The sequence below is a fragment of the Bos grunniens genome, chromosome 1, assembly GCF_055505025.1.
Source record: "Bos grunniens cultivar Pamir isolate PY7600 chromosome 1, Bosgru_T2T1.0, whole genome shotgun sequence".
NCBI classification, from domain to species: Eukaryota; Metazoa; Chordata; class Mammalia; order Artiodactyla; family Bovidae; genus Bos; species Bos grunniens.
Genome location: NC_141165.1, coordinates 40,031,158 through 40,103,246, shown reverse-complemented (window position 1 = coordinate 40,103,246; position 72,089 = coordinate 40,031,158). Strand labels below are relative to the sequence as shown.

Below are 72,089 nucleotides of genomic sequence, written 5' to 3'. Positions count from 1 at the left end.
ACAAGTCTTTTTTCTACCGCCATCTTAGTGAATGTAAAGTAGTGTCTCGTGGTTTTGTTTTGCGTGTCTCTGAAGGCTACTTTCACTTTTCTGATACTAGTAATACAGTAGCCACATAGGCCCAATTAATATAATCTAGTTTTATTTTTATTAACAGTCTAAACGCCTCAGATAAAATATGAGCAAAAAATAATCAGAGGAGATGGAGCTGAAAATTCTGAAAAGGGCAAGTCATTCATTTATTCTTTTATTTGAGCCCCTGTTAGAGGGATGAGGCTATGTGAGGTGCTGGGAATGGGGTGGACAGCCACATGGGGGCAGTTTCTATCAGAGGAGACAACTAAGCAACTCTTTTCACAAAGAAATCATTACAGTCACGAAAAGCTCCGTGAAAGAGAGGTAACAGAGGCTGTGAGACAGGTATCAGAGAGCCCTGACTTCGTTGAGGGCTCAGGGACGGCTTCTCAGAGGAAGGGACGTTTGAGTGGAGATCTGCAGGGCGGATTCACTGTTGTAGGAAGCCTGGGCTGCATCGTAGGAAGGGTGGAAAGGGAGGGGCTGAGCAGGAATGACAACTGGAAGTTCCAAGGTGAGTGGAGGCTGGCGAAGCAAACCATTACAATGTTCAGTCATGCAAGGCGTTACAACTAGCGTTCAGAGTTCTGACCTTATCCTCAAGAACAATAAGAAGTCACTGTTTAAAGGGTCTTAAGTCGGGGAGCAGGTATTAGGACTATACAGGATAGGATTTCCAATGATCACTCTCACTGCAAGGACTACAAAGAAGGAATAAAAGCAGACCTTTAAGGAAGTGAATTAAACTATTCCAGGCCAGAGAGAAAGGTAACTTGAGTCTAGGGCTGGAAATGGTGGAGAGACTTGAGAGAAAATTGGGAGATATTTTAAAGAAACTTGGTGAATGATTAAATCCAGGGGCTAGGAAATGGAAGACGTCAAGGTTGACTCTGCAGTTGGACAGCTGCTGGGACCATAGACTAGATCAGGGAAACTCCAGGGAAGAAGCAGGTTGGGGATGGGAAGATCATGAGTTTATTCCCAAGAAGCTACAAGCGCCCAGGAAACACCAGGTGGAAAGGTGGAGCAGGCAGTTTAAAATAAAAGTTTAGAACTCAGAGGAAAGATCAAGCTAAAGGAACACACGTGGGATGCTCAGGATGTTCGTGGTAAATGTAGCCTTGAGTATGAGAACAGATTATTAAGGAAAAAAAGTATGGAGTTAGAAGGGAACCCAGGGATGAGGCATGTGTCACTGCAGTATTTAAAGGACATACAGATGAGGATTGGTCAGCAGAAGAGGCAGGCTGAGGAGACAGTCAACTGGTAGGATGAGAAATGGGAACGTTATTCAAGTCAAGAGATGAGAAACTTTCACGTAGAGAGTGACAACACTGGAAACCACTGGCGTGTACAGTGTGACACACACTGGACTTGGCTGCAAAGACCACTGGAGACCTTAGCAAGATCTAAGGAGCTGAAGCCAGGCTGGAGTGAAGTGAGGGGGGTGTGGGAGGGGAGGAAACAGACAATGCAAGGAGACGACTCCTTCCAGAACCATGGGAATAAAGGGCAGAAGACAGGGAGGCAGCTGAAAAGAGCAGTGAGTCAAGGAAGAGTTGACTTCAAGGTGACAAGATGAGGCATACTTACATGTGAATGAGAAGAATCCACCCTACCAGTAGAGATGGGAGGATGAAGGTATAGAAAAGCAAGAAAGTTGAGTGAGAACCCCAGTGGTCTGGCATCTAGAGCTTGGGTTCAATTCTGGCTTTTCCACCTGCTGCCCGTGTGGCTTGGGGCAGGATATTTGGCCTTTATGCCTCAGTTTCCTTATCTGTAAAATGGAAAGAAAATGGAACTTCCATTGGGAGGATTAAATAAAAGAATATATGGAAAGGGCTGAGGTTTGGATAGAGTCCCTTTGCCAATGCAGGATTCCTAAGTCACATTAACTGTCTTTACTCCTCACCCGAGCTTTGCCATTAGACACACCGAATTGCTCTCTTTTAATTCTTCACAGCATTTACCATACAATTCCTGACTCAAAGAGGATGTTGGCAATGGTAAACTATTTTTACATAAATTGGGAGACTGGGGTTGACATATACAGACTACTATATATAAATCAATAACTAATAAGAAATATACTATATAGCACAGAGAACTCAGTACTCTGCAATGACCTATTTGGGAACAGAATCTAAAAAAGAGTAGATATATTAATATGTCTATGTATAACTGGTTACCTTTGCTGTACACCAGAAACTGTAATAACACAACACTGTAAATCACTATACTCCAATAAAAATTAAATAAAAAGAGAAGTACCAAGAGAATGTGAACATGTGCTCACCAAAAGTCACAAACTAGAAAATTCACAGCAGCATGACTCACAATGGCCCTAAATTGGAAAGTTATCCCCAAATCCATCAACAGAATAATCAATAAATGGACTGGTACATTCAGGCAATGAATACTATACAGCAACGAGAATATACAATCCACAACCATACAACAGTGATAAAAACTAAAGAAGCCAAATACAAAAGAGTATATATTCTACTTATTTAAAGGATAAAAACTGACAAAACTAGTCAATACTGTTAGATATAAAGACAGGGATTTCCCTTGAGGGTGAGTCACTACTCAAGAAGTAGAGGAAGGCTGGACAAAAGGGGAGTTTCCTGCAGAGGTCAGAATGTGTACTTTAATAATAATTTTAAAAGAACATTCAATAAAAGATATATATATCTGGAAACAGTACTTAATACTCTCCACAGCCATCTTTCAAGTTCAAGTTCCTGTATCAGGGTAGTGAAGTAAATACTGACCCTATATTCAGGGTCAGCTGCCATCTGTACAGCTCAGTTCAGTTCAGTTGCTCAGTTGTGTCTGACTCTGCGACCCCATGGACTACAGCACACCAGGCTTCCCTGTCCATCACCAACTCCCGGAGCTTGCTCAAACTCACGTCCATCAACTCAGTGTAGCCATCCAACCATCTTAGCCTCTGTTGTCCCCTTCTCCTCCTGCCTTCAATCTTGCCCAGCATCAGGGTCTTTTCCAATGAATCAGTTCTTCGCATCAGGTGGCCAAAGTATTGGAGTTTCACCTTCAGCATCAGTCCTTCCAATGAATATTCAGGACTGATTTCCTTTAGGATTGACTGGTTTGATCTCCGTGCAGTCCAAGAGACTCTCAAGAGTCTTCTCCAACACCACAGCTGAAACGCTTCAATTCTTCGGTGCTCAGCTTTCTTTATAGTCCAACTCTGACATCCATACATGACTACTGGAAAAACAATAGCTTTGATTAGATGGATTTTTGTCAGCAAAGTAATGTCTCTGGTTTTTTTTTTTTTTTTCAGCATCAGCCATCAGTTCAGTTCAGTTGTTCAGTAGTGTCCGATTCTTTGTGACCCCATGAATTGCAGCACACCAGGCCTCCCTGTCCATCACCAACTCCCAGAGTTCACTCAGACTCACGTCCATCGAGTCAGTGATGCCATCCAGCCATCTCATCCTCTGCTGTCCCCTTCTCCTCCTGCCCCCAATCCCTCCCAGCATCAGAGTCTTTTCCAATGAGTCAACTCTTCGCATGAGGTGGCCAAAGTACTGGAGTTTCAGCTTTAGCATCATGCCTTCCAAAGAAATCCCAGGGCTGATCTCCTTCAGAATGGACTGGTTGGATCTCCTTGCAGTCCAAGGGACTCTCAAGAGTCTTCTCCAACACCGAAGTTCAAAAGCATCAGCCATACTTCAGGATTAAAGGTCACCCCTCTCTCTTTTCCCCATCTATCGACTAAATACTGAGATGCAAACAATAGGTTTTTGCATTGATCCTATTGGAACCATAACCCCAGACTCTGAGAAAGGTGTTTAAGGGGCACCACTTCTCACAGAAGAAGACTCTTGAGTCTTAGGGTTTGAGATCTTCCATTTATTTAAGACATTTTGAATAAGTAGCTTTAAAGAAAGCACCTTCCAGATTCAGCTGCGGTGTGCAAAAACCTCAGCTCCAGGTGGAATCAGGCAGTCTGCTCAGGCATTCTCTGAAACAGCATCTAACTGTCAAGAAACTGCTCTGACACTCTCTACATGCTTGCCCAGAAAACTAGTGGAGCTTGGACTGACAGTTACTTCTCCACATAAAATCTAAACACCTGAATGTTTCAGAGAGGCCATTGGGTGGTGGCCATAGTCCTGTCTGACATTCTTCTACATGGGTAACCTAGGTCTGAACCTGATACAAGGATCTTTACCAAATTTTCTTTCAAACTGTACCTCCAGCTTGTTTCTGCCATGTTAGGTTTCCACCATATTAGATTTGAGAAAGTGAGAACTGCCCTGGATGAGCCACATGCTACTTGAGAGTTGACCTGAATAGCAGCTCTTTCCTCAGCATTACTTCCCACATTTCTTATTCTCTTCATACCTGGGCTCCTTCTCATTTTCCCAGTTGTGTCCCCTCATGTCCTGCTCAGGGTCAAACTGCCATACTGCAGGGTTAAAGGTCATCCCTCTCTCTTTTCCCCACCTGCCTGCTGAAAGCCACTTGGAATTTGAAATAAAACAACCCAAAGTTTAGCTAAGTGGTGGATATCCATAATCAAAAATGAAGCCTATGAATGAATTTCATCCATTCCATCCCTTTGGTAATTTCCTCAGGAAACGTAATTATTTTCAAATTGATCTGTCCTTGTTTTCAGTTCCATTTTTTTCCCCCCACACCACAAGGTTTGTGGGATGTTGGTTCCCTGACTAGGGACTGAACACGGGTCTGGCAATGAAAGCACTGGGCCCTAACCACTGGACTGCCAGGGAATTCCCTTAATTCAATTCTATAAATAGTAAATGGAAATCCAGGTCCCTCACTTAGTAAATACAACCTTTCCTAATTTTTTAAAAGGGGAGAAAGCAACTAAATAAATTGTATTTCATTTTGTCCTGAAGAACCAAGACCTGTAATACATAAAATTTTCATTAAAAAGTAAATTAAAAGCTTTTAAATTTTAATTTATTTAATTAAATTAAAATGTAAATTAAAATACGCTGCACATATCTTAGTGAACACAGTGAAATCTGATTATCATAGAATCTCCAAGTGAAGAGCTTTAAGGGATTTTCTAGGATATTCTATCGGAATTGGCAGGGAGAGAGAAAGTATCAGGAAATCAAGAGTAAAGCAGTTCTGCTCACCTATGTTAAGAAGTTTACCTAGTCTAGACTGAATAATGCCCTCAGGAATACCATGGTGAAGGATTTCAGAACTTTAAAACTAAAAATATATTGCTCAATTATATTATTTTTATTATACGCACTCTATTTTATCAACTCTCAGAAACAAAGCAGATCCAAACCAGTTCAGCACAAAATATAGTGTTTTCAAAGTTTGTTCTATGGACCAGTAACATCAGCATCATCAAGATAATTGTTAGAAACGAAAGTTCTCAGATCGACCCTAGACCCACACAACCAAAACTCTCAAAAATGAAGCCTATAAATGAATATAGGTAGTGCCTGGGAGGAGAAGGCAATGGCACCCCACTCCAGTACTCTTGCCTGGAAAATCCCATGGGCGGAGGAGCCTGGTAGGCTGCAGTCCATGGCGTCGTGAAGAGTCGGACATGACTGAGCAACTTCACTTTCACTTTTCACTTTCATGCATTGGAGAAGGAAATGGCAACCCACTCCAGTGTTCTTGCCTGGAGAATCACAGGGACCGGGGAGCCTGGTGGGCTGCCCTTTGTGGGGTCGCACAGAGTCAGACATGACTGAAGCGACTCAGCAGCAGCAGCAGTGCCTGGGAGGCACTACCCGGCAACCTGTATTTTAACAGCCTTTAGACAATTCTGATGCCTGCTTGAATCTAACAACCACCAATCAAACTCATCTCCCCTTAAAACAGAAACATCAGGTACCCCTAATTTTGTGTGAGGTCATACTGGCGTCTCTGTTTGTCCCATCAGCACATCCTGAGTGTGAGATATTATTCTCTACCTCTCTTAACTAGGGCCCATGATGGAGACTATTAACTGTCCAGGATCCATTCCACCCTTCTCTCTTCTTCTTTTTTTTTTTTAATTTTATTTTATTTTTAAACTTTACAATATTGTATTAGTTTTTCCAAGTGGAAAACTACATAGTCAGTCTTCTCTTGCTTCTAGATATAGTTCTGCAGATAATTAGTTTGGACCAAGAGTATATGAATGTAAGTGATGCATGCAACCTCCAGATTATAGTTTTAAAAAACAAACGAATCTGGTTACCTTCCTCTTCTTTTTCCCCTCCTCTCCAACTGGAATGCTAATATCCAGTTAGCATGGATATTACCAGGAATGCTAATATCTGGCTACAAGGATGAGGGCCACATTGCTCTGTGGTGGAGCAACAGGACAGACATAACCTGAGTCCTTAGACGTTCCTTGATCAGAGCTGCCTCAAGAACCTAACCTACCTTCTTCTGGACTATTATGTGAGAGAGAAATAAACACATTATGACTTTTTTTGAACTATGCTTCTTTTTGTCATAACCTAGCCTGTATCTTCTTTAGAGGGCAGAGCTTCCTTTCTAGAGCTATAATCCTTTTTTCTTTCTTAAGTCTGAGATTTCATGCCTTTGTTCCCGTACATCCACCTTTTATATATATACCCATTCAAAACAGTTACCACTTTACATAAGGACTTCTACTTTAACTAATCATGGGCTAGTGAAACTTGAACTAACTTTCCCACTGAGGACCTCTATGAAAACCAGATGCAATTAATTTTTAAAAATCTACTTAAAGGCACTGAAGAGCTAACAAGGCAGTTAAAATAACTAAGCTAAGAAAGTGGAGAATGGGGAAATCCAAAGAGATGAATTTGGATTTGCTGTTTTCCTGGGCCCTTGCCAACTCTAGAAGAGGCAACTGAGAGGCAGAGCAAGATTTTTGAGCCTTGAATGGGCTAAGGGAAAAAAAAAGAGTCCAAGCCTATCAAGTCTGGGAGAGAGGTGCTGGGAATGCCCACACTTGAGACTGAGACCCTGAAGGCTGCATTCAAACCACAGGGTGAAGTGGAAATACAATAATCCTTGTAGAGAGGCAATCTAGATTAAAACACGGTGTGTGCTTAGTTGCTCAGTCATGTCTGACTCTTTGTGACCCCATGGACTGTAGCCCGCCAGGCTCCTCTGTCCATGGAGATTCTCCAGGCAAGGCATGGGTTGCCATGCCCTCCTCCAGGGGATCTTCCCAACCCAGGTATTGAACCCAGGTCTCCCACACTGCAGGAGAATTCTTTACCATCTGAGCCACCAGGGAAGCATTAAACCATGGTATCACTGAAACTGGATTAAGGTGATCCTGGATTACGAGCTTTCCTAGGTTCCTTCCTACAGCAAATGGAATTCCTCTCCAGAAACAGAGGACATAATCCTAAACCTCCAAATTAACTCCTACAATATTTTCAAATAACAATGTCTGCATGCATGCTAAGTCTCTTCAGTCAAGTCCAACTCTTTGCAACTCTATGAACTATAGCCTGCCAGGTTCCTCTGTCCATGGGAGTCTCCAGGCAAAAATACTGGAGTGGACAGCCATTCCCTTCTCCAAAGGATCTTCCTGACCCAGGGATCAAACCAGCTTCTCCCACATTATAGGAAGATTCTTTACCAACTGAGCCACCAGGGAAGTCTGGTACTCAAAAACAACAACAACAACAACAATAACAACAACAACAAGTGACAAGATTATAGGAACAATGACAACAAATGAGCAGAAAGAGAGATGCCAGAAGCAGACCTAGAGGATTCTGGATATTGGAGCTATCAGACATAGGCTTAAAAATAACTATGCTTACAATGTTAAAGGACAGAGAAGATTTTGTAAAATAATATTCTATATTCCATATAATTTCCCAATCAAAATTCTAGAATTAGGAAACCATGTGCTGTGCCAAGCCCTGATTATGGCAAGAAGCTGTGAAGGATCATCCTCGAGAAAATCCCATGAAACAGGTACTTCACAAGGAAGCAGGACAAAGACATCTCAATGATCACTAGCCACCATTACTCATGAAATTAAACCAGGGGAAATGTGACCTTTCATAAAGTTTCCATATCAAACTCATCCCTAGTACAGAAACTCAGCTATCACATTTTCCTCTCTGCTCAGCGATGTTCATTTCCTAAAGAAACCCCTTTTTCTTTTGTCTTGGGAAGCCCAGACCCCACCTGTTTGCAAATTTTCTGGTCTGCATTCGAAATCTAAGCTCCCACAACTTTTCCACTGAGGCATCCAGTGAGGTTTGGAAGGAGCTTCTGGGTCAGCAAATGGGATGGTGGGACAGACCAGAAGAAGGCCTTCAGCACTGCCCGCAAAGACCTGAGGTTACTTCCTTGCATCTGGAAATAGCAGAACACATTTCTACTTCCTCCTCTTCCATGTCTTTCCCCCTACCTTCTCTCTGCCACCCATACCTGCTTCTCACCGTACTCCCACCAGTAGAAATGGGGGTGGGGGTGGTGAAAGGGGAGCAGAAAGATTTCCAGCTGCTCTGAGGCCTTCCATATTGATCCATGTTTAGGCACACTTCCCCTCACCTCCTGAGGGAAGGGGTACTCCACAGGGGTATGGCTGAAAGGGAAGGGGAATTAGTCCTCCAGGCCACAACTTAGGGACATCATGAAAGTTCCTCAGCATTATGGGTCTTTATTCACTTTTCAAAATAACTCAGGTAATATTGTAAATACATATTTGTTGCAAACCATCTACATACAGGTATACATACAGCTAAAGTTAAAGGACTTCTTCACTCCTTCCATCCCTCCTTCATTCCCACTCCCTAGAGGAATTTGTTTTTAACATTAAAAAACAAAAAGTCTTTTCCTGCCTGTATGTGTGCGTGCCTGCTACATCGCTTCAGTCCTGTCTGACTCTGTGTGATCCTATGGACTGTAACCTGCCAGGTTCCTCCATTCATGTGATTCTCCAGGCAAGAATACTGGAGTGGATTGGCATTTCCTGCTCCAGGCGGATTTTCCTGACCCAAGGATTGAACTGGTGTCTCTTGAGTCTCCTGCATTGGCAGGTGGGTTCTTTACCACTAGCGCCACCCAGGACACCCCATGTATGTGTGTATGTGTGTTTATCTCCACCTGTATCTGGAGAGCTACCTGCCATACCTGAGAGGTGTCAAATGCGTGTTTGTTCATTTCCTTAGATAAGTCTCAGCTACTGCACTCTGTAGGCTAGAACAAAAATTGCTTTAAACTCAGTCACCTGTGCCAAATAACAAACCACTTACAAAGGTAGTGACTTTAAAAACAAAACAGAACACCATTTTACTTCACTTGCAGTTCTGGAGTTCAGCTGTGTGAGGTTCTGACCTGGGCCCACTGGTTCATCCCTTTGGTCAGCCGGTGGATGGGCTGGGGTGTTCATTCACAGTAGCTGGCTGGCTGACTAGAGGGTGCAGGACCCTCTGCTGCAACTGCTCCGCCTGCCTCGAAGCGGGCTAGCATCTGCCAGCAGCTTAACCCAGGCTTCAGCACCTGAGGGCTTCCTGCGTTCCCAGTAGGAAAAACAGGTAAGCCTCCCAAAGCGGAAGTGCGTACGTACTTCTGCAATATGTCATGTTTGCAAACACTCTTGGCCACAGCCGATCACATGACCAGAACCAACTTCAAGAAGTGGGGAAATGGACTCTAACCTCTTGAGGGGAGAAGATGCAAAGTTACCATAACAGTGAAGGCAGGGAGGGGAGGAATTTGCAGCCATTTTAGTGTTCAATGGACCAGATTCCCTAAAGACCTGTGTAAGGCACGTGGGAATTCCTAGGAGTGTCTGACCTGGCCAGAAGAACAAGAAGCTAGAATGTCTATGGGAAAGGCACACCCCGATTTCAGATTCTTCGTGCTCAGGATGTTTAAGGGGAAAGCTCCTCTTTCAAAGGCAGAGCCTAAGAGGGAAGGCAATCAGTGGTTCCGGTCTAAGAGGTGGTGGGTAGCGGGGTTCAGTCCCGAGCAGCTATGATAGGAACAGAATGGGATAAGAGCTGTAAGTTTGTGAACCCAAGCAAAGGGCACTTGTCAACCAGGATGTGAATTATCCTCTCTGGAAAACTCAGGGCAGCGGCCTTTGCAGTTGAGATTGTGCCAACCAGGCAGGTAAGGGCTTAAGTGATTAACCTGTGAAAGGCAATGAGTGTGACCACTTTCACACCATTTATGGAGAAGTTTATATTAATTATACATATTTTAGTAAATGTTTGGTCATTAAAACTTGTCCTAATGTGTTTACTTCATGAAATTTGCTTCTGCTTCTTGGTCACCACCCCGCTACAATGGCTCACTGGAAACCTTGGCCCTTTTGTTTTCTTCAAGGTGGGTATTATAGACTGAATGTTTTCATCCCCTCAAAATTCATATGTTGAAGCCCTGACGCCAAGGGTGACTCTATGTGGAGATGGGTCCAGGGAAGAAATTAGGGTTAAATGAGGTCTTGTGGGGAGGGGCTCTGATCTGATAGGATTACTGTTCTTCCAAGGAGAGACACTAGGGAACTCACTCCACACTCCCCCACCCCCACCCTCAAGTGATCATGCACCAAGGCAAGGCCTATGAGGACACAGCAAGAAAGCAGCCAGAAAGAAAAATTGCTGGTCCCTTGGTCATGAATTTCTAGCCTCTAAAACTGTGAGAAAATAAGTTCATGTTGTTTAAGCCACCCTTAAACAGGCTATGGTATTAGCAGCCATAGCCAATTAAGACAGTGAATTTAACCTGGTCCTCTAACTGCTTCCCCTCCTTTGCCAGTTCTTCAGTATTCTCTCATGGTCAGAAGTCTGAAATGAGTCTTATGGGGCTAAAGTCACCGTGTTGGCAGGGCTTTGTTGTTGTTTAGTCACTAAGTCACGTCCCACGCTTTTGCAACCCCATGGACTGTAGCGTGCCAGGCTCCTCTGTTTGTGGGATTTCCCTGGCAAGAATACTAGAGTGAGTTGCCATTTCCTTCTCCAGGGAATCTTCCTGACCCAGAAATCCAACCAGAGTCTCCTGCTTGGCAGGCAGATTCTTTACCACTGAGCCACCAGGGAAGCCCATTGGCAGGGCTAGTTCCTTTCAAAAAAATAAAAGAGGAGAATGTAATGGAAGCCTGAGTGGTAGTTCTCTGTGAGGAGGTAACATGTGCCTTAAGACCTCAGTGAGAATTCCCTAGCGGTCCAGTGGTTAGGACTCCGCATTTTCACTGCAGGGGGCATGGGTTTGATCCCTGGTCAGGGAACTAAGGGAGAAAACAATGGCACCCCACTCCAGTACTCTTGCCTGGAAAATCCCATGGACGGAGAAGCCTGGTGGGCTGCAGTCCATGGGGTTGCTAAGAGTCGGACATGACTGAGTGACTTCACTTTCAGTTTTCACTTTCATGCATTGGAGAAGGAAATGGCAACCCACTCCAGTATTCTTGCCTGGAGAATCCCAGGGATGGGGGAGCCTGGTGGGCTGCCATCTATGGGGTCGCACAGAGTCGGACACTCCTGAAGCGATTTAGCAGCAGCAACATCAGGGAACTAAGATCCTGCATGTTGCAGAGTGCAGGAGTGAGGCCAAAAAGAGAACTGAGTGAGGAGGAACCAGCCTTGCAAAGGACTGAAGGAAGATCCAGAGCTAGAGCTGTAAGGTGGACCTTAGTGTCTTGGTTACCTATTACTGCTATAACAAATTACTACAAAGTTGGTGACTTAAAACAACATAAATGTATTATCTTACAGATAGCACTGTTTCGTTTCCTTCTCTAACTCCTTCCAGGATACTAACTTCATGAAGGCAAGGCCAGGCTTCCCAAGACAGCTCCCAACCAATGGTCTTACCCCATGTGTATCCTCAGAGCCTAAAGCACTGAAATCAAGTATTTAATGGATAATTCTCTAACTGAATGTAAAAATAATTGAATAAACTGGGGCATATTTACTTGATGTGATGCAAAAATTAACAAAACGATTGTGACATCATGTCAAATGAAGAAAAGCAAGATATAAAATTGTATATAATCACAAGATGTAAAACAAATGAATATACAGAGAAAGATGAGTAAAGGAAATGCCTCAAATGTTAATAGTGTTTTCTTATGTTTAGATGTTAGAAATGGGAGTAGGTTTTTCCCCTTCCTTTCTTTTATTTTTATTTTTTGAATTTTCAGATTTGCTACTATGAGCATGTGTTACTATCCCCTCACCCCAGCTTTACTGAAGTACAATTGGAATATGTATTAATACTTTTTTCAGTGTCTAGTACTCTGAGTTAGAAATAATCTGCCCAGTCATGCCTGAGTGCCTTCCCAGTAGTAATGTCATCGCACTCTAAGACACCCCCTAATGCCTGTGTGGTGGCATAGGTCACATTTTATTTTCTGTTAGAATTATTTGGAAGCTAGTCATAGCTCCTTCCCATCTGCTGGCTAGGGGCAGAGACTTTCCTTACTCATTTGTGCCCTCAGTGGTATTTCTTTTGCCCTTGGGTCTGCACTTCAAACACACTGCCCAACATATTGCCCATTACAATAATTTTCAGTTGAGTCTCCCTACTAATTAAGCCTCTGTGTTCCCATAATCTAGTGAGTCTAGTCGAATAATCTAGTGAGTCTAGTAGAGCCTAGTTTCAATAGTAAACTAGGCCTTGCTCAAAGCCCTGCAGTGGCTCCCCATCTCACTCAGAGTAAAAGCCAAGGCCCCACACTATTGCCCCCCTTGCATCCTCTGCTCCAGCCACACTGGCCCTTATGTGTCTACAATACTCCTCCCCAGGATCCCTCAACACAGCTCCCTGGCTTTCTTCAGGCTTCTACTGAAATATTACCCTATCTATAATAGGACGACAGAGGATGAGATGGTTGGATGACATCACCGACTCAATGGACATGAGTTTGAGTAAACTCCGGGAGTTGGCGATGGACCAGGGAGGCCTGGCATGCTGCAGTCCATGGGGTCACAAAGAGTTGGACATGACTGAGCAACTGAACTGAACTGAGAGTAGAACAGAGGTCTTCTGGGCCCACTCTTAAAAGCAACTATTCCTATCCACAACTCTGTGTCCCTCCCACACATACTTTAATTTTCTCCATAGCACTATGACCTTCAGACACACTGATTATTTACTGAGTGTCCCTCCCCTAGTGTAAGCCTCATTCATAGTGGAAGAACAATAGCAAAAAACTGCCACCTTAATGAGGGCTGATGAAGGATGTGCCTGGCATCCCCAGTGTCTTGGTCCATTTAGACTGCTGTAACAAAACACCATAGTCTGGGTGTTTATTTCTCAGAGATTTATTTATCTGAGTTTATTTCTCAGAGATTTATTTCTCTGAGATTTATTTCTCTGAGTAAGAACAGAAGCCGTTTGTACTGCTGCTCCCCCAGGGCGGGGAATGGTCCCTGCTATATAGTACACACTGAGCATTTTTGGAATGAATGATTCCTGAGTGCCCTAAATGAATGAATGAAGTGGTGGATGGTGAGTCCTGTAGGAGGCAGAAAAGGGAGGGATGACCCTGGAGTGGTTAAGTTTCAGCAAAGATAAAGAGTATTTATTTCTCTGAACTTCAGGGGCAGTCCAGAGACAAGAAACAAGAAACAGAGTTAAGCTTAAGGACTGAAAGTGATGGAAGCAAAAGAGTTGAAGCTGGGTTTGACTGCAAAAAAAAAAAAAAATCATAAGGGGATATGCAGTCAGGGAGGGGAGAGCAGCAGAAGGATTTAAGGACTTTGGTAAAGAGGAATGTTTGCTACATCTCCCTTTCCCAAGGCTGTCTCTGCTGGTTGCATGGCAATCAAGAGAGAGCAGTCCATGTAAAACATTGAGGGGAAAGAAAGGTTCGTCTAGTCAAGGCTGTGGTTGGGGAAACAGTGGAAACAGTGTCAGACTTTTTTGGGGGGGCTCCAAAATCACTGCAGATGTTGATTGCAGGCATGAAATTAAAAGATGGTTACTCCTTGGGAGGAAAGTTATGACCAACCTAGATAGCATATTCAAAAGCAGAGATATTACTTTGCCAACAGAGGTCCGTCTAGTCAAGGCTATGGTTTTCCCAGTGGTCATGTATGGATGTGAGAGTTGGACTGTGAAGAAGGCTGAGCGCCGAAGAAATGATGCTTTTGAACTGTGGTGCTGGAGAATACTCTTTTCAAGTCCCTTGGACTGCAAGGAGATCCAACCAGTCCATCCTAAAGGAGACCAGTCCTGGGTGTTCATTGGAAGGACTGATGCTGAAGCTGAAGCTCCAATGCTTTGGCCACCTCATGCGAACAGCTGACTCATTGGAAAAGACTCTGATGCTGGGAGGTATTGGGGGCAGGAGGAGAAGGGGACGACAGAGGTTTAGATGGCTGGGTGGCATCACTGACTCGATGCACATGAGTTTGGGTGAACTCTGGGAGTTGGTGATGGACAGGGAGGCCTGGCGTGCTGCAATTCATGGGGTTGCAAAGAGTTGGACACGACTGAGCGACTGAACTGAACTGAACTGAACTGAAACGTGCTCTCAGAAAAATTTTCTGAAAGGAGCTTGTGGGAAAGGAGAGGGTTCTGACATTTAGAAAGATGCTCCTCATAGCTAATTACTATGATCTAAGTGTTTTTGTCATCCGCCTTCCCAAAGGTTATATATTGAAATTTTAAAACCCAGTGTGATGGTATTAGGAATTAGGGCCTTTGGGAGGTGCTTAGGTCATGATGGTGAAGCCCTCATGAATGAGATTAGTGCACTAATAAAAGAGATCCTCCAAAAGCTCCCTTGCTCCTTCCACTCTTCCTCTCTGAGGACACAGTGAAAAGACAGAGGTTTATAAGCCAGCCCGTGGGCCTTCACCAGGCACCAAATCTACCACCACCTGGATCTTGTACTTCCCAGTCTCTAGAACTGGGAGAAATAAATCTCTGAGAAATAAACACCCAGACTATGGTGTTTTGTTACAGCAGTCTAAATGGACCAAGACACTGGGGATGCCAGGCACATCCTTCATCAGCCCTCATTAAGGCTGCAGTTTTTCGCTGTTGTTCTTCCACTATGAATGAGAACAATGCAAAAGCATCCAAAGACCCTAAACTTTCTTCCTGAACAGAGAACTGTCTTATAGCACATTTGAAGTATTCCGTATACAAATAAGTTTGCACTGGGCAAAAATTCACTCACTTGACTTTCTCAAAGTGGCTGTATTCATGGCAGTCTTCAGAGAGAAAATGGCAAATAGAAAGAGAAACAAAATTCCAAATGATGACAACAGAGAATATTCCACAGGAAAAAATATTTTTTAAAAAAATCTACTTACATCGGAAACACGTAAAACATTATTTCACAGATACTAGAAGTAATATTTTTTCCTAAACAAAACTATATGGTCTTATATGGAAGCAACCTAAATGTCCATCAACAGATGAATGGAAAAATAAGATGTGGTACATATATACAAGGGAATATGCAGTTCAGTTCAGTTGCTCAGTCGTGTCCGACTCTTCTCGACCCCATGAATCGCAGCATGCCACCCCATGAATCGCAGCATGCCAGGCCTCCCTGTCCATCAACAACTCCCAGAGTTCACTGAGACTCACGTCCATCGAGTCAGTGATGCCATCCAGCCATCTCATCCTCTGTCATCCCCTTCTCCTCCTGCCCCAATCCCTCCCAGCATCAGAGTCTTTTCCAATGAGTCAACTCTTCGCATGAGGTGGCCAAAGTACTGGAGTTTCAGCTTTAGCATCATTCCTTCCAAAGAAATCCCAGGACTGATCTCCTTTAGAATGGACTGGTTGGATCTTCTTGCAGTCCATGGGATATTACTCAGCCATAAAAATGAATAAAATAATGCCATTTGCACCAACATGGATGGATCTAGAGATTGTTATACTGAGGGACTTAAGTGAGACACAGGAAGACAATTATCATATGATATTGCTTATATGTTTGAAATCTGAAAAAAAGGGTACAAATGAACTTATTTACAAAATAGTAACAGACTCATAGGGCTTCCCTCACGGCTCAGTGGTAAAGAACATACGTGCCAATGCAGGAGACATCAGTTCAATTCCTGGATTGGTAAGAGCCCTTGGAGAAGGAAATGGCAACCCGCTCCAGTATTCTTGCCTGGGAAATCCCATGGACAAAGGACCCTGGAGGTTTACAGTCCCTGGAGTTGCAAAAGAGTCAGACACGACTTAGCAACTAAACAGCAACAACAACAGACTCATAGACACAGAAAACAAACTTATGGTTACCAAAGGGGAAAGCTGAGGGGAAGGATAAATTAGGAAGTTGGGGTATTAATATATACACACAGCTGCTGCTGCTGCTGCTGCTGCTAAGTCGCTTCAGTCGTGTCCGACTCTGTGCAACCCCATGGACAGCAGCCCACCAGGCTCCCCCGTCCCTGGGATTCTCCAGGCAAGAACACTGGAGTGGGTTGCCATTTCCTTCTCCAATGCAGGAAAGTGAAAAGTGAAAGTGAAGTCGCTCAGCCCACCAGGCTCCTCCGTCCATGGGATTTTCCAAGCAAGAGTACTGGAGTCAGGTGCCATCGCCTTCTCCGATAGACCTCCATATTATTACAAGCTAGGCTGGTGCTCACTGCCAGGCCATGTAGTCCTCCTGTTGGATAGATTCTCGAAGAATAACAACCTCAAACAAGGGGCTACAAACTGGAATGTTGGTATCCCCTTAAAATTCTTCTGTTGAAACCTAATTTCCAATGTGATGGTACTTGGAGGTGGGGCCTTAGTGTAATGATTAGGTCATAAGGACAGAGCCCTCATGAATGGGATTAATGCCCTTAAAAAAGAGGCCCAGAGAGTTCCCTCTCTCCTTCTGGCATGTGAGTTCACTTCAGTTCAGTTGCTCAGTTGTGTCCGACTCTGTGATACCATGAACTGCAGCACGCCAGGCCTCCCTGTCCATCACCAACTCCCGGAGTTCACCCAAACCCATGTCCATTGAGTTGGTGATGCCATTCAACCATCTCATCCTCTGTCGTCCCCTTCTCCTCCTGCCCTCAATCTTTCCCAGCATCAGGAAATGAGCTCTTTTCAAAAGAGCTCTTTTCAAGTGACTCTTTTCAAATGAGTCAGCTCTTCACAGCAGGTGGCCAAAGTATTGGAGTTTCAGCTTCAGCATCAGTCCTTCCAATGAACACCCAGGACTGGTCTCCTTTAGGATGGACTGGTTGGATCTCCTTGCAGTCCAAGGGACTCGAAAAGAGTCTTCTCCAACACCACAGTTCAAAAGCATCAATCCTTCAGCACTCAGCCTTCATTATAGTCCAACTCTCACATCCATACATGGCTACTGGAAAACCATATCCTTGACTAGATGGACCTTTGCTGGCAAAGTAATGTCTCTTCTTTTCAATATGCTATCAAGGTTGGTCATAACTTTTCTTCCAAGGAGTAAGCGTCTTTTAATTTCATGGCTGCAATCACCATCTGCAGTGATTTTGGAGCCCCAAAAAATAAAGTCAGCCACTGTTTCCCCATCTATTTCCCATGAAGTGATGGGACCGGATGCCATGATTTTAGTTTTCTGAATGTTGAGCTTTAAGTCAACTTTTTTACTCTCCTCTTTCACCTTTATCAAGAGGCTCTTTAGTTCCTCTTCATTTTCTGCCATAAGGGTGGTGTCATCTGCGTATCTGAGGTTATTGATATTTCTCCCGGCAATCTTGATTCCAGCTTGGGCTTCCTCCAGCCCAGCGTTTTTCATGATATACTCTGCATATAAGTTAAATAAAGCAGGGTGACAATATACAGCCTTGACGTACTCCTTTTCCTAACCAGTCTGTTGTACCATGTCCAGTTCTAACTGTTGCTTCCTGACCTGCATACAGGTTTCTCAAGAGGCAGGTCAGGTGGTCTGGTATTCCCATCTCTTTCAGAATTTTCCACAGTTTATTGTGATCCACACAGTCAAAGGCTTTGGCATAGTCAATAAAGCAGAAATAGATGTTTTTCTGGAACTCTCTTGCTTTTCCATGATCCATCAGATGTTAGCTATTTGATCTCTGGCATGTGAGGACAGATACAAAAGACAGAGGTCTATGACCCAGGAAGTGGGCTCTCATACATGTGCATGCTAAGTCGCTTCAGTTGTGTCAGAGTCTGTGCAACCCCATGGACTGTAGCCCGCCAGGCTCCTCTGTCCATGGGATTTTCCAGGCAAGAATACTGGAGTGGGCTGCCATGCCCTCCTCCAGGGGATCTTCCCAACCCAGAGATCTAACCTACATTTTGTCTCCTGCATTACCACGAGCGCCACCTGGGAAGCCCAAGTAGACTCTCACCAGATACCAAATCTGCTACCCCTTTATCTTGGACTTCCCAACCTCCAGAACTGTGAGAAATAAATTTCTGTTGTTTACAAGCCACCCAGTTTATGATAATTTGTTAATGGCAGCCCAAACAAAGTAAGACACAGGCTTATGCTGTCACTATGACAAAATGAAACAAAACAAAGCCACTTTATAATTTTGTCTAAACATAGACAAAAATAAGGTCACTGTACCACCACAAAATACCCTATCACAGAATACTTTGTTTTTTCAATTGAAGTTTATTTGATTTATAATGTGTTTTAGTTTCAAGTGTATAGTTATATATATTCTTTTTCATATTCTTCTCCTTTATAGGTTAATGCAAAATATTGAGTATAGTTCCCTGTGCTATACAATAGGTCTTTGTTGCAGAATACTTCACTTTCTGACAATATCCACTTCAGAGTAAAAGCCCATTTCCTTAGACCTCTCGCAAATCATCTAACCAAATACAAAATCTTGTATTAGATTCATTCTGACACCCTCTTACTAAAACATCTTGCTGTAACAGTAATAAACCCAACTTATTTAACTATATATGTATTCCTGGTGGTCTTTGGCTGAAATGTCCTTACAGTTGTAGGCAGTCATTTCACAGTTATTGTCTTCACATACATCTTTCTTAGTCGCTCAGTGGTGTCTGACCCTCTGTGACCCCGTGGACTGTAGCCTGAAAGGCGCCTCTGTCCATGGGACTTCCCAGGCAAGAATACTGGAGTAGGTAGCCATTGTCTTCTCCAGGGCATCTTTCTGACCCAGGGGCTGAATCCAGGTCTCCTGTATTGCAGGCAGATTCTTTACCATTTGAGCCACCAGGGAAGCCACATACACCTTAGGGGTAAATATTATTATTCCCAATATACTCCCAGGGAAACCGAGGCTGAAAGATGTAAGGTTATTTAGCAAAGAACACAGAAGGGGATTCTAAGCCTAACCCTGATTACTTAATATAAGGGTCAGTCCAGACCCTTTTCACAACACCTAAATGTCCTCAGCCACATAGAGGCTCAGTTGGCTTCCTTTATTAGAGGTGAAGTTAAAAGGCAAAAACACAATCCCTCCCACCAGGAACCCTTGTCAGTCTTAACAGGCTTTTAAAAGGAAGTTGAACTGTATGGTAAAGTTATAACTTTCAGTCTGTGCAGTAGGTAAACAGATGTCCATTATATTATTCTGTACACTTTATATGTACAAAAATATTTTACACAAATTTTAGTAAGTATAAAACTGTTGCAGGAAGGGGGCCCCTTCCAGGGCCCAAAAGTGGGCTCTTGCCTAACACTCGGAAATGAATTGTCCAAGGAAACACACGTGCTGACAAAGCAAGAGATTTTATTGGGAAAGGGCAGCCGGGCAGAGAGCAGCAGGGAAAGGGAACCCAGGAGAAATGCTCTGCCAGTCTTGGGTTTTATGGTGATAGGATTCGTTTCTGGGTTGTCTTTAGCCAATCATTCTGACTCAGAATCCTTCCTGGTGGTGCACGCGTTGTTCAGCCAAGATGGATGCCAGTGAGGAGGATTCTGGGAGGTGGCTGGACACGTGGTGTCACGTTTTGACCTTTTCTGAACTCTCCTGGTTAGTGGTGGCGTATTAGTTCCATGTTCCTTACCAGGACCTCCTGTCATAAAACAACTCATGCAAATAGTTACTATGGTGCCTGGCCACAGTGGCCAGTTTCAGTCAGTGCTTCCCCTAACAAAACCAAGCAGGATCCTACGGGATTCTCCCAGGTACAAAAGCCCTTCCATGTGCCCTATTTCTTGTTTGTAGAAAAAGGCTTTAGTCTGCTAGGAGCCTCCCCAGAGTCACAAAAGCCTGGCTCAAGAATTAATGACTGAAAGGATATAGACATGTAGTGACAAAAATAGCAATTAGGCCTAGAGAACTGGTAACAATTTAAGCAGGAAATCACCCATAGGGCAGTCACAGAATCTTTAGTTCCACCCTGAAGGACATAGATAATGGTATCTGAGACACATTCCTGAGTTATTTTGCAGACACTATAACCACCACCAAAGGGGAAAAGCTAAATTGCATAATGACCAGACTGTAACCATGATATAAGCTGCTGCACCCTGAGCAGTACTACATCTATGGCTAGCATAATTCCAGGAACTGGCTTCAAGAAAATGGCAACAAACCATCCTGAAACTGAGAATTATTATGCTTAAAACAATCAAGACCAAACCACAGCATGACCAGTTTCAAGATGGTAGTCAAGAGCTGACTGTGCTGCTTTGCACAGCCCCTGTCTGCACATCCTTAAAGCTTTCCTCTAAAGTTCTTGCCCCCTGATCTGCTCATTGGGAAATGGTTTGGAGGACATTAGTTCACCACCTCCCCAGATTGCCAGCTTCCCAAGCAAAGCACCTTTCTTTTTCCACCAACCCTTGCTTATTGAGCACTAACTTTGGAGCAATGAGCAACCAAACCTGAGTTGGTTTCCAGCCCGGTGGTAAAACGTACAATGAGCTGAAAACAAAGCCACGGGAGATGCCTTGGTGGCCAAATGCCTCAGGCCTTGTCCACCCCCTGTATGGATGGAGAGAACAAGCATTAATCAGACCGCGGACTACAGCAAGGCACTCACCTCAGTGGCATCAAAAATCTCACTAATTGGGATAAACAATATTTAAGGTGTGCATGCTAAGTCGTTTCAGTCGTGTCCGACTCTTTGTGCCCTATATACTGTAGCCTACCAGGTTCCTCTGTCTATGGGATTCTCCAGACAAGAATACTGGAGAGGGTTGCCAAGACCTCCTTCAGGGGATCTTCCCCACCCAGGGATGGAAACTCTCTTATGTCTCTTGCATTGGCAGGAGGTTCTTTACCACTAGCACCATCTGAGAAGCCCACATTTAAGGCAGTCTTTTAAAAAAATCAAACCAGCAAACTACCATGGTGGACCGGTGCCAGCTTTTGTAAATAAAGTTTTATCATAAGCTCCAACAAGCACCTGTCCACTCCAAAACCAAACCCTGGCATCAGCAATACCAAGTGGCCTTATGGGTGTCCATCGCTAGTAGCCATTCCCCTTCCCCAGCTCCAAAAACTAGCTTCCCAATATTTTATAATAAATTAAAATGCTGCACTCAATATGCCAGCAAATTTGGAAAACTCAGCAGTGGCCACAGGACTGGAAAAGGTCAGTTTTCATTCCAATCCCAAAGAAAGCCAATGCCAAAGAATGCTCAAACTACCGCACAATTGCACTCATCTCACATGCTAGTAAAGTAATGCTCTAAATTCTCCAAGCCAGGCTTCAGCAATATGTGAACCATGAACTTCCTGATGTTCAAGCTGGTTTTAGAAAAGGAAGAGGAACCAGAGATCAAATTGCCAACATCCGCTGGATCATGGAAAAAGCAAGAGAGTAGCAGAAAAACACCTATTTCTGCTTTATTGACTATGCCAAAGCCTTTGACTGGGTGGATCACAATAAACTGTGCAGAAGCTTTTAAGTTTAATTAGGTCCCAAATTCTGAAAGAGATGGGAATACCAGACCACCTAATCTGCCTCTTGAGAAAATTGAGTGCAGGTCAGGAAGCAACAGTTAGAACTGGACATGGAACAACAGACTGGTTCCAAATAGGAAAAGGAGTTCGTCAAGACTGTATATTGTCACCCTGTTTATTTAACTTCTATGCAGAGTACATCATGAGAAACGCTGGACTGGAAGAAACACAAGCTGGAACCAAGATTGCTGGGAGAAATATCAATAACCTCAGATATCCAGATGACACCACCCTTATGGCAGAAAGTGAAGAGGAACTCAAAAGCCTCTTGATGAAAGTGAAAGAGGAGAGTGAAAAAGTTGGCTTAAAGCTCAACATTCAGAAAACGAAGATCATGGCATCCGGTCCCATCACTTCATGGGAAATAGATGGGGAAACAGTGGAAACAGAGTCAGACTTTATTTTTCTGGGCTCCAAAATCACTGCAGACGGTGACTGCAGCCATGAAATTAAAAGACACTTGCTCCTTGGAAGGAAAGTTATGACCAACCTAAATAGCATATTCAAAAGCAGAGACATTACTTTGCCAACAAAGGTTCGTCTAGTCAAGGCTATGGTTTTTCCAGTGGTCATGTATGGATGTGAGAGTTGGACTGTGAAGAAGGCTGAGCGCCCAAGAATTGATGCTTTTGAACTGTGGTGTTGGAGAAGACTCTTGAAAGTCCCTTGGACTGCAAAGAGATCCAACCAGTCCATTCTGAAGGAGATCAGCCCTGGGATTTCTTTGGAAGGAATGATGCTAAAGCTGAAACTCCAGTACTTTGGCCACCTCATGCGAAGAGTTGACTCCTTGGACAAGACTCTGATGTTGGGAGGGATTGGGGGCAAGAGGAGAAGGGGACGACAGAGGATGAGATGGCTGGATGGCATCACTGACTCGGTGGATGTGAGTCTGAGTGAACTCTGGGAGTTGGTGATGGACAGGGAGGCCTGGCGTGCTGCGATTCATGGGGTCGCAGAGTCGGACACGACTGAGCGACTGATCTGATCTGATCTGAAGTTCTACAAAAATATCGAATCGTGTTGTACACTAGAAATTAATACAATATTTTAAGTCAACTATACCTCCTTTTTTTTTTAATTAAAAAAAAATTTAAAGACTGGCTCCAAATAAGCTGAGAAATTAGAAAGGAGGATCAGTTAGCAGCAGGCCGTTAGAATTTCCCGCTGGAGTCCAGAACACAGATGCCAAAGGAATCTGCAGGGGTCCTGGCTACCGTCCCCGTCGGCCCCTCTCCTCCCAGCGCCAGTCCTCCCGGCTGAGGGGTCCTGCGACTTTAACCTCCAGGCTCGCAGGCCGAACTGCGGGCGGTTGCCCAGGGAGACGGACGCACAGAAGGCGGCGCGCCCCCGGGCCCTGGACCCGCCGGTGTCCTTTGTGCTAGCGGGGATCCTGCTTCCCGCCTGCCACGGCCAACATGCACTCGCAACGCAGCTTCGGAAAGCCCGAGAAGGAGCAGGGCCACGAGGAGGAGGAAGAGGAGCAGGAGGTGAACGTGGAGGAAGAGGAGGAGGAGGAAGAAGAGGAGGCGGTGGAGGAGGAAGAGGAGGAGGAAGAGGACCAGCAGGCGGTGGCGGAGCTGGAAAAGGAGCTGGAGGCCTTTGGGAGGTTCAGCGAGGAGTACTTTTCGAAGTTTTGGGACTTCGGAGATGCCAGTGAGGAAGGCTGGCCTCGCCCCCGCTTAGCCAGCGTCGTTAGCCCCAGCCTGAGCCCAACGCTGACGCTCAGGACGCCGAGCCTGTCGTGGTGGAGCCAGACGTCTGTGCCCAGCGACAGCGCCCCCTCCAGGATCTCTTCCCAAAAAAGTACCGCCCCCTCGCCCCTCGCCCCCGACGCCGAGCCCTTTCCTCTAAGGCTTCTCGATCCCTAGGGGAGAGCTGATACAACTCCTCTATAACCTTCGTCTACGGGGTGTCAGTTTCCAAATACACTCACCACTTCCCATACACCCGTATCTCAGTCCTTTCTCTCAAAGACCTTGAAATCTTGGCTGAGCGGCTGTGAAAGTTCATAGTTTAGAATGAAGGGGAAGCATCCTCCTAAAACAGGAAACAGACAGTACTGTACCGAGTGCTCGCTTTATAACTTGTACGAGTGCATTCAGTGATCGTGTCCTCTGTCTCATATTCATTCTGTCCTCCCGCCTCTCTCTCTCTCTCTCTCATACCACGAGGAAGAGGAAGGAGTAGTGCTTTAAGGATGTTCTGCTATTGAAACAGCCCTACCTCCCCTTACCCCCCCCCCCAAAAAATAAACAGCTCACATTTGTGCCTAAGTGTACTGAAACCACTCCAACCACTTGGAAGCAGAGCAGTTGCTTAGAGTAGATTTCGTCCATCCCCCAGTTTTGGTCTGGATCACTCTTTGCTGAGGCTAAGCGTGTTGAGGGCAGGAGGAGGGACTGTACTCGGCTTTATGGTATGTTTAACAGCATCCCTGTCTACATCTGACTCTGCTAGTTAGCCCCTACTAGGCTTTGTGACAATCAAAAATTGTCAAAATGTCTTTAGATATTGCTAAATGTTTCCTGGGGACAAAAGTGACCTTTTGAGAACCATTGATTCAAATGGAATGGCTAAATTGTTTCGTGTTTTATTCAACAGGTTTTCCTAAAATATTTCAGACATTTAGGAAAGACATGTCTGAAATGAATTTTGATAGGTAAGAAATTGTTTTCAGTTTTCATCTTATTATTTTTTGAAAATGATGTTTACTTTGGGGATGAACGTGTCAGGAAGGTAGAGTAAGATCATCCAGGGCATTTGCAACTAATATATATATATTTAAAATTTTAATCTACACTGTTAGACACTTTGGAGCGGATAGAGACAGGGTCCTTGCCCATCTCTGGCCTATTATTTACCTGTAGATTTCTGTACCCCTCTCTGTTCCCTCTTCCACTCACCAGAGTTAACATACTATTAACAGTTTGTTTTGTTTCCAGTAAAATTTAAATAGCAGATTTTCATTACTTGATTTATTAACATAGCTACTGACCTCCCATCATGAAAGCTGAGGAATGTAACTCACACCACTTCCCTCCTCTCCATTTTCAGTAGTTATATTATATTTAATTTTTCTAACCTTTAAGACTTTAGAGTATTTAAATCTCTACTTCTTGGTTTATCAATTTTAGTGACTATTAACTCTTTTAAAAAATTAACACCTTAATGAACTGCTACTTCCTTCTCTCCTCTTACCCTTTACTTTCCCAATAAACAACAAATTATTTAACAGATTTTATTAAAATATATAATATAGTCATATAAAGTCATATTACTTTACTAAGTTTTATTGTGATTGTGTGTTGTGTAATTATTATTAGTTCTTAGTGCTTTGGGTGCAAGTTGATTCTAAAAGTTGGAAACCAATAACCAATACTCATAATTTCTTGCTGAGAAACCAATACTGTGACTGCACGCTTGTACAAGAAAATGAAAGCCTATGTCCATAAAACTTGGCTCCTAAAAGGAGAACTTCTGAACCCTTGGTTGTTTTTAGTTGTCTTCAATTTTTCTGAATTGGGCTAATGGCCATTCTTTCTTGATTTCCATTTTGCTCTTTTTCTTTTTATTCCTCTTCTTTTTGCTGGAGAAAATTCCTCAGGTAATTATTTTGTATTGATCTCATGGACAGTCAAATTTCTGAGTTCTTGCCTGTCTTAAAATTTCTTCCATGTTCCTTTACTCTTGGTCTCGTAACTTGTTTCCCTGGGAAGTTAGACAAACAGGACTCCCCCAGATGGAGTGGCTTCAACAGAGCAGTTCTCCAGCCATTACAGTACAGTCATTTCAGAATTAAAACACACAATGTACCAGAAACAAAGCTTCAAAAAAGGAAGGTGGAGACATAAGAGAACTGAGAAAGGTGAAAAAGTAACAGTCCTAACGTTGACTAAACTCTTTGGGAAATTTTTGTCTGATATTTTTAGAAGAGCCAGCAAATTACTGCAAAACAAACAAACAAACAAAAAACCCCTGAAACTCAAAGAGGCAAAGGAACTTGAAAAGCAATAGTTACTATTTATTTGTTACCAGTAACAGTCATTTTAGCTAGTCAGTAAATTCCTGCTTCCGGTTATGTCAATGTTAACTGACTGATAAAGCTCCACAATACTTGTGGGATGAATACAGAATGCTTAATTACGATGCATTTAACTTCAGCCCTTTAAAAAGACTGGATTATTGTACAGCTATTTTAAAACGAACAGTATGTTCTAATTTAAATTCAAATAAATGTTTAAACACACATACCATCATTGCCAATGCCAACAATAATGACACACATACACAGAGAGAGGGGTGGTAATTTACTCTCTGAGAGAAATAATATGGTATTGGGAGCCTCTAAGATTTAGAAAGGAGTACTTTGCAAAGAACAGATACGACACTAGCACAGTGTGCCTGACTTTACTGAAGACATAAGAATGGAAGAAAATATTTCCAAGAAATCAGGGTCTTCTAGGGACATTTGTTATTTGATTGTTAAATGTACCAGATTTAAAAGGACTGCTAACAACTCTCTAGGTATACTGAAAACAAGCATTTTGTCTAAATTTCAGGGCTATCTATCACAGTCTGCATCCAAAAGTTCCAGTATCAATACAAACAGAAGAAAGTTGGCTTCAAGAATTGGCTGACATGGAGAAGCCCAGTGAGTGGTTTGGTTCTGAAGCTTTTGCTGGGAGGTGGGACTGCATGCTGGAAAGAGCATGGGGGTAGGCGACCAGGGGAGGTAGAATTAAACCCCAGCACCAACACGAACTAACACTGTGACAACTAGGCAAGTCAGTTCACCTCACTGACTCTCCTTCTTCCTCTATTGGCCATAATAATCCTTGTCTCATAGGACCATTAATGAAGATCAAAGTGAGATTCAACATTGAAAATCCTTGGCACTGAGTCTTTAGTAAATGGTAGCACCTGTGTTCACATCAAGAGATAGTCTGCCATCATATTTTGATACATATCTCTCTTTTTTATTATAGAAGTAACATATGCATGCTGTTTTTTAAACATCAAACCATTAAGAAAAATATAATGGGAACATTAAGTTTTTAACTTACTCAGTATATTCCTCAGAAGTGATCATTATGAACAGCCTTTCCTTTAAACTTTATTATTTGTTGTATGTTGGATCGTATATTCATCAGATGTTTACAGAGCACATACCTGTAATAGGTCAAGTACCTGTCATAGGTCAGTTTCCTATTCTAGCGTCACAGCAACGAATAAAGCAGACAAACCCCTGTCTCAGTGGTCTTCTATTAAAGTGTGGGGGATGGAGGTGATGGTGATAGTGACATAAATAATACACAAAGCAAGTAAATGCACAATGGCTTAGATGATGTAAGTGCTAAGGAGAAAAATAGAGCAGGCAGAGGGCTGGGAAGTGCTGGACAAGTGGGTCAAAGTTTACACAGGATGCTCAGGGAAATCTTCACTGAGAAACTGAAGTGTTTGAGTACAGACCTCGAAGTGTGAGAGTGATGATGATCTCTGGGGAAAGAGTGTTACAGGCATAGGGAAGAGCAAGCTCTTCCCTCTAAAACAATGGAGGCAGCCAGAGTGGCTGCAGTGGAGTGAGGAAGGAAGTGAATTCTAGGTAATAAGGTCAGAGAGATGGTGAGGACCAGACCTTATTCAATGAGAATGAAGTCCGAAGTCACTGGAGGGCCTGCCCAGAGGAGTGACACAATCTAACATAAAAATCAGATGTAGAATTAATATCATATGTTAATATAATATTAAACCTACTATTAGAAAATTTGTTGGAGAAGGCAATGGCACCCCACTCCAGTACTCTTGCCTGGAAAATCCCATGGACGGAGGAGCCTGGTAGGCTGCAGTCCGTGGGGTCGCTAAGAGTCAGAAACAACTGAACGACTTCGCTTGCACTTTTTACTTTCATGCATTGGAGGAGGAAATGGCAACCCACTCCAGGGTTCTTGCCTGGAGAATCCCAGGGACCGGGGAGCTTGGTGGGCTGCCGTTATGGAGTCGCACAGAGTTGGACACAACTGAAGCGACTTAGCAGCAGCAGCAAACTTGTTAATTATTCCCAAATTAATCTATATAGTCCAAGTAATTGTGATGAGGTTTTTCAGCGGAACTTGACAAGTTGACTCTTTGATCTTGCTTTGTAGCATTAAAAGATAAACTGAGACATTTTCCATTTTTTTAGAGTTTACTTGGCAGATATGGATTGGAATTGGCCAGCGCCAAACCAGATATGGTTAGGAGCATTCCACAGAGGAGAGCTCTGGAGAGGTTTTTATAGAGAAGTCGAAAGAGCAAACCAAGGAAGTTATTTGATTGGCTATTGCTTAAGGTTGCATTATTTGGGAAAGCCCAGTTGGCTGTTTGCAGTTAGCTGTTCTTAACCTTGAGGCATTAACCTTGGCTCTGGCTTAGGTTGCCCTTTTGCTAACAGTTGGCTACCAAGGCATTATTAGAGCCACCTCATCGAATAGTTTCCTTCTTTGAACAACAGGAGCCTAATGTACATTTTCAATGTATAATGTACATTGTACTTTTGTACATGTACTTTTTTCATATCTTCTTTTATAGTTCCTTTTAATACAGAACTTATTTGTAGCTCTAATTAATTTATTCTGAGATGTTTTGCAGTTGTCTTTATTGATATAACAATTGGAATTTTTTTCTATTATATTTTCTAATTGGTTATTGTCCATGTATAAACTCGTTTGAAAAGACCCTGATGCTGGGAAAGATTGAAGGTGGGAGGAGAAGGGGACAACAGAGGATGAGATGGTTGGATGGCATCACTGACTCAATGCACATGAGTTTGAGTAAACTCCAGGAGTTGGTGATGGACAGGGAGGCCTGGCGTGCTGCAGTCCGTGGGGTTACAAAGAGTTGGACGCGACTGAGCAACTGAACTGAACTGAGGAAAATTATTGATTGATTGTATTAATCTTGTTATCTGATTCTCTTGCTGAACTTCCTAATTCTAATAATTTGTCAGTTAAAGGTCTACCAGACAATTATATTTCCTGTGATTAACAGCAGTTTTATCTTTTTTAATTAAAAAAAATTTTTTTACCTTCCTATGTCAGGAACAACTGATCTACTTTCTTGAAATGACTACGTAGCGTTCCCTTATATACCTATAGCATTCCCTATATATACACCATATACACCTATATATATATTCCCTTATATACTTACTGTGACTTATGTAATACATCTGATTGTTAGATGTTTCAAGGTCATTTGATTTGGTTTGGTTTGGTGTTTTGACCTCTTCACTATAACAAAAAATACTTTAATGAAAACCTTTGTTCACTCTTTTTTAAAAAAATATCTGTGCTGGCATTTCTGTTGGGCAAAATGCCTAAAACTTATTTTTAAATTGTTCAGGGGCTTCCCTGGAAGGCCAGGGGCTAAAACTTCACCTTCCAATGCAGGGGATATGGGTTTGATCCCTAGTCAGGGAGTTAAGATGCCACATGCCTCACAACCAAAAAACCAGAACATAAACAACAGAAGTAATACTGTGACAAATTTAATGAAGACTTTAAAAAATGGTCCACTTAAAAAAATAAAATTATTCAGATCCTCCACATAGGAAGTTGGAGAAGGAAATGGCAACCCACTCCAATATTCTTGCTTGGAGAATTCCACGGACAGAGGATCCTGGCAGGCTACAGTCCATGTGGTCGCAAGAGTCAGACACGACTTAGCGACTAAACCACCACCACCACAGAGGAAGGGTCTCATCTTCTGACACCTGTCTCTTTTTCCAGAACCAGCTCTGGCTGTACTGGGAGAATGGGCCCACCCTCCCCCTTTACCTCTGTCCCATTGTGGAATGTTCTGATTGGTTTTTCATCATGCCAATCTCATTTGTCTAACCTTCTAGACATTTATTCCAAGTGGCCTGTGTGCTGATGGCTGTCTTTCCCATTCCCAGTATTGCCCTGGAATCTGCAGAGGGAATTATCATGGTGGTTTAATTCAGTGTTTTGAATGGGAACTACTTGACCCCAGCCCAGCACTCCTCCCGCTGAAGACTCTTTTGCAGAATGATGGTCATAAATTAGACAGAATGGTATGCTTAAAAGGCAGAACACAAAAGGGCCTGCAAACCATGATTATAATCAAGTAAAATGTGCATTCCTGTAGTATTCTGAGACTCAAAAGCAGCAAGGAAACATCTTTTACGTCTCCTGCATTGGCAGGCGGGTTCTTTACCACTAGTGCCACCTGGGAAGCCCCAGGAAACATTTTTTAATGTGTTTCATTAGTGGTGCACCTCCTCTGTTTGTTATTTACTGTTGATAACATGTTATTTGGGAAAAGGAAAAACATTAAAAGATAAACACAATAAGGGCACTTATTTTCCTAAGAGGCGTATTTTCTTTTCTATGAGACTTCTTTTCTCCTTTGTCAGGACTGATTGACAAATGTACACTCTTTTTTCAGAGAAGAAAGTGCCCTCTGTAAAGAAGGAGGATGAACCTGAAAATCTAGCATCTAAGTTAAGAGGTAACTGGATGTTTGGCATCAACCCCACCTCCAACAAAGATAAACTGCCCTTAGGGAGTCTGCCTGAACTTGGGTGGCGTCCAACCCCTTTAGAAAAGAGCTCCCCTAAGAATATAGCAGAAACTAACACAACAGTGTAAAGCAATTATATTCCAATAAAAAAAGAATATATGCAAGAAGGTGGTGAAGGTAGGGTTTCAGGGCATTTAGACTCTGTGTGTGTGTGTGTGTGTGTGTGTGTGTGATGGGCTAGGACTTTACAGAAAATGGTTTTCAAACTACACTGCATAAAAGTTTTTAACTTTCCTTCTAAATCTGTCCCTTTTTTTCTTCAGCAAAATGGATAATTAACCCAGAAGAACCAAAACTAAGTATTTTATGTGAACTGGAGGTAAGAGATGTTTATCAACCCAACTAGTACACCATACTCATGGTAAAAATCACTTATTCAATCTTCCATTTTTTTCTTTCTCTCTTTTTAAAATTTAGTTTAAGGAAGACTTCGTAACACTCTTTGAGCCCTCACTGAGAACATTACCCAGCATTGGGCCACCATCTATTCTGACATTCAAACAAGAGAGTTCCAATTTAGGCATTAAGTTCAAGGTAATTTTCATTTACATTTTTTTTTATTTCTGTCATAAATGATGTAAAAAGACACATGATGATTTGCACAAAAGATACTGAACATAATTTTTTTAAGATTTTTTTTTTTTGATGTGGACCATTTTTAAAGTTGTTATTCAATTTGTTACAGAATTGTTTCTGTTTTATATTTTCGTTTTTTGGCCAAGAGTCATGTGGGATCTTAGTTCCCCAACCAGGGCTGAAATCCACACTCCCTGCGTTAGAAGGCAAAGTCTTAACAACTGGACTGCCAGGGAAGACCGAACTTACTTTAAAAAAAAAAAAAAGCAGGCTAAGAGCTCACTTACTTGAAATAGCACTTAGGGTGGCTGTGTTCATTTCCTAGGGCTTCTGTAACAAAATGCCAGAAACTAGGTGGCTTATGGCTTATGGCAACAGAAAAGTATTGTCTCACAGTTCTGAAGGCTAAAAGTCCAAAATCAAGGTGTCAACAAGTCCAGCCTGGGGGAGTCCCTTCTTGCCTCTTCTGAGCTTCTGGTGACGGCATCAGTCATCGGCATTCCTTGGCTTGCGGCCGCATCACTGTAGTCTCTGCCTTGACTGTCACAGCGTGTGTCTGTGTCCAAATGTCCCACTTCTCCAAGGATACCAGTCATATTGCTTTATTGCCCACCCTAATGACCTCCTCTTAACTTCATTGCATCTTCAGAGACCCCATTCTAAGTCAGGCCACATTCACAGGTACCAGGGATTAGGATTAACATAGCCTTTGGAGGAACACAGTTCAACCTATAACAATGGCCATAAGCCTGGAAGCACAGTGAGCGTTAGCTGTATTTAATAGTGTTAAGTGACCAATTAATGTCTGCTTTCAATGGGCAAGGGAGAGGTCACCTTAGTCATTCCGACAGGACGCACACCACCTTGCTTGGCCAAAGAGGTATGGGACTGACTGGCAGTATGATTATTTCCAAACTTGGACTTGTGCTGAGAGCTGCACACTCCCCAAACTGGAACCTCCTTGATTACTTCTTCTGGGGCACACTAAAGGTACAGCCTTATTTGCTGAAAATAAGATTCACCAACAAGTGAGGCAGGGCAGCACAGATATGCGTGCAGGAGTTGACAGGAACGCCCTGTGGATGCAGCAACATGGTTGGTGTTCACTGTTATTTTGTGCAGCACATTGAACTAAGCAATTCTAATGCGTGGTGACACATTAAATACATCATGTAATGTAAATTCTTTCTTGAAGAAAGAAATTCTTTCCTCAAGCATAAGTGTTAATCGTGCAGTCATGTCCAACTCTTTGCGACCCCATGGACTATATAGCCCACCAGTTTCCTTTGTCCATGGAATTTTCCTGGCAAGAATACTGGAGTGCGTGGCCATTCCTTTCTACAGGGGATATTGCTGACCCAGGGATTGAACCAGGTCTCTTGCATTGCAAACACAGCAGCTTCGTTTTTCTGAAGCACAAGAGCTTGTATTGAGCTTTCTTCCCCTGACACCCAGAGATGGGCCTGAGCTTGAGGAAGGCCTTGGGGGCTCCCTTCCACAGAGCTGTCCCTGCACTGGTCTCTGGGCAGGGCTGGTTCCACCTGAATCCCAGGCAGACCTTTCAGGTCTTCTGAGATGGGCCTTGACACTAGTTTAGGTTCAGGGTGGCAGCAGCTGATTGGCCAGCTCTCTTTTCCAGCCACACTCTTTGAAATGTGGATTCGCTGGCCTTGCCCAGGGCTCTGGCTTCTCCTGCTCTGAGAGGCTCTGGGCCTCCATGTGGGCATATCTTCATTTTTTCTCTCCTCTCTGAAGGAAGAAGAGGAGGAGGAATCACCCAAGTGTGAATTCTGTGGGAGCGACCTAAGAACATTTCTCTCCAATGTGGATGTTTCCTCTGATTACAGCAGCTCTGAACTGCCAGAACACGTAAGTTCTGGAGCAGGTTTACTGAGGAAATAGTGTTATTTTTAGACATTACTTTAAACATAAGCAGCATGTTCTTCTGCATCTTCCCACTACATCACCCCCCACCTTTTTTTTTTTTTTTTTGCCACACTGCATGGCTTGTAGGACCCTAGTTCCCTGAACAGGGATTGAACCTGAGCCCCCAGCAGTGAAAACCTGGAATTCTAACCACTAGATTGCCAGGGAATTCCATGAATTGCCATTCTTAAAAGGGTTCTGCCCCATTCTCTTGGGGCAATGCAAATCATAACCACAACGGGATACCATTTCACACCCCTTGAATGGCTATAACCCAAAAGACAGATAAAACAACTGTTGGCAAGGGTGTAGGGAAACTGGAATTCTCAAACATTGCTGAAGGGGAATATAAAATGATGCTGCCACCTTGGACAAATCTAAACAGTAGCTCATCAAAAAGTTAAACATACAGATACCACATAATCCAACGAATAATTCCATTCCTAGGTATATACCCATTAAAACTAACAACATATGTCCACCCAGAAACACATATGAATGTTCACAGCAGCATAATTCATGACAGCTAGAAAGTGAAAACAACCCAGATGCTCATCAAGATAGTGTAAAGAAATGTGGAGCATCCAGACTATAGAATCTTTTTTTTTTTTTCCAGATCGTTAATTTTATTTTATTTTTAAAATTTATTTTTTAATTGAAGGATATTTGCTTTACAGAATTTTGTTGTTTTCTGTCAAACCTCAACATGAATAAGCCATAGGTGTACATATATCCCCTCCCTTTTGAACCTCCCTCCCATCTCCCTCCCCATCCCATCCCTCTAGATTGATATAGAGCCCCTGTTTGAGTGTCCTGAGCCATACAGCAAATTCCCATTGGCTATCTATTTTACATATGGTAATATAAGTTTCCATGTTACTCTTTCCATACATCTCACCCTCTCCTCACCTCTCCCCATGTCCATAAGTCTATTCTCTATGTCTGTTTCTCCATTGCTGCTCTGTAAATAAATTCTTCAGTACCATTTTTCTAGATCTAGATTGCATATGTATATGTTAGAATACAATATTTGTCTTTCTCTTTCTGACTTACTTCACTCTGTATAATAGGCTCTAGGTTCATCTACCTCATTAGAACTGACTCAAAGATGTTCCTTCTTATGGCTGAATAATATTCCATTGTGTATATGTACCAAAACTTCTTTATCCATTCTCTGTCGATGGACATCTAGGTTGCTTCCATGTTCTACCTATTGTAAATAGTGCTGTAATGAACAATAGGATAAATGTGTCTCTTTAAATTTTGTTTTCCTCAGGGTATATGCCTAGGAGTGAGATTGCTGGGTCATATGGTGGTTTTATTCCTAGTTTTTAAGGAATCTCCATACCGCCTTCCATAGTGGCTGCATCAGTTTACATTCCCAGCAACAGTGCAGGAGCGTTTGCTTTTCTCCACACCCTCTCCAGCATTTATTGTCTGCAGACTTTTTGATTCTTTTTCATTCTGACCAGTGTGAGGTGATATCTCATTGTAGTTTTGATTTGCATTTCTTTAATAATGAGACATGGACATGGACATGGACATCACCAGATGGTCAACACTGAAATCAGATTGATTATATTATTTGCAGCCAAAGATGGAGAAGCTCTATTCAGTGCAGTTCAGTTCAGTTCAGTCGCTCAGTCATGTCCAACTCTTTGCAACCCCATGAATCGCAGCACGCCAGGCCTCCCTGTCCATCACCAACTCCCAGAGTTCACTCAGACTCACGTCCATCGAGTCAGTGATGCCATCTCATCTTCTGTCGTCCCCTTCTCCTCCTGCCCCCAATCCCTCCCAGCATCAGAGTCTTTTCCAATGAGTCAACTTTTCGCATGAGGTGGCCAAAGTACTGGAGTTTCAGCTTCAGCATCATTCTCTCCAAAGAAATCCCAGGGCTCATCTCCTTCAGAATGGACTGGTTGGATCTCCTTGCAGTCCAAGGGACTCTCAAGAGTCTTCTCCAACACCACAATTCAAAAGCATCAATTCTTCGGCATTCAGCCTTCTTCACAGTCCAACTCTCACATCCATACATGACCACAGGAAAACCCATAGCCTTGACTAGACAGACCTTTGTTGGCAGGGTAATGTCTCTGCTTTTGAATATGCTATCTAGGTTGGACATAACTTTCCTTCCAAGGAGTAAGTGTCTTTTAATTTCATGGCTGCAGTCACCATCTGCAGTGATTTTGGAGCCCAAAAAAGTAAAGTCTGACTCTGTTTCCACTGTTTCCCCATCTATTACCCATGAAGTGATGGGATCGGATGCCATGATCTTCGTTTTCTCTATACAGTCAACAAAAACAAGACCAGGAGCTGACTGGGGCTCAGATCATGAACTCCTTATTACCAAATTCAGACTTAAATTGAAGAAAGTAGGGAAAACCACTAGACCATTCAGGTATGACCTAAATCAAATCCCTTATGATTATACAGTGGAAGTGAGAAATAGATTTAAGGGCCTAGATCTGATAGAGTGCCTGATGAACTATGGAATGAGGTTCGTGACATTGTACAGGAGACAGGGATCAAGACCATTCCCATGGAAAAGAAATGCAAAAAAGCAAAATGGCTGTCTGAGGAGGCCTTACAAATAGCTGTGAAAAGAAGAGAAGAGAAAAGCAAATGAGAAAAGGAAAGATATAAGTAAATGAATGCAGAGTTCCAAAGAATAGCAAGAAGACATAAGAAAACCTTCCTCAGTGATCAATGCAAAGAAATAGAGGAAAACAACAGAATGGGAAAGACTAGAGATCTCTTCAAAAAATTAGAGATACCAAGGGAACATTTCATGCAAAGATGGGCTCGATAAAGGACAGAAATGATATGGACCTAACAGAAGCAGAAGATATTAAGAAGAGGTGGCAAGAATACACAGAAGAACTGTACAAAAGAGATCTTCACAACCCAGATAATCACGATGGTGTGATCACTCACCTAGAGCCAGACATCCTGGAATGTGAAGTCAAGTGGCCTTAGAAAGTATCACTACAAACAAAGCTAGTGGAGGTAATGGAATTCCAGTTGAGCTATTTCAAATCCTGAAAGATGACGCTGTGAAAGTGCTGCACTCAATATGCCAGCAAATTTGGAAACCTCAGCAGTGGCCACAGGACTGGAAAAAGTCAGTTTTCATTCCAATCCCAAAGAAAGCCAATGCCAAAGAATGCTCAAACTACCTCACAATTGCACTCATCTCACATGCTAGTAAAGTAATGCTCTAAATTCTCCAAGCCAGGCTTCAGCAATATGTGAACCATGAACTTCCTGATGTTCAAGCTGGTTTTAGAAAAGGAAGAGGAACCAGAGATCAAATTGCCAACATCCGCTGGATCATGGAAAAAGCAAGAGAGTAGCAGAAAAACATCTATTTCTGCTTTATTGACTATGCCAAAGCCTTTGACTGTGTGGATCACAATAAGCTGTGGAAAATTCTGAAAGAGATGGGAATACCAGACCACCTGATCTGCCTCTTGAGAAATTTGTGTGCAGGTCAGGAAGCAACAGTTAGAACTGGACATGGAACAACAGACTGGTTCCAAATAGGAAAAGGAGTACATCAAGGCTGTATATTGTCACCCTGTTTATTTAACTTATATGCAGAGTACATCATGAGAAACGCTGGACTGGAAGAAACACAAGCTGGAATCAAGATTGCCAGGAAAAATATCAATAACCTCAGATATGCAGATGACACCACCCTTATGGCAGAAAGTGAAGAGGAACTCAAAAGCCTCTTGATGAAAGTGAAAGTGGAGAGTGAAAAAGTTGGCTTAAAGCTCAACATTCAGAAAACAAAGATCATGGCATCCAGTCCCATCACTTCATGGGAACTAGATGGGGAAACAGTGGAAACAGTGTCAGACTTTATTTTTCTGGGCTCCAAAATCACTGCAGATGGTGACTGCAGCCATGAAATTAAAAGACGCTTACTCCTTGGAAGGAAAGTTATGACCAACCTAGAGAGCATATTCAAAAGCAGAGACATTACTTTGCCAACAAAGGTCTGTCTAGTCAAAGCTATGGGTTTTCCTGTGGTCATGTATGGATGTGAGAGTTGGACTGTGAAGAAGGCTGAATGCCGAAGAATTGATGCTTTTGAATTGTGGTGTTGGAGAAGACTCTTGAGAGTCCCTTGGACTGCAAGGAGATCCAACCAGTCCATTCTGAAGGAGATGAGCCCTGGGATTTCTTTGGAGGGAATGATGCTGAAGCTGAAACTCCAGTACTTTGGCCACCTCATGCGAAAAGTTGACTCATTGGAAAAGACTCTGATGCTGGGAGGGATCGGGGGCAGGAGGAGAAGGGGACGACAGAAGATGAGATGGCTGGATGGCATCACTGACTCGATGGACGTGAGTCTGAGTGAACTCCGGGAGTTGGTGATGGACAGGGAGGCCTGGTGTGCTGCAATTCATGGGGTCACAAAGAGTTGGACACGACTGAGCGACTGAACTGAACTGAACTGAATAATGAGCAATGTTGAGCACCTTTTCATGTGTTTGTTAGCCATCTGTGTGTCTTCTTTGGAGAAATGTCTGTTTAGGTCTTTTTCCCAGTTTTTGATTGGGTTGTTTGTTTTTCTGTTATTGAGTTGTATGAGCTGCTTGTATATTTTGGAAATTAATCCTTTGTCAGTTGTTTTATTTGCTATCATTTTCTCCCATTCTGAGGGTTGTCTTTTCGCCTTGCTGATAGTTTCCTTTGCTTTCCAAAAGCTTTTAAGTTTAATCAGATTCCACTTGTTTGATTTTGTTTTCATTTCCATTACTCTAGGAGGTGGGTCATAGAGGCTCTTGCTTTAATATATGTCACTGAGTGTTCTGCCTGTGTTTTCCTCTAAGGGTGTTATAGTTTCTGGTCTTATGTTTAGGTCTTTAATCGATTTTGAGTTTATCTTTGTATATGGTGTTAAGAAGTGTTCTAATTTCATTCTTTTACATGTAGCTGTCCAGTTTTCCCAGCACCATTTATTGAAGAGGCTGTCTTTGCCCCATTGTATATTCTTGACTCCTTTGTCAAAAATAAAGTACCCATAGGTGCATGGTTTTTTTCTGGGCTTTCTGTCTTGTTCCATTGGTCTATATTTCTGTTTTTGTGCCACTATCATGCTGTCTTGATGACTGTAGCTTTGTAGTATAATCTGAAGTCAGGAAGTCCTCTAGTCAGTCAGTCCTCTAGCTCCACGCTTCTTTCTCAAGACTGCTTTGGCTATTCAGGGTCTTTTGTGTTTCCATATGAACTGTGAAAATTTTTGCTCTAGTTCTGTGAAAAATGCCATTGGTAATTTGATAGGGATTGCATTGAATCTGTAGGTTGTGTTTGGTAGTATAGTCATTTTCACAATATTGATTCTTCCTACCCAGGAATATGGAATATCTCTCCATCTGTTTTTGTCATCTTTGATTTCTTTCATCAGTATCTTATAATTTTCTGTGTACAGTTCCTTTGTCTCCTTAGGTAAGTTTATTCCTAGATATTTAATTATTTTTGTTGCAATGGTGAATGGGATTGATTCCTTAATTTCTCTCTGATTTTTCATTGTTAGTATATAGAAATGCAAGTGACTTCTGTGTATTGATTTTGTATCCTGAAACTTTGCTAAATTTACTGATTAGCTCTAGTAATTTCCTGATACTATCCTTAGGGTTTTCTATGTACAGCATCATGTCATCTGCAAACAGACTTCTTCTTTTCCAATCTGGATTCCTTTTATTTCTTTTTCTTTTCTGATTGCTGTAGCTAGGACTTCTAGAACTATGTTGAATAATAGTGGTGAAAATGGATACCCTTGTCTTGTTCCTGATCTTAGGGGAAATGCTTTCAGTTTTTCACCATTGAGAATAATGTTTGCTGTAGGCTCTTCATATATGGCCTTTACTATGTTGAGGTTTTTTTGAAGTTTTTATAAATGGGTGTTGAATTTTGTCAAAGGCTTTTTTGCATCTACTGAGATTATCATATGGTTTTTATCTTTTGATTTGTTAATATCATGTATCACATTGATTGATTTGCTTGTATTGAAAAATCCTTGCATCCATGGAATAAACACAACTTGATCATGGTGTATGAGCTTTTTGATGTGTTGCTGAATTCTGTTTGCTAAAATTTTGTTGAGGATTTTTGCATCTATGTTCACCAGGGATATTGGCCTGTAGTTTTCTTTTTGTGTGTTGTCTTTGTATGGTTTTGGTATCAGGGTGATGGTGGCCCCATAGAATGAGTTTGGAAGTGTTCCTTTCTCTGCAATTTTTGAAAGAGTTTTAGAAGGATAGCACTAGCTCTTTAAATGTTTGATAGAATTTTCCTGTAAAGCCATCTGGTCCTGGGCTTTTGTTTTTTGGGAGATTTTTTATCACAGCTTCAATTTCAGTGCTTGTAATTTGGTTTTTCATAATTTCTGTTTCTTCCTTGTTCAGTCTTGGAAGATTGAACTTTACTAAGCATCTGTCCATTTCTTCCAGGTTATCCATTTTATTGCCATATGGTTGTTCATAATAGTCTCTTATAATCCTTTGTATTTCTGCATTTGTATTTCTGTCTGTTGTAACCTCTCCTTTTTCATTTCTAATTTTGTTGATTTGATCCTTCTCTCTTTTTTTCTTTATGATTCTGGCTAAAGGCTTGTCAATTTTGTTTATCTTCTCAAAGAACCACCTTTTAGTTTTATTAATCGTTACTATTGTTTCTTTCATTTCTTTTTCACTTATTTCTGCTCTGATATTTATGATTTCTTTCCTTCTACTAATTTTGGGATTTTTTTGTTCTTCTTTTTCCAGTTGTTTTAGGTGTAAAGTTAGGTTGTCTATTCAATGTTTTTCTTGTTTCTTAAGGTAGGATTGTATTGCTATAAACTTCCCTCTTAGAACTGCTTTTGCTGTATCCCATAGGTTTTGAGTTGTTAAGTTTTCATTGTCATTTGTTCCTAGAAATTTTTGATTTCCCTTTTGATTTCTTCAGTAACATGTTGGTTATTTAGAAATGTATTGGTTAATCTCCATGTGTTTGTGTTTTTTACAGTTTTTTTTCTTGTAGTTGATATCTAATCTCATTGTGGTCAGAGAAGATGCATAATACAATTTCAGTTTTCTTAAATTTATTGAGGTTTCATTTGTAACCCAAGATGTTGTCTATCCTGGAGAATGTTCCATGTACACTTGAGAAGAAGGTATATTCTTCTGCATTTGGATGGAATGTCCTGAAGATATCAATGAGATCCATCTCATCTAATGTATTATTTAAGATTTATTTCCTTATTTTCTGTGTTGATGATCTGTCCATTGGTGTGAGTGGGGTGTTAAAGTCTCCTACTGTTATTGTGTTACTGTCAATTTCTCCTTTTATGTCTGTTAGTGTTTGTCTTATGTACTGAGATGCTCCTATGTTGGGTGCATAGATATTTACAATTGTTATGTCTTCCTCTTGGATTGATCCCTTGATCATTATGTAGTGACCTTCCTTATCTCTTGTAATCTTCTTTATTTTAATGTCTATTTTGTCTGATATGAGGATTGCTACTCCAGCTTTCTTTTGCTTCCCATTTGCATGGAATATATTTTCCCATCCTCTCACTTTCAGTCTATATGAGTCTTGAGGTCTGAAGTGGGTTTCTTGTAGACAGCATATATATGGGTCTTGTTTTATTATCCATTCAACCAGTCTTTGTCTTTTGGTTAGAGCATTTAATCCATTTACATTTAAAGTAATTGTTGATGTGTATGTTCCAATTGCTATTTTCTTAATTGTTTGGGGTTGATTTTGTAGATATTTTTTCTTCTCTTATATTTCTTGACTATATAAGTCCCTTTAACACTTGTTGTAAAGCTGGTTTGGTGGTACTGAATTCTCTTAACTTTTGCTTGTCTGAAAAGCTCTTGATTTCTCCATCAATTTTGAATGATATCCTTGCTAGGTAAAGTAACCTTGGTTGTAGATTTTTCCCTTTCAGTACTTTAAATGTATCCTGCCATTCCCTTCTGGCCTGCAGAGTTTCCGCTGAAAGATCAGCTGTTAAGCGTATGGGGTTTCCCCTATATGTTACTTGTTACTTCTCCTTTGCTGCTTTTAATATTCTTTCTTTGTGTTTAGTCTTTGTTAGTTTGATGAGTATGTGTCTTGGCATGTTTCTCCTTGGGTTTATCCTGTATGGGACTCTTTGTGCCTCTTGGACTTGATTGACTTTTCCAGTTGGGGAACTTTTCAACTATAATCTCTTCAAAAATTTTCTTTTTCTATTTCTTTTTCTCTTCTTCTTCTGGGACCCCTATAATTTGAATGTTGGGGCATTTGATATGGTCCCAGAGATCTCTGAGACTGTCCTCAGCTCTTTTCATTCTTTTTACTTTATTCGGCTCTTCAGAAGTCATTTCCACCAATTTATCTTCCAGCTCTCTGATTTGTTCTTCTGCTTCAGATATTCTCCTATTGATTCCTTCTAGAGTATTTTTAACTTCAGTAATTGTGTTGTTTGTCTCTGTGTGTTTATTCTTTCATTCTTCTAGATCGTTGTTAATTGATTCTTACATTTTCTCCATTTTGTTTTCAAGGTTTTTGGTCATCTCTACTACCATTATTCTGAATTCTTTTTTCAGGTAGTGTGCCTGTTTCCTCTTCATTTATTTGGACTCCTGTGTTTCTAGTTTGTTCCTTCATTTGTGCAGTATTTCTCTGCCTTTTCATTATTTTTTTTAACTTATTGTGTTTGAGGTCTCCTTTTCCCAGGCTTCAAGGCCGAATTCTTTCTTCCTTTTGGCTTATTCCTTCCTAAGGTTGGTCCAGTGGCCTGTGTAAGCTTCATATAGGGTGAGATTTGTGCTGAGTTTTTTGTTTGCTTCTTTGTTTTTCCCTGTGATGGGTAAGGCTGAGTGAGGTGCTAATCCTGTCTGCTGATGAATTTTCATTTTGTTTGTTGTTTAGATAAGATGTCCTGCACAGGATGCTACTGGTGGTTGGGTGATGCCAGGTCTTGTATTCCAGTGGTTTCCTTTGTGTGAGTTCTTGATACTCCCTAGGGTTAGTTCTCTGGTAGTCTAGGTCTTGGAGTCAGTGCTCCCACTCCAAAGGCTCAGGGGTTGATCTCTGGTCAGTAACGAAGATTTCACAAGTGGTTTGTTATGGCATTAAGTGGGATTAAAACAAATACCCAAAAACGAGAAACCAAAGATGAACCCCAGACAAATGGCAGTTACAAAATCAGGCAAATAATAATTAAAATAATGGAATATATACCCATAAGCAAAATCAAAACAGTCCAACAAAAATAAAGTACAGTAGAGTGATCTGCTGAACAAAGGAAACCAAGAATTATATCTACCAGTAACAGCAAAACTAAAGCACAAACTGGAAAACATAACTAAATCAAGGTGCCAAGTTGGGAATAAAGCAATGAAAACAAAACTAACAAATATGTTGAGAGTAAAGGAAAGAAAAAAAGAATAGATATGCAAAGATAAATAGAGGTAGATAAAGAAGATATATATTAAAGATTAACTGCAAGGGGTAAAGAACAGTAGGAAAAGCAAACAAAGGAATAAATGTATAAAAAAATAATAACAAGTTTAAGAAAATTAAAAAAGAGAAAAGGAAAAAAAAAGGAAGAAGAAAGGAAAAAAGGAAAAACTCCCCAGAACAGCAAAACCCCACAGAAAGGCAGTGGTTTATAACAACAATAAATAATGTGATGAGAAAAAAAAAAGCTTAATTAGATTTCATAGTGCCAATAAAATTGACAACTAGAACAGAAGTTTGGGGGGAGAAAAAAAAGAATCCAAAAGAATCTGTAAAACAAGTCAAAACATAAGAATAATAAATGTTTTTCTTGAGTTACTGCTGTCAGAGTCCTTTCCCTCGCTGGGAGTCACAATCTACTTCACCTCACCTCCCTAGGATGCCCTCCAACACTGTGCTGGTCACTGGACCTGCTGTGGGGGCAGCTCAGATTCTAATCTGGTCCTACCCCTGTGTGTTCTTGCCTCCAATGTCCACAGCTATCAGAACTAGTGTGTTTTCTTTTGTGGAGCTCTCAATGTCCTTTTACATACTGCATAGACACAGAGTCTGCCTAGTTGATCATGTGGATTTAATCTGCAGCTTGTACAATTGGTGGGAAGGTTTTGGGTCTTCTTCCTCAGCCACGCTGCCTCTGGGTTTCAGTTGTGCTTTTATTTCCAAATGTGTGGGTCGTCCACTGGGGTTTGCACCTGAGGCTGCCCTGGAGGATTTGGGTCTGCCCCAGTGAGGGCCAGGTGTGGAGGTGGTGCAGCTGCTTGGGTCACAGGGCTTCTGGCAACACCAGGTACTCAGAGGAGTTGGTGAAATATAGGGCTTTAGAAGGGTATGGCAACCAGTATTGGCCAATACACTCCAGTATTCTCACCTGGAGAACCCCCCTGACAGAGAGAAGCCTGGCAGGCCACAGTCCACAGGGTTGCAAAGACTTGGACATGACCAAAGCGACCCTGCATGCATAGATGCAAGACTTTTTTGCCTGTGGCAGCTCTGCCCCGGTGAGGGTTGAGCATGAACGTGGTGCATCTTCTTGGCTTGCAGGGACCCTGGCAGCGCCAAGTGTTCAGGGACACGGACTGCCTCCACTGCAGGAGTTATGGCCCTAACAGAGTCTTTTTTCAAGCCTCTTATAGCTGGCAATCAGAACGCTTCTTTGGGCAGTCTTTCTCTGTAGCTCTGCCTGTTCAGGCACTTAGAGGGTTCCCTTGCCTGGGGTCCTTCTCTACTGTTAGGCATGTCAGGCACATAGTGGGTCCCCCCTGGCTGGGGTCCTACTCTGGAGTTCAGTGGTGAGGCGTTTGATGGGCCAGCCTCTCTATTTTCAGCTCCCAATGCTGGCATGTGGGGAGAGAGAGGCTATGGTGATGGCTACACCCCATACACATGACTCAGCACTATTGCCTTGCTTCCATGGCTGCCCAGCTTTCCTCCACAGGCATTTCCCATCACAATCTCCTCCCTCACATCCCCTTGATTGTTCTTTCCACAGTCAACAGCAGCCCTTGCCCCGGGATTGCTCCACAATCCCTAAACTCCAGCTCCCAGCTGTTGTACCTTCTAGGGGACCTGTGTCCCTGTCTGGGGCACATATGGCTGCAGCAAGGACTGTCTGATTCTCATTCCATTTAGGCTGCCACAGATCAGCTGTTTGCCTCTCAGCCTTTATATTTCTCCTCTGACTCAGACAATTGCCCCGCTGTGGGGATTGGACCCCTGCTTCAGTTCCCCCACCCGCCAAGGGCAGGTCCATCCTAACACTCCTGTTTTTCCCCCTAGTTCCTTCGTCCTATTGAGTTTCACATGGTTCTATATATTCTCTTCCGCTGGTCAGGTACTCCTGTCAGCTCTCAGCTTGTGTTCTTCATGCACTTCTGTGTCTGAAGGTGTATTCCTGATGTATCTGTGGAGAGAGACATGCTCCACATCCACCTACTCCTCTGCCATCTTGTTCCTCCTCCCATACTATGGAATCTTATGCAGCCATAAAAAGACATGAAGCATTTAAACATGCTTCAACATAAATTAAAATATTGTACTAGGTGAAAAAAGCCAGTTACAAAGCACCACATTCCATTTATATTAACATACAGAACAGGCAAATCTACAGAGACAGCAGATAGATTAGTGGCAGCCATGTGGGGAGGAGGAGGAGTAACTGTTACTGGGTACAGTTTTCATGTTCTAAAATGGATTGCTGTGATCACTGCACACTTCTGTGAATATAATAAAAATTATTGAATTGTACACTTGAAATGGGTGAATTGTATGATATGGGAATTATACCTCAATAAAGCTGTTAGCCACCCCCCCAAAAATATGATAGATTGTTATCCAAAACCCCATTAGCCATTTTGGGTTTCATTTTGTTCCCCTCCTGTAATCACCTTCATCTAGGGCTGAGGAGAAGAAAATAACGTCTTTGTTTTTCAGACCTCCTGTTGTGGTCATTTCCAAAATCTGGTCGACTACATCTGTGAAGAAAACCAAAAAATCCAGAGCTCTAAAGCTGAATTAATCAGTATTAACCCTCATGCCGCCCACGGCAGTGAAGTTGACAGACTCAAAGCGAAAGAAAAAGCTTTGCGGAGGTAACAGTGAGCCTTTGATATTGGAACTCAGATAGGCCCACTTAATTAGAAAGCCTTTTTTTTTTAAGATTTACTTACTTATTTATTTTTGCCTGTACTGGGTCTTCGTTGCTACGCGCAGGCTTTCCCTAGTTTTAGCGAGCAGGTGCTACTCTCTTGCTGTGGTACATAGGCTTCTGTCTGTGGTGGCTTCTCTTGTTGCACAGTGTGGGCTCTGGGGTGCAAGCCCTTCAGTAGCTGTGTCCTGTGGGCTCCGTAGTTGTGGTCTGAGGGCTTAGTGGCATGTGGGATCTTCCCAGACCAGGGATCGAACTCATGTCCCCTGCATTGGCAGGTGGATTCTCAACCACCGGACCACCAGGGAAGCCCTAGAAAGCCTTTTGTAAAAACAAACCTCATTTTTTCAAAGCAGATAACTTCGTAGATGCATTCCCGGTGAAGAAACAAAAATTGGCTAAAGCAAACCTCGTGCAGTTCCTGGTGGATGTCATAAGAGTCAGAAGGTGTCAGAAACTCAGTGAGCTCACTGACTTTTAGAGTAGAAAATTTACCCATCCCAAATTCTCAGGGCAGTTGGGAATTCCTATTAATATATTAGAGAAATTTGTCCACCAAGTCCAGTAGAAACACACATGCACTGAGTAAATGACTGGGTTCACAAGTAATAACAGATACAAAGAATAAGGAACGGCATGTAAACGGTAAAAATTATAGTATACTTCTTTTTTTGAAAGAAATAGAATGGTGGCTTTTATTCTCAACTGGTGGAGAGGGGAACACCTTATGCTCCTGCCTCAAGAACTGTGCGCCTAAGGCAAGTGCTCACAGTCAGGAGTTGGTGATGAGGAGACAAATGCGACAGGGTCTAGGTTTCTCCCTTTTGCTTTGTTTCAAAGACCGTCATAAACTGGCATCAGTAACCCAGTAACTGCATCTGTCAGCTTGGAGGCTCTGAGGCCTTCTTTCTGACTTGTAACTACAAGGGAAGGGCTGTTATAAAGGTAAACACTGGATAGGGGATGTGTTTAGCATGTAGCTCCTGCAGAGTTAGGGGGCAGAAAAGCAAACTTACTAGCAGCAGTTACAGTAAAATAAACTCGGAATGTTCAGGCCTGCTCACTGTTCTCTTTATCTTCTTTGCTCTCAGAGAAGTGAAAAAGAAAAACTCATTCGTCTTTTTCCCTTTTCACTGCTACAGATTCCCCCGTTAGTTTATTCCCTCCATATCAATGGAGGAAGGGAAATACATGTCATTCTTTTCTGGCTGAGGACAAACTTCAATTTTGCTCTGTTTGAAAATGACCAGCTGTTCAGTCCAGAGACCCATCTATCTCCTACTTCAAATTTTCCTTGAGACATGAACCCCAAGAAATCTTTATTGGGGTGATGAGGGACAGATGGTCAGTCTTCTGTAACTTCTTTAATGCTTACACGGGACTCGTAGACACAGTGGGGTCATGGAGTTCTCGCCCTGTTCTATTAAGGGGCTCTGGGGTGACTTTTGTGGTTATTCCTGCTGGATCTGTTTGGAGGAGTGGCTTTAATCTCTTTGGGGGTTTGGGTTTTTCTCTGCACATCGTGTTTATCTTGATGTAAATCTGTGTCGTCTGATAAGGGTCCTTCTGTCCAGGTTGGAGATAGTCCTTTGAATACTGTCTTTTTCAGAATGTATAATCCTCTGGTTGCAGGTCACGGGGCATCTCACAGTTAGAGGCGGCTTTATCCAATGAAATACATATGAGGTTTGTCAGGGTGGGGGCAGGAAAAGCCAAGCGGCTGGCTTGGATTTCTTATAGCCCTTAGCTAACTGGGGCCTGTAATCCTGCATTCTGAGAGTTTCCTCTAGGTTCACCACAGGGCTGCAGTCGAATGAAGGCCTGGTGGCAGCTATTCCCCTTTCTCAGGGCCTGCTGACCCACATTGAACGGCTACAACCGCTGATTCCATGTCTCAGGTCTTTCCTTCTTGGTCATGAATGACCATTATCCTCCTGGAATTTAGGCTCTGGGTCCTGCTTTGGAGTCATCTATAAGTGATTCACCACCACCTCCTCCTTCTCCCACCACACTGTAGTATACTATTTTAAACTTGGAACACATTTCAGACTTGTGCATCATGTTTTTAATTTTGTAGAAAACAAGAACGACAAATGGCCAAACACTATGAAATACTAGCAAAAGAACAGCCTACTTTCTCTGAAGAAGGTAAGTTCCTCAAAGCTGATGTTATAGATCAGGTATACATCAGAGAGCTCATGTGTTTGACCGAGGGCAAAAACTGATGTATTTTAAAAATAATATTAAAATTTTTCATTTTGGTCAATGCCTCAGTCAAAATGGCTAAAAAGTCAGAAAACCCCACTTTTCTATCACCTGGCTTTTGAAGTTTTGACTTCAGTTCACTGCTGTTATTGACTGAAATAATTTAGCAGCATATATAGAGCACTGACTTCAACTGGCTTCCCTTGTAGCTCAGTCGGTAAAGAATCTGCCTGCAATGCAGGAGACCCAGGTTCAGTTCCTTGGTCAGGAAGATCACCTGCAGAAGGAAGTGGCAACCCACTCTAGTATTCTTGCCTAGAGGATCCCATGGACTGGGGAGCCTGGCAGGCTACTGTCCATGGGGTCACAAGAGTCGTACAGGACTTGGTGACTAAACCACCACCAGAGAGCACTTGGGAGCTTTCCAGGTAGCACTAATGGTAAAGAACCCGCTGGCCAATGCAGGAGACATAAGAGATGTGGGTTCAGTCCTTGCGATCAGAAGATCCCCTGGAGGATGGAATGGAAACCCACTCCAGTATTCTTGCCTGGAGAATACCCATGGACAGAGGAGCCTTGTGGGCTACGGTCCATAGGGTTGCAAAGAGTCAGACATGACTGAAGCGACTTAGCACATAGTGCATTTTACAGAGAGCTAGAACGAGCTTTTGAGTTCATTGTCTCTCTTTTAGTAAAACATACATTCCATTTTGTTTCAAGCTAGGATATGGAAAGTCTGTCAAAAATGAATCAGATTCCTTTCTTATAGATGGGCCCCATTGGTCAGCTGGCCAGTACAGCTGCAATACTAGTACAACTGACGGGGCATCAATTTTAGAATCAGAAGTTCTAGAGTTATATTCTTGCTTTTCTCCTTATAGGCTGCACAATTGGAGTTAACTTTTATTTTTAATATTTCTGAGCATCAGGCTCCTCTGAAACTCAGAGCTATTGAAAAGATACTTTGAGAACATTTTTTTTTCCCCAACTCAATCCCTAGTATGAAGTTCCTTGGGATTCAATTCTTTCCTACTAAACCTATGGCCAAAAAATTCCACATAATGAAAATCATTATTTTTGTTCTTCCAACGAAATGAGAATGTTCTCATTTTTTTAACAAAAGAGGGCCCCTCAATTTAATTTAATGAAGCTCCTGATTCTTCTTTTGTTAAAAAAAAAGTCCAATGGGAAAAAGTGTCCAATGAATCAATGCATTTGTAATAGAGTTTGAAATTTCATTTTAGAAGAGAGATTTTGGAAAGTTTTAAACATATATATATTTTCATGTGATTCTTGTCCCATTAGATGCAAAACACTATAAAACAATTTCTTATCAACTTTCGGTGGATATTCCAGAAATAGAGTCAGTTAAGGAAGAACTAACTGATTATCAAGCGGACAAAAGAAACATATCCATTGTTTGCTGTGATTCTAGGATAGCATGTGGAAAGGTAATTAGCTTGTAATTTTTTAATTTGCTACTCTTTAAAAACCAGTTTTACTTAAAATTATAAAAGCTGTCTCGATGAAGATGGTGGCTTGGTTACAGGACACGTTTAACTATTAGTCATAAAGAATTGGTACAGACTTGGCCTTTTAACTTCTACTTTAGAATAATGGGCTTCCTTGGTGGCTCAGTGGTGAAAAATCCACCTGCAATGTAGGAACTGTGGGAGATACAGGTTCGATCCTTGGGTTGGGAAGTTCCCTGAAGTAGTACGTGGCAGCCCATTCCAGTATTCTTGCCTAGAGAATCCCATGGACAAAGGAGCCTAGTGGGCTACAGTCCATAGGGTCACAAAGAGTCAGACAAGACTAACATGACTTAGCATGCACGAACGCAGACTTTATAACAATACCTTACGTGTGTCTTATGAGGGGCTATTTTGGTTAAAGCCTTTTTACTTTAAAATCTGATCACTGTATAGTGAGGAACATTTGGAACCCTTTAGAAACCTAAAATCAATGGTAGAAAATTACCAGAAGTCTTAGCCTCATCCCCAAAATCATGATTAATATTTCAATATTATCTAGATCTGCACCGCCCAATGTGGTAACAAATATTTCACATGGCTATCCAAGTTTAAAGGAATTAAAATAAAATAAAATTTGAATTTAATTCTTCAGTCACACTAGCTAAATTTCAAGTGTTCAATAACTGTGTGTGACTAATGGCAACCATATTTCAAGGCAGTTATAGAAAACTTTTATGGTCAATAAAAGTTCTATTAGCACTGTTCCAGAGTTTTTAAGCATAGGTTTTTGTTAACAGACCTGTAATTATATTACATATATAATTTTTTCTACTTTTAACTTTGTGTTATTGTGTTACTCACTCAGTTGTGTCCGACTCTTTGCTACCCCATGGACTGTAACCCACCAGGCTCCTCTGTCCGTGGGACAACAGTACTGGAGTGGGTTGCCCTAATTTTCAACAATTTTCCCATGATACTATATAGCTTACATTGCTGTTGTTTAGTTGTTAAGTTGTGTCCTATTCTTTTACAACCTCATGGACTGTAGCCCTCCAGGCTTCTCTGTCCATGGGATTTCCCAGGCAAGAATACTGGAGTGGGTTGCCATTTCCTTTTCCAAAGGATCTTCCCAACTCAGGGGTCAAACCTGCATTTCCCACATTGGCAGGGGTATTCTTTACCACTGAGCCACCAGGAAAGCCCATAGGTTACATTAACATCATTTTAATATCTATGAGCCTTTTCATATAGTATCTAACCATTCTACTGATATTGGAAATAAAAATCATTATAAGTTCTTTTGTTTTACTAAATAATGTTGCTTTGAATATCCTTTTGTATAAATTTATTTTTATATAAGTATAGAATCCGCCTGCAATGCAATTTGATTCCTGGGTCAGGGAGATCTGCTGGAGAAGGGATAGGCTGCCCACTCCAGTATTTTGGGGCTTTCCTAGTGGTTCAGATGGTAAAGAATCCGTCTGCAATGTGGAAGACCTGGGTTTGATCCCTGGGTTGGGAAGATCCCCTTGAGAAGGAAACAGCTACCCACTCTAGTATTCTGAGCTGGAGAACTCTGTGGACTATAGCATGCCAGGCTTCTCTGTCCATGGGATTCTCCAGATAAGAATACTGGAGTGGGTTGCCATTCCCTTCTTCAATATGCAGAGTATATTATGCAAAATGCTGGGCTGGATGACTCACAAGCTGGAATCAAGAAGGCTGCAAGAAATATCAACAATCTCAGATAACGACAGAGAGAGTTGGTGATGGACAGGGAAGTCTGGCATGCTGCAGTCCATGGGGTCACAAAGAGTCGGACACAACTCAACTGAGCAACAACAACATTACAAAGTATAGTAATTAAGATGGTGTAGCTTGGGGGCAGGATAAACAAAAAATCCATGATACAGAATCAAACTTATGCACACACAGACATCTGATAGGTGCCAGCAGTAACACTGCAAGGTAATGGAGAAAGGAAAATGTTCTCAACACCTGGTGCTGGGACAGTTAGATATCCATAGTTTTTAATGAAGTTGAAATAATATTTCATTCCCAGTGGATTAAAGAATTAAATGTGAAATGTAAAGCTACAATGATTTTTAAAAAAAATAGGTGAATAGCTTTATTATTTCAGGTTAGGGAAAGATTTACTAATTCTAAAAAGCAGTACCATAAAGGAATTGATAAAATTTAAAAGAAAAGCCAAGAAGGGAGATATTTTATAGCACATATGATATACAAAGGGCTTTTATCCTAAATGTATAAAGAATTTTTATAAATCAACATGAAAAAAAAGTCTCCCTAGTAGAAAAAAATGAACTAAAAAAAACTTGACAACTTCTCCAAGGAGAAAATCCAAATGGTCAATAAACATATGAAAAGATGCTCAACCTCATTAGTAACCTAGGAGAAGAAAACTGAAACCATAATTAGAGATCAGTGTACACCGGCAGAGGAGCCTGGTGGGCTACAGTCCATGGGGTCGCAAAGAGTTGGACAAGACAGGACGGAGCGACTAAGCACACACACACACACACGTATGTACACACCTATCATATTGGCTAAATAAATAAATAGTAAAGTCTGATACTACTGAATGTTAGAAAGGATGTAGAATAACAGTCACTACAGTTTAGCCTGTAGTGGGAATGCAAATTGATACAACAGCTTGAAAATCATTTTAGCAGTTTTTTTGTAAAGTGAAAGACACATATCCTTTTGTAAAGTGGAATTCAACAATTCTTCCTTTGGATATAAGATCTGAGAGGAACTGGGTACCAGCATACATGCAAACGAGTGTTCAGAGTATCATTATCTATAAGCCAAAAACTGGGAACAACCCATATACCCATTAAAAATACAATGGATAAATAAATGATGAAGTCATACAATAGAATACTAGACACAAGTGGAAGCTATTGGACTCTGGCTACACACTGGGGCACATATGAATCTTACAAATGTAGTGTTGATTAAAAGAAACAAAATATAAAAAATTCCCATTATATGATTCCATTTATGTACAATTCAAAATGGGAAAGAAACTATATTGTTTAGAGATCATAGAACACTGACTTTGGGTTAGCACACAGGGGACTTCTAGAGTTTTAGCACTGTTCTCTTTCTTGATGGTAATAACATGGATGTTCATGTTGTAACTATCCATTAACAAAATAGCATATTTTAGTGCTTCTCTGAATGTATTTTATATTTCATAAAAATGAGAAACATATTATCTTTCAAAATAAATGGCACATTTACATGAAAATTTAGATTATTTCATTGTTTAGCCCTAGGAATTCTTATATCCATTTTATTATAATTCAAGATTAGGAAGAAATAGAATTAAACTGAATTTTTAGTTCATTATAAAACATTGTTGGGTACAAATTCATTTTCCTGTTGAGTATTACCTAGATAATAAAATAGTTAGGCTTAGAGCTATAATACAGAATCTCTCTCAGTATTTCTTTCTTCATCTTCCCATATTTCACTAGTATTTTGCTCAAATGAATTTCAAGAGCAACCTTGAAGAGACACCAGATGCTACAGCTTATACTAGAGTGTAAAGTCATTTTATTGAAGTATAATTTATAGTGAAACTCACCTTTTTTATATGTACAACTCCATTAATTTTGATAGTTATATATTCACCTCTACAATCAGGCTGTAGGATATCTCCATTGTACTAGAGCTGGGTTTTTTTTTTTAATCTTCTGTTTTCACAGCAATATGTGTATAAAGTAAAAGTAGATAAATAAAAAAAAATAAACTTGGTTGAAAAACTGGCATAAGACTTGAATAGACATTAAAAAAAAAAAAAGACATAAAGATGGCCTACAGGCACATTAAAAGATGCTCAACGTCACTAATCATCAAGGAAATGCAAATTAAAACCACAATAAGATATCACCTCACAGCTGTCAAGAATGGCGTCATCCAGAAAAACACAAATAACAAATATTGGCAAGGACGTGGAGAAACGGGAATCTTTATACACTGTTAGAGGGAATGTGCATTGGTGCAGTCACTACAGAAAACAGTATGGTGTTTCCCCAAAAACCTAAAAATACAATTACCATATGATTCAGCATTTCCACTCTTGAGCGTATACATGAAAAAATAAAAATGCTAATTTGCAAAGAGACATGCACCACAGTGTTCATAGCAGCATTATTTATTGTACAATAGCCAAGACATAGAAACAACCCAAGTGTCCATCAACAGATGAATGGATAAAGAAGACGCGACATATACACACACACACATACACATGAATGGCCTTACCCTGGTGGCTCCGATGGTAAAGAATCTGCTTGAAAGGCAGGAGACACAGGTTCAGTCCCTGCGTTGGGAAGATCCTCTGGGGAAGAAAATGGCAACCCACTCCTGTATTCTTGCCTGGAGAATTCCAAGGACAGAGAAGCCTGGTGGGCTACAGTCCACAGGGTTGCAAAGAGTTGGATACAACTGAATGACTAACACATGTAGATATGAATAGTACTCAGCCATAAAAAAAGAATGAAGTTTTGCCATTTGTTGCAACACGGATGGAAGGTATTTGACTAAGTGAAATAAGTCAAAGACAAATACTGCCTTGTATCACTAATATGTAGAGTCTAAAAGAAAATAAACTAGTGAATATAATGAAAAGCAGACTCATAGAAAACAAACCAGTATTTTTCAGTGGGGAGAGGGAAGTGGGGAAGAGCAAGATAGGGATAGGAGGTTACGAGGTACAAACAACTATGTATAAAATAAATAAGCTACAAGGATAATACTGTACAGCACAGAGAATACAGCCCATATTTTATAATAAGTATAAGTGAAATATAGCCTTTAAAATTGTGAATCATTCTGTTGAAGCTTATATAATATTGTACATCAACTATACTTCAATTTTTAAAAAATACCTACCATGTGATAAGCTCTTTTTAAGTGTTTGCTGTTTTGATGAGAACAATTACTTAAAATATAATCCTGACTAAGGAATGGTGCTAAAGCTGAAGCTCCAGTACTTCGGCCACCTCATGCGAAGAGTTGACTCATTGGAAAAGACTCTGATGCTGGGAGGGATTGGGGGCAAGAGGAGAAGGGGACAACAGAGGATGAGATGGCTGGATGGCATCACTGACTCTATGGATGGGAGTCTGAGTGAACTCCGGGAGTTGGTGATGGACAGGGAGGCCTGGCATGCTGTGATTCATGGGGTTGCAAAGAGTCGGAGGACTGAGCGACTGATCTGATCTGATCCGAAAGCCTAAGCACTCTATCTTGTCCTACTGAATACATTTTTTTTAACTTTTAAATAAATTAAAAAAGACAAAAAAACACAGACCCTTTAAACAGAAAAGTAATGTCAGATTTTTGCCAGAAAGATTTTATTAAGTTATCTGCATGGGTTAGGGACAATCTTTAATGGTTCCTAAGGATTGTCCCCTGTTGCTGATGCAGGACTAAAAACTTAAGAAATGGTTTGCATCACTATCTAGCAAGCAAGAATGTCTGTTGTCATCACATAACCATCCTTTTGTTTTCTGCGGTGTGTAGATCGTGACGAATGAGCTCTTTGAAAAGCACTACAAACATGGGAGCAAGTTTCTGACTTCATTTCCAGACGGGACAACGCAAATATTGTATCCTTTCTTTTAACAACGTATTTTCATTAGCTTATTTCTTCACAAAATGAAAGCTAAAGAAAAAAAAGATTTAAAAAATATGAAGGAAAAAGATAGATATGACTAAATCCTATCACGCAGAGCAAAGCTATTAACATCTATTTATACATTTTTCTTATTTTTTCCTAGGAGCAATTATATAATTCTTTAAAATTAATTCTAAACAAGTTCATTATTTTATAACTTGCTCCCTTTACATAATAATATTAGACAATAAATACTCATAAACATTATGAGTATATAATATGCAATAAATACAGAGATTCTACATCATCTTTATATGCATATGGTATTCCATCATAGGGAGGAACTATAATTCCTTTAATCTATCCACTATTACTGATCAAAGGTGGTTTCACAATTTGGGGCTGTTTTATACAATGGCTAAATGAACAGCTTTGTGCATACTTTGCTGCATACTTATCACTTACTTTCTTGAATTAAATACCTAGAGAGAGAAATTCTGGGTAAGAAAAAAGCTTTACTAGATTTTGTCCCCCAGAAAATGTGTACCAGTCTACACATCCATGAGCAGTATGTTGTTTTTTAATACAAAAATTCAATATCCATTTTATGGAACACTAAGTTATTGATCACTTGAACTTCTGCCTGATGGCCAGGCCATTTGCTATTTGGACACAAAGGCCATTTAATATCTCTGGGAAAGTAAAACAAAGCTATGAAATTAGGAGGAGTTTTTGGTGAACTAAGGGCCTCACTTTGTAGGAGAAAGTCATTTTTAGCCATAGTTACCTACGTGTTTAGTCAAACCCCATCAAGAACCCAGAAAAATGACTTTATGGCATAAGAAGTATAAGGAAGTTTTAGTTCCCCAGCCCTATAAGAAAGAGAGTAGGTTTTTCTTTCATTATATCAAAAAATTTTTAAATAACTTTCCAACTTGTAGCATTACTTATCATTTCCTGCCCTGGCTTTAATTCTTTTTCACTCCTTTGAAGACTAAGGCTGATTTTCAAAATGATTCAGAATCAATTTTGTGTTTACTTCACTGCTGGACTTCCAATCCGTTTAGATAGGACTGAATATTAACAGTTCGTGAATTATCCTCAGTATATTCATTCTTTGATGCTATTGTAAATGGAATTATTTTCTTAATTTCATCTTCAAAATGTTCACTGCTTAGAAATACAATTTTTTTCATATATATTGACCTTTTAGTTTACAATCCTACTGAACTCTTTTGTTAGTTCTATGACATTGTTTTGTAGATTCCTTAGGATTTTCTTTTATACAAGAGCATGTTTTCTGCACTTAGAGATAGTTTACTTCTTCTATTTCCAATATAGGTGCCTTCATTTCTTTTTCTTCCATAATATTTTCCTGATTGGAACCTCCAGCATGAGGTTGAATGGAAGTGGGGAGAGTGGACATTTTTGTTTGCTTCCTGACCTTAGGGGGGAAACACCTAGTCTGCCATCAGTAAGTGTGACGTTAACTGTGGGTTTTTGTTAGACATGCCTTATTTGGTTGAGAAGGTTCCTTTCTATTCCTAGTTCATTGAGTCATTTATCACGATAAGGTATTGGATTTTGTCAGATGCTTTTTCTGTGTCTGTTGCAATGATCATCTCTATTTTTGCTCTTTTCTCTATCAATGTAGTATGTTTCCATTAATTTATTTTTAGATGGTAATCCAACCTTGCATTCCTGGGATGGACTCCAGTTTGTTGTTGTACATATAATCCTTTTTATATTTTGCTAGATTCCATTTGCTGGTATTTTTGGTGAGGATTTTTGTGTCTCATAAATATATTTTGATGCACACACAAAGCATAAAATTTTTTAGTAATTAACAGTGCTTCCCATTCATTTTCAGAATGCTTTATAGCTTCAAAGGACTCTCTCATAAGTTAAATTTATTCTCAGGCTAGTCAAAGACCATTAGAATAACTCAAATGACCTTAACTGATCTCAGTTACCCATCTGGAAACCTAGCCATCATCCGAGTGCCCAACAAGATAAATGGTTTCACTTGTATAGTCCAAGAAGACATGCCCACTAACCCTGCAATCCTGGCATTGCTAGATTCTTCTGGTAGAAGTTCCTGCTATCATCCCAATGGAAATGTCTGGTAGGCTTCTAGATTCCTCCTGCAGGCATTTTGTTTCTCAAGTTTCATGAAATTTTATTTTTCCTTTTGTTTTTTCAACTTTTTTGAAATATAACTGACATATACTAGGTAAGTTATAAGTGTACAATGGTTATTGATTTGATACACTTATATGGTGCAAAATGATTACCTCTGTAGCATTAGCTAACTAACAACTGCACCATGTCACATAATTACCATTTCTTTCTAAGACATTTAAGATCCACTGTCTTAGCAACTTTCAACTACATAACTGCAGTGTTAATGAAAATCACTGTGCTATACATTAGATCGCCAGATTTTATTCATCTTATAACTAGAAAGACAAAAATGAGTTTAAGAAGATTTGTTTAAATTAGTGGTTGTAGGATAGGAATGTTCAATTCAGAGAAGTTTTTTATTTATGTCATCCCATATGCAGTGGAAAAATCCCAGGCAGTTACATAAAACAAAGCTCATCATATTTTTTCTATAAGCAGCAAGAAAATATAGCTGTACAACTTTAATATTAGGAAAAAAAAAAACCCTCTAGATAAATTGTATGGCCACTCTAGGGATGTGAGATATAAACCCAGCAGTCTCTCTTCAGCCTAAATGCTGGCCTCATCAGTGGAAATAATTCACAACGGACAGCTGTCATACTCTGTTGTTGTTTGAGATATAGTCCTAACAAGTAGGCATCCCATTGGAAAAGGAAATGGCAACCCACTCCAGTATTCTTGTCTGGGAAATGCCATGAACAGAGGAGCCTGGTGGATTACAGTCCATGGGGTCACAAAAAGAGTCAGATACAACTTAGTGACTAAACAACAAGGCACCCCATAGCCACAGTGATCAGCACTTTTCCTATGAGCAACTATATAATTCTTTAACAATTAATTCTTTTTTTTTTTTTTTTTAACATGTGAAGCCCAGTGGTCTGGGAGCAGGGCTGACACACGCAGAGAAAGCAAACAGATGGCATCCAACAATTAATTCTTAACAACAATATACAAACAAAATCTCTAGCAATTAAGGTCCTGGTGCCTTTGATCTACTATTTATATGCTCTGTGACCTTGTATTATTTCATTTAGCCTGAGAAAGTGAAATTTGGGTTCTAACTTCAAATACAATTTCAACTTTTTAAGTTTTTCAGAAAGAGATATTCTCTGCCTTTAAACTATTTAGAAGTATAACAATTTCATCTTGAGAAACTCTGCCAATAAATTGACAAAAGTTTGAACACTTTGCCAGTACTTGAGAAAGTTAGGACACAGGGACCTATTAATATTGCACTTATAGTTCAAAGGAGTAGTCAAACCATTTTCCCCAATTATATTGGAGGATTTCTACTTGTACTTCAGTGTTCAGTAGCAATTCTGTGGGGCTTCCTTGGTGTCTGAGTGGTAAACAATCTGCCTGCCAATGCAGGAGACCTGGGTTTGATCCCTGGGTTGAGAAGATCCCCTGGAGAAGGAAATGGCAACCCACTCCAGTATTCTTGCCTGGAAAACTCCATGTACAGAGGAGCCTGGCAGGCCTTAGTCTGTGGGGTGGCAAAAGAGTCAGACACGAGTTGACAACTGAACAATAACAGCAGTAATTCTGTATTATATTTATTTGCTAAGGCACAATATTAATTGTCACCAAATATTCACTGGCTTCTAGGACTTTTCTGAACCAATGAACCCTTCCTACCCACCAAATGAACTCTGGGCCCCCTGACATGGCTCTTAACACCCTCATAGCCTCTTGTGTAGCAAGCCCACCTCTCCTGTAGGATTGAAGTTCCTTGAAGGCACACCCTGAATCTTTGCTACTACATGCTATGTAAATGCCACGGACTCAAAGTTTATTTAATAAACAATTTATATAGATAATTTTAACCAAATGTTTTCTTCGCCTACATAGCATGATAAAACTAAATCTCCTTCCCAGAAACAATAAGAACCACCTCAATTTCTCATTTGTATTTTTGCTATTAGATTACTGCTACTACTCAAAATTGGGAAAATAAGACGTGAGTTATCTTACTCTAGGGGGCCCTCATAGCTGGTTCATCTGATTTAAAAAAATAACTTATTATCAAATTAAGCCAACTTTCTAAGTACCTGGAACCCTACCTGCCGGGGTCCAGCCCCGGTGGATCCAGGGAATTCGAAGCGGGGACGCGACGGCGAGGATCAGGGAACAATTGCTTAATTAAATGTTAATTAAGGATATAAAGAGTAATAGAATAAGGATAGCTCAGCAGGAAAATTCAGTGGAGAAAAGAGGCTGAATAATTCAGCCAGAAGGTGAGAGAAAGAACGACATGGGGAGACCAAGCTTCGGTGAACAAGGCCCGCACTTTATTTTCCAAAGTAGTTTTTATACCTTAAGTTATGCATAGAGGATAATGGGGGAAAGGGTAGAGTCATGCAGTAAGCCAGGCTTTCTTCCTGCAAACTTATCATATGCAAAAGTTTAGGTGATTTGCATCATCTTCTGGCCCGGAGGCCTGTTAACATTTTAAGACCCTTTCTTCAGAAAACTTATTTTTCTCTAAAGGTGATTAGTCAGGCGCCACCCTCCAGAAGCATTAGATAAAGTTGCATTCCTACAGGGCAAAGGTGTGGTGGGCTATAACAAGAAAAAGAATTAACTCAAGGGTCCAAGGTTACAAACATTAAAGCTACTACTTAGACCAATTATATTAATCAATACACTGCCAGGGACACAGCAGTTAAAGGATATGGAAACTTAGCAGCAAACATTGGCCCAACAAGTGAAAAACCCTTCACCAATACAATTTCTAATCAATCTTTTAACTGCTCAAAGGAATCTGTATTTAGACAGTTTAGAACATCTCATGCCTCTCACAGTTGGGAGGCTCTGAGCAATCACATGTGGCCGGAAAAACCTATTCAGGCAGGCTAGAGGACTTCCAAAGGAGTTTGTAGGTTGAAACAGTATCACACCCAGGAAGTTTATTAACTGGAGCTGTAAGCTAACTCTTTTTTTCAGAGAGAGGTAGTGGGGGACAGCCCCCCGTAAAGTCAGAGGTATAGGTGAGAGCACAAAGCAGAAAGTAGGCAGACTCTGGTTTTGGGGGTAGATGCCTGAGAATTTCCAGGGGGACGCCTGAGGCTCGATCCCACCTTTGCATATGCCGAGCCTCCTTCCTCATGACCTTTGCCACGGGCGGAGTGCCTCACGCTGGCTCCCAGCACATACCTATCCTCTCTCCCTGAGAAACACATGGTGAGCTGAGATGGAAGAATGTGATAGAGAGTGCAGAGGAGCTCATGGAATACAATGGCAGTCACCAGTGACACCAGATCTCAGACGGTACAGGGCTGCTTCTGTTGGTAATGTAGTAAAATGTGGCATTAGCGACTCTGAGAGATTGGGGCGCCTGGCTGGTGTCAGTTCCCCCTTCTACTCCATTACTGGGATCAACCACAGTGATCTCAAAGATGTTGCCTGAGCCCTTTCTACCCACATCAGCCTTGATATCCTAGAAGTCCTAGCCCCCCAGTTGCTGTTAGAAAACAAGTCTCAGTACTGAGGCCAGTACAGCCTTTCCTAGAGCTTACACTCACTGATATCCCTACTGGCACAGGAAACGTCTAAGCACCAGTCCTCACCCGTCTTCCAGGCAGAGCCTGCCTTCTTGTGTTTTCTCATGTCCAGACTAAATCTTCCCTGCTCCCTGTTAATCCTCCCCAGCACATCAATCCCTTTATCATCCTGGTTTCACCTGTGGACACATTTTGGTTTATCACTAGGTCTTAAACTATACCCAGTACTTCAAATTAGTATAGAATTCTGTCACAGTATTATGGCTCCTATGATTATATGAGGTTTTCCATTATTCATATGCTATTGTGCACATCGTGTGTGTGTGTAGTTGTGTCCAACTCTTTGTGACCCCATGGACTGTAACCCAGCAGGTTCCTCTGTTCATGGGATTTTCCAGGCAAGAATGGTGGAGAAGGCTGCCATTTCCTACTCAGGGAATCTTCCTGACCCAGGGACTGAACTCATGTCTCCTCTGTCCCCTGCACTGCAGGTGGATTCTTTACCACTGAGCCATCAGGGAAGTCATAAGCTGTTGGCTAGTATAAACTGCTACTCTCTTTGGTTAGCAAGCGGTAGAGCTAATTTCAAGGTTGAATTATAATGTTCCTGTTTATGATTTTTAATTTCCTTTTCCTCAGGGTATACATCAATATCTTGGGTGGTCAATATTCAGATCAAGCTGGCAACAGAGTAAGGGCTTGGAATTGGTCAAGTTCCGTCATTTCCTCACCCTTTGTTTCATTTAAACCTGTGTTTCTGGCTTTGAACCATTATGTTGGAATCCGTATCTTAGAACAAGACAAGATTTCAATCACTTTTCTAGCAATGGGCCAACAGGCAAGAATCAGTGTCGGAACCAAAGTGAAGGTAGGTCCGTTTTTATAAACATTTTAAAGCATTTAAATAATAAGAGTAAAATAATGTTAGTGTTATTACTGACAGATTATACTCATGTGTAATCTACTGTGCACCACTGTGAATTTTGAAATTCAAGGAAAAAACAGTGAAAGTTTTATAAGGAATTGAATTGAATTCATATGGAATTGAGACAGCCTTATTATTTCTTCTTCCTCAAATTCCTTTTTAGTTCAAACTTGATTCCAAATAACATTTACTGTGTGTCTACTGTATGAGTAGTGCAGCTTTGAGGTTTTGGTTTTAGTATTTTATACTGTTTTTCTCTGTGTTCTAGCTGAAAGCCTTTGGCTGAGTCAGGAGACCTGGGTTCTGACCATGTTCAAGACCCAGCACAAGCCCTGTTTCCTTAGAGACACTTCCCAGACCTCCCTGCCCTTTGTCCAAACAAGGTCAATCGTGTCCTTCTCGAGGTTGTCCATGTGCGAGCTTGCTGAACTATTGAACTATGCGCCTTACTTGCCTTCGGGGCTGCCTTTCCTACTGGATGGTGAGCTCCTGCAGGATAGAATCTCTTTATTACTGATTTCTCTACACCACCCAGGGCATGGCCCAAAGAACACTCTCAGTGACCAGCAGTGCTGCACGATGGTTAAGAACACACACTTCAGGTTATAGGACATAGTTTCAAACCTCAAATCTGCCACTTAGCTAAGCTGGTGAACTTGAACTTCAGTGCCCTCCCCTATAAAATGGGGATGACTCCTCCATTATATTATTGATTGCTGTGACGACTCAATGAGAATATAAAGTGCTTAGCATGTTTCTTGGCACCAACTACTTAATAAATGATAGCCCAATAGAGATGTTTGTTGTTGTTTAGTCGCTAAGTCCTGTCCAGCTCTTTTGCAATCCTATGGATGTAGCCCACCAACCTTCTCTGTCCATGGAATTTCCCAAGCAAGCCCCAATAGAGATGTAGAATTTGTCGATTATATCTGTAAAGCTGAGATATGTATGCATGTATATGTATAGATTCAAGGGATTAGATGTATTAAAATTACATGTATATAAACGGATTACATGTATATAAAAGGGATTACATGTATATACACAGATTCAAGGGATTAGATCTGATAGACAGAGTGCCTGAAGAATTATGGACGGAGGTTTGTGACATTGCACAGGAGGCAGTGATCAAGACCATCCCCAAGAAAAAGAAATGCAAAAAGGCAAAATGGTTGTCTGAGGAGGCCTTACAAATAGCTGAGAAAAGAAGAGAAGTGAAAGGCAAAGGAGCAAAGGAAAGATATACCCATTTGAATGCAGAGTTCCAAAGAATAGCAAGGAGTAATAAGAAAGCCTTCCTCAGTAATCAATGCAAAGAAATAGAGGAAAACAATAGAATGGGAAAGACTAGAGATCTCTTCAAGAAAATTAGAGATAAAAAGGGAACATTTCATGCAAAGATGGGCTCAATAAAGGACAGAGATGGTAGGGACCTAACAGAAGCAGAAGATATTAAGAAGAGGTGGCAAGAATGCACAGAACTATACAAAAAAGATCTTCATAGCCCAGATAACCAGGATGGTGTGATCATGCACCTTGAGCCAGACATCCTGGAATGCAAAGTCAAGTGGGCCTTAGGAAGCATCACTATGAACAAAGCTAGTGGAGGTGTGATGGAATTCCAGTTGAGCTATTTCAAATCTTAAAAGATGATGCTGTGAAAGTGCCGCACTCAGTATGCCAGCAAATTTGGAAAACAGCAGTGGCCACAGAACTGGAAAAGGTCAGTTTTCATTCCAATCCCAAAGAAGGGCAATGCCAAAGAATGTTCAAACTACTGCACAATTGCACTCATCTCACATGCTAGCAAAGTGTGAAGTTGCTCAGTCGTGTCCGACTCTGCGACACCATGGATGTAGCCCACCAGGCTCCTCCGTCCATGGGATTTTCCAGGCAAGAGTACTGGAGTGGGTTGCCATTTCCTTCTCCAGGGGGTCTTCCTGACCCAGGGTCAATCAAGTCATTGCAGGCAGACTCTTTACCATCTGAGCCATACAACTCAACACATGCTAGCAAAGTAATGCTCAAAATTCTCCAAGCCAGGCTTCAACAGTACGTGAACCGTGACTTCCAGATATTCAAGCTGGATTTTAGACAAGGCAGAGGAACCAGAGATCAAATTGCCAACATCCATTGGATCATCGAAAAAGTAAGAGAGTTCCAGAAAAACATTTACTTCTGCTTTATTGACTGTGGCCAAAGCCTTTGACTGTGTAGATCACAACAAACTGTGGAAAATTCTTAATGAGATGGGAATACCAGACCAGTTTACCTGCCTCCTAAGAAATCTGTATGCAGGTCAAGAAGCAACAGTTAGAACTGGACATGGAACAACAGACTGGTTCTGAATCAGGAAAGAAGTACGTCAAGGCTGTATATTGTCACCCTGCTTATTTAACTTATATGCAGAGTACATTATGTGAAATGCTGGGCTGGATGAAGTACAAGCTGGAATTAAGATTGCCAGGAGAAATATCAATAACCTCAGACACACAGATGACACCACCCTTATGGCAGAAAGTGGAGAAGAACTAAAGAGCCTCTTGATGAAAGTGAAAGAGGAGAGTGAAAAACTTGGCTTAAAACTCAACATTCAGAAAACTAAGATGGCATCTGGTCCCATCACTTCATGACAAATAGATGGGAAAACAATGGAAACAGTGAAAGACTTTATTTTGGGGGGCTCCAAAATCACTGAAGATGGTGACTGCAGTCATGAAATTAAAAGACACTTGCTCCTTGGAAGAAAAGCTATGACCAACTTAGCGTATTAGAAAGCAGAGACATTACTTTGCTGACAAAGGTCCATCTTGTCAAAGCTATGGTTTTTCCAGTAGTCATGTATGGATGTGAGAACTGGACCATAAAGAAGGGTGAGCACTGAAGAACTGATGCTTTCAAACTGGGTTGCTGGAGAAGACTCTTGAGAGTCCCTTGGGGTGCAATGAGATCAAACCAGTCAACCCTAAAGGAAGTCAACCCTTAATATTCATTGGAAGGACTGATGTTGAAGCTGAAACGCCAATATTTTGGCCACCTGATGCGAAGAGCCAACTCATAGGAAAAGACCCTGATGCTGGGAAAGATTGAGGGCAAGAGGAGAAGGAGGTGACAGAGGATGAGATGGTTGGATGGCATCACTCACTTGATGGACATGAGTTTGAGCAAGCTCCAGGAGTTGGTGAAGGACAGGGAAGCCTGGTGTGCTGTAGTCCATGGGGTCACAAAGTCGGACACGACCGAGTGACTATATATAGAACATACATAATATGTGACTTTGAATAAGTATCCTAAACTCTGAGGACCTTGTTTCATCAATCATTCAAGGAAGAGATGGCTCCAAACTTCAAAGACATCTTCAGTTTCTAAAACATCTATACATTTAAGCAAGTGGAAATATGACTTCAGGATTCCCCATAGGCAGGGATATTTTATAAGCACCAAACAAAAGGAAGACTTCAGATTCAGTCAACAGAGAGCGAGGGTCCACGCTGTGCTAAGCAATATTCAAGCGGCTTCCAGTTGATCTAGCTACTGCAGTCAGCTGGCAAGTCCAAACAAGTTTCTTCCTTGGTTAGAAATCTACAATATAGCCTCTTTTTGGTTCAATACATTCATGGTAAATGCATCCTTACCAAAAATGTCAAAAATGCTCTGTCTCTTTCTCCTCGCCTCTCTTCTTCGAAATGAGTTTTGAAAAAGAGTTGGTGCAAAAGAATCTGATGTTAAAAACGTTTGCTTTTCTCATCATCCTCATAATTACCCTTTCAGTTTTTTAAAATTGCAAAAGTGACATGTGAATACACTGTTATATTTGAAGATTCGAATAATATAGACATAAAAGAGTTAAAAACGATATTCTTCCCTTCCATCCTTTCTTCTATTCTAATCCTCTTCCCAAAGGTAATCACATTGAAAATTTGGTGTGTATTTCTCTTTTCTATATATTTATAAATTATTCATATACATATTTTTAAAATAAAAATTGCATCTGACTACACTGATTGTCGGAGATGGCAATGGCAACCCACTCCAGTACTCTGACCTGGAAAATCCCATGGATGGAGAGGCCTGGTAGGCTGCAGTCCTTGGGGTTGCTAAGAGTCAGGCACGACTAAGCGACTTCACTTTCACTTTTCACTTTCATGATTGGAGAAGGAAATGGCAACCCACTCCAGTGTTCTTGCCTGGAGAATCCCAGGGACGGGGGAGGCTGGTGGGCTGCCGTCTATGGGGTCGCACAGAGTCGGACACGACTGAAGCGACTTAGCAGCAGCAGCAGCAGCAGCACACTGATTGTACTATTAGACTTGTTCTATTTGTTTTTGTTTTCCACAAGTTAAATGGAATATCTTTCATGTCTACATATCCAAGTAAATTTGTCTATTCGGTTGTTGCATAGCATTACACGTTTACTGTGGTTACCATATGCTAAATCTAATGCCCTCTCAGTGGCAATGGGCACACATAGTTTCTCACCCCCTCCCCCCAGAAGCATTTCCTCTCTTGCTTCCAGGAGTTACTCTGCTTTGATTTTACTTCCACCTCAGGGGCTACTCCTCATTTTTCTTTGCCTATTTTCTTCATCTCCCCTCTTTTAAATATTGAAAGGCTCCAGGGCCTGTCATTGGGCTCACCTCTTCTCTCTCTGTACTAACTCCCTAGGTGATCTCATTTGGTTTCTGTCCTGAAATGCCATCTGCTTGCTGATAACCCCTCCTTTGATCTCCAGGTGGATCTCCCAGGAACTTTAAACTTGCATATCTCTGATTCCAACCCTGCATCTCCATCTGGCATCTAAAGGGTATTAAGAACTTCACAGAGTAAAATGACATTGGAAGGCATATCCTGCCTTCGGTCTTCTCCATCTCAGGAAATGGCAACACCTTTCTTTCAGTTGCTCAGACCCAAAACTTTGGGGTTGGTCCTCTCTTCTCTGTTTCACAACCCCACGTCTTTCATCTGCAAGTCCTCTAAACGCCACCACCAACTTGTCACCAGATTCCAGCACTGCTTGCATCCTTCATTACTGTCACCCCGTCTGCCTCATGTATCTACTTAATCCATCTTGTTTAAATTATTACAACAGCCTCCTCCCGAGTGTCCCAGCTTCCACTCTTCCCAAAGTTAATTCTATCATGATAGTAAGAGTGATATTTTGAAAGCGTAATTGATATTTATAGGGCATTCCATCCAAAAGCAGCAGAATACATGTTCTTCACAAGTACACATGGAACATTCTCCAGGATTGACCACATGCTGGGCCACAAAGTCAGCCTCGGTAAATTTAAGAAAATTGAAATCATGTCAAACATCTTTTCCAATCACGAAGCCATAAGATTAGAAATAAACCACAAGAAAAAAACTGTAAAGAACACAAACACATGGAAGCTAAACAATCTGCTACTAAACAACCATTGGATCACTGAAGAAATCAGAGGAAATCAAAAAATACCTAGCGACTAATGAAAATGGTCTAACTGTGACTTCTAACGTTACTCAGAGTAAAAGCCAAGATCCTATAAAACACCTACAATACTATACATGATCTGGACTTCCTTTTTTAATATTTCTCTGTGGTCCTCTTTTCCTACCCACTTTGCTCTAGCCACCATGGCCTTTTTGCTGTTGTGGACAATGCCATGCACATCACTGCTGCAGGGCTTTTGCACTTGCTGTTCCCTCAACCTAAAATGCCCCATACCCCACTTAGCACTTCCCTCAGGTTCTGCTCTCAGAGTCCTTTCCTGACCACCCTGTGTAAACTCCCAGCATCCCACCCCACCCCTACCATGGGACTCATATAGTGCTCTTGTTTTCTTTCACTTCTATATAGTCTATGAGTTCTATTTTGATTTCTTCAACTCAGTAATTACTGAACTTTCAAATAAGGTTTTTTAAATTTGCTACCTTTTCTCATGAACTTCTAAATGGTCAAGGAATATGGCTTACATTTGTTCTTGCTGTTTAGAATGCAGGGATATTTTCTTTGTAGTTGATGACATAATTTGTGACTGTTCCATGTATATTTGACCCCCCAAATGGTTGCATGTTTATTGGCACAAATTGTATAATGTATGTTTAATTGTTCTCTTCATACTTCTCTCTATATCCTTTTCTTCTTATATTGTTGGTTTACTTCTGAGAGATGTATGAAAATATCCCAGTAGAACTGTGAATTTGTCTGTTTTTTCCTGTAATTTCTATCATGCTTTGCTTTGTCTGTCTTGAAGTTCTGTGGTTAGGAAATTCAAGGCGTTGTCTTCATGGTGAGTTACACCTTTCACCCCTGGGTCAGCCCACCTATTGGCCCTTCAGCTTTGTGTCCATTGTGTGACTCAGAGTATCACTGAGGGTTTTTGTTTCTATTTTGACAAAAAAATTTAACATCATCAATATGTTTCCCTCTTAACGCTCTTTGCCTGAAATGCCATCCTGATATTCACTTGCCTTTGAGCTCAGAATATGTGTGCTCTGGACCAGTGCATTCATGTGATCATTGGTCTCTCAGTGGTCCCAGCTGCTTCTCAATTTTCAGGAATTCCTTAAGATTATTCCTGCTGATGAAAATCTTTCCTATTTCCTATTGATTTACTCTCTGAAAATGTTTCCTATTTTATGGGATTTGGGATTGAAGAAAACGAAAAATGGTGATTCACCCTTCATTTCTCAGCTATCTTAACCTCCTTCCCCCATCCCTCTTTCCTTTCTCCCTCCCTTCCTTCCAACGTGGGGAGGGGTGAAAATGCAGAATACTGTGATCTCACATCTCTGGCAGGTGAATAAGTGGCCACTCTGCCTGCAGGAGGTAGCAGATGGGCTTGCTTTAGCCCACCCCACTGAGGCTACATGCCCCTCCTGGGCTGGTCCTAAAGCTCAGCCTTGGAAACATTCCAAGCAAGGCTGGGGACCTTTGACCTTCCTGCAGCTCGAGGAGACAGCATCAGCCTGGGTCACCCAAGGCTGAGAGGACATGGGCAGCACAGAGGGCAAGGAAGGGTCTTGGGGATGTTCATGTGCAGCAGCTCCTGGAGGTGGGGGCGCATTTGGGAGAAGAAAAGGAGTGTCGGTCATCCCAGGGCCTTCTGGAAAGCCCAGCTCAGGTGCTCCCCACCACCTTCCCAGCCTCCAAACCAGTACTCACTCCACACTGGGTGTGTCCCAGGGACAGGATAACTATAGCATTTCTGTGCTCCCCTCAATAGATGCTGGTGAAATAGTATATGCTGTTATAATGACTTGAATGCGTAGTAAGCATTTGAAAGAAAATATGCAAATTCTGTTTGGTCTGGTCTGCTCTAGTCTCTCAGATCTCCAGAGATCATTCCTGTTCAGATCAGAATTAATACCACTGCCCCTATTTATAGATAACAATGGCACCCCACTCCAGTACTCTTGCATGGAGAATCCCATGGACGAAGGAGCCTGGTGCGCTGAAGTCCATGGGGTCGCCGAGAGTCGGACACAACTGAGCGACTTCACTTTCACTTTTCACTTTCATGCATTGGAGAAGGAAGTGGCAACCCACTCCAGTGTTCTTGCCTGGAGAATCACAGGGACGGGGGAGCCTGGTGGGCTGCCTATGGGGTCACACAGACTCGGACACGACTGAAGCGACGTAGCAGCAGACGACGACGACTCACAGGAGACTCCAGCCCCTAACTAGTATTGCCTCGCCTCCTCCCACCTCCTGCTTCTGCAGTCACTATTTCCACATGGAACCCTGAGCTTCCTTTCTCTTTCTCTTTGCTGAAAAGCTGCTAAATGCTAAGGAGATTCCAGCGCTCCGATACCTGAACGGGGATGACCTTCTTCTGCTGGCCAGTTTAATAAAGATCCGACGCCTGTTTCATAAACTGGAAGGATGTGTGAATTTCCCCTCCAGCCAGGTTTGGGAAAAATTAAAGCAACCTTCCTACCTTTCTTCACTTTCTCTAAAACTAATTGCCCTTTGTCACAATTCTGGTATGAAGCAAGACATAATAACAACAATAGCAGCTATGATAAATGAAAACATTTAACAAATGATGATGGTGCTTTCATTTGTTCTGCTGTGTTTTTCTGGGAGGCAGTGTGGGAAATCTCAAGAAAAGTGTATACAATGACTAGGAAATACCAAGAAATGGGCTTTATTACAAATTTGGAGCACATCCTGAGTCATCCCTGGTTTGCACTCTTGGTCAGAAAACTAAACCACTGACTTTGGGGACAACAGAGAATGAGTAAGTCAGCCAAAGGCCTTATTTTTCAGTCAGAGTTCCATCAGGAAAACAGAAAGCAGGGAGGGAGCAGGTGCTTTCACAACCTCTGGAAAAGCTGGGAAAGTGAAGGTCAAGGAACAGCTCTGCTATTTGGGAAAATGAGGGAATCTCAGGAAGCCGTCTACAGGGTCACACAGAGTCGGACACGACTGAAGTGACTTAGCAGCAGCAGCAGCAGGAAGTCACAAAGCCAACAGCACCCAGGGAGAGAGTGGCAGGAGCTACTCACACTCCAATGCAGGAATGGCAAACAACTGCCATCCTGCAAAGGCCACCCTCCTGCCAGAAGTGAGCAACGGCCGCTGCTCCTCTTCCACCTCCCACACCTCAGGCAGGTGCATCTCCCTGGGGAACCATAGTGGGATCCCACTGGCAAAGGATTATGGGACCACGTGTCTTTCCCCTTCTGAGGGGAGGGAGGAGGGATTTGCTGGATCCACAGGGATAGCACAGCACAGCACAGCAGCCTCTGCTCAGTGATAAAATTACTGAAGAGCAGAAAGCAGAGGTGAGAGTCTTTAGGTGGAGAGCCCTAACGACTGGAATGCCCAGCCTGCCCTCTCCTGAACTTCCTGACTTCCCAGTTCTCTATTCTTGGGAGAGGGAGGAATCTTTTAGGAGGGGCCATTCCTTACAGTGATAACAGATTTGGTGTTTAAGTGTGTGTAGCAAGAGGAGAAGGCAATGGCACCCCACTCCAGTACTCTTGCCTAGAAAATCCCACGGACAGAGGAGCCTGGTAGGCTGCAGTCCATGGGGTCGCCAAGAGTCGGACACAACTGAGCGACTTCACTTTCACTTTTCACTTTCATGCATTGGAGAAGGAAATGGCAACCCACTCCAGTGTTCTTGCCTGGAGAATCCCAGGGACGGGGGAGCCTGGTGGGCTGCCGTCTCTGGGGTCGCACAGAGTTGGACACGACTGAAGCGACTTAGCAGCAGCAGCAAGAGGAAGTAAATCTAGCTGCTAGTTATTCATCAGTGTTAGGACTAAATCATATTGCTTTCCTACTAAGAGGCTGCTGAGGAAGCATGGGGAAGGGCTGAAGGGCACAGGAGTGGAAGGATGAGGTGTCCCAGGGAGGGCTGAGTGCTGGGCCGCAGGAAGTGGGTGAGCTACTGGGAGACTGAGGGTTGGCTTTGGTATTAATCCATTCACCATCTTTTTTTTTTTTTTTTTTAACAAATTTATGTTACCAAAGGGTGAAGGCAGGGTGGGGGAGGGATGAATTAGGAGTTTGGGATTAGCAGATACAAAGTATTACATATAAAACAGATGAACAAGGTCTCATTGTATAGTATAGAGAACTATTCAATATCCTGTAATAAACCATAATGGAAAAGAATATGAAAAAGAAAACATATGTGTATAACCAAACGACTTTACTATACCCCATTAACTAACACAACATTGTAAATTAACTTCTATAAAAAAAATTTTTTAAGGCAGTTGTTATTTAAGGGTTTCAGTTGTTAAAAACAACAGTGATAAATTTTACTTTGGATATCTGCATCCCAAAGTATATTGAGATATGCCATAGACTTTATTTATCAATGCCTGTTTTTTCACATGGCTGTTTAAAGTAAACTTGGTGGGTTTTTTAAAAATAATCTACTCTGTTAATTCATAGGGTATTTTTTTCTCATTTTTCACAATAAAAACCTCTTCAAAAAAATTAAACTTTTCTAGGAAACCATAAACAAAATGACAACCTACTAACTGGGAGAAAATATTTGCTAACAATGCAACTAACAAGAGCTTAATTTCCAAAATATACAAACAGCTCATACAACTCAATATCAAAAAACAAACCACCCAATTTTAAAAAAATGGGCAGAAAACCTAAATAGACATTTCACCAAAGAAGATATACAGATGGCCGACAAACACATGAAAAGATTCTCAACATCACTAATTATTAGAGAAATGCAAATTGAGACTACAATGAGGTGTCACCCCACTCCAGTCACAAATAATAAATGCTGGAGAGAGTGTGGAGAAAAGGGAACCATCTTATACTGTTGATGGGAATGTAAATTGGTGCAGCCACTTCATGCTGGAGAACAGCATGGAGATTCTTTAAAAAAAAATAAACACAAAACTAAAAATAGAGGTACCATATGATCTAGCAGTCCCACTCCTGGGCATATATCTGGAAAAGATGAAAACTCTAATTCAAAAAGTTCATACACCCCAATGTTCACAGCAGCACTATTTGCAATAGCCAAGACAAGGAAGCAACCTAGAAGATACGGTACATATATACAATGGAATATTACTCAGCCACAAAAAGGAATGAAATAAATGCCATTTGCAGCAAGCAACGTGGATGGACCTAGAGATTATCATACTAAGTGAAGCAAATCAGAGAAAGACACATATCATATGATATCACTTATATGTGGAATCTAAAAATATAGTACAAATCAACTTATTTTCAAACCAGAAACAAACTCACAGACATAAACAAATTTATGATTACCAAAGGAGAAGGGGAAGTAGGGGAAAATCAGGAGTATAGGATTAACAGATACACATTGCCATATATAAAATAGCTAAACAAGGATTTATTGACTTCCTTGGTGGCTCAGATGGTAAAGCATCTGCCCACAATGTGGGAGACCCAGGTTCAATCCTTGGGTTGGGAAGATCCTCTGGAGAAGAAAATGGCAACCCACTCCAGTACTCTCGCCTGGAAAATCCCATGGACAGAGGAGCGTGGTAGGCTACAGTCCATAGGGTTGCAAAGAGTCGGACATGACTGAGTGACTTCACTTTCA

General features: G+C 41.5%; 1 protein-coding gene across 1 annotated transcript; it reads left to right on the top strand.

Moving 5' to 3' along the window:
• The first annotated feature begins 22,769 nt into the window (after positions 1-22,769).
• ERICH6 (glutamate rich 6) lies at positions 22,770-69,072 on the top strand. Its single transcript, XM_086390332.1, has 14 exons — positions 22,770-23,672; positions 24,471-24,528; positions 26,429-26,520; positions 30,315-30,377; positions 30,713-30,768; positions 30,867-30,983; positions 32,781-32,894; positions 44,892-45,049; positions 47,183-47,253; positions 48,616-48,761; positions 54,342-54,427; positions 56,405-56,560; positions 60,762-60,990; positions 68,805-69,072. Exons 1-14 carry the CDS (start codon positions 23,285-23,287, stop codon positions 69,066-69,068), a joined length of 1,998 nt encoding a protein of 665 aa, XP_086246458.1. The 5' UTR covers positions 22,770-23,284; the 3' UTR covers positions 69,069-69,072.
• Positions 69,073-72,089: the final 3,017 nt, after the last annotated feature.

What these genes read in the sequence shown, in the direction of transcription:
- ERICH6 (XM_086390332.1), top strand. Translation starts at nt 23,285, where the DNA reads ATGCACTCGCAACGCAGCTTCGGAAAGCCCGAGAAGGAGCAGGGCCAC. An exon ending in ATTTAGGCATTAAGTTCAAG is followed by an intron (nt 30,984 to 32,780) that starts GTAATTTTCATT and finishes TCCTCTCTGAAG; the next exon opens with GAAGAAGAGGAGGAGGAATC. An exon ending in GCTCTGAACTGCCAGAACAC is followed by an intron (nt 32,895 to 44,891) that starts GTAAGTTCTGGA and finishes TTTGTTTTTCAG; the next exon opens with ACCTCCTGTTGTGGTCATTT.